The sequence below is a fragment of the Conger conger genome, chromosome 5 (assembly GCF_963514075.1).
Source record: "Conger conger chromosome 5, fConCon1.1, whole genome shotgun sequence".
NCBI lineage: Eukaryota > Metazoa > Chordata > Actinopteri > Anguilliformes > Congridae > Conger > Conger conger.
The window spans coordinates 45,991,671-46,063,759 of record NC_083764.1 but is presented as its reverse complement, the minus strand read 5'-3'; the positions used below and the strand labels follow the sequence as shown (position 1 = coordinate 46,063,759).

The 72,089-nt window shown below is 38.8% G+C and overlaps 1 gene segment (V, D, J or C); it reads right to left on the bottom strand.

The window, feature by feature from the left end:
* Nucleotides 1-37,946: 37,946 nt before the first annotated feature.
* Nucleotides 37,947-52,875, bottom strand: LOC133128888 (T cell receptor alpha variable 12-3-like; the record flags this gene model as incomplete). The annotated part of the segment is given in 3 exon segments: nucleotides 37,947-38,111; nucleotides 49,191-49,348; nucleotides 52,744-52,875. Coding segments are annotated over 3 exon segments (369 nt in total), but the record flags the coding sequence as incomplete, so codon positions are not given.
* Between the last annotated feature and the right edge of the window lie 19,214 nt (nucleotides 52,876-72,089).

The following is a 72,089-nucleotide window of genomic DNA, read 5'->3' as shown; positions in this document are numbered from 1 at the left end:
AGTGAATTTGATGCAAAAAGGTTTAGAACCACTAATATAGACCACAATAAATAACTTAAATGTGCGATGCCACATCATCATGTGACAGTTGAAAAAAGTTAGTGACACCAAAACTACCAGTTGAAAAAGTTAGTCTGGGCCCTGTTGCATATTACATTACATTACATTACATTACATTACATGGCATTTAGCAGACGCTCTTATCCAGAGCGACGTACAACAGTGCAAATCAAATACAAGAACAAGTGCAAAGAGGACCTGAGAGGACAGTACAGTTCCGAGTCCTAGTGTAAACATACAGAAAATCAGAACCTTTGAAGAGTACAATCAACTTTCAAACTAGCATACCACAGTTGGCAGCTAGAATACAACAATACAACAGTCAATAAAAACAACAATACCTATACAATTAACAATATCTATACATAAGCATATGATAACAGTATCCAGGTTTGACACAGAGGAAGGAGGTTTTGGAATGAGGTGAGAAACAGACTAGCACAATGTGGGTCTCAGAGCACAGTAGTATGTGGCAGAGTCAGACAGCACGGCTGCAGCTATCTTCAGATGAAAGGTCTTGTCAGACTTTTCAAGATGAGCTGAGAGGCCTTCCTTATAACCATTTCCATGGAGTTTATAATTACTGAGTATGAGCTCTGGTGATTTAATATCTCGCTGGATGTACCAGAAGAGACCAGGAGCAGTGGAAGTAGTTTCATACTGACAGTACAGTGATGCCATTTCATTTTCTGTCAGGTACACTGAGTTATTTTGAAGGACAGAATCACCTTTGGTATTACCTGGAAAACATAAGAACAGGGAAACACAGTATTCATATTATATACTGGTAATACAGTCTGAAAATATAATTCAGAAAAATGGATTATTGGAAAGTCTGTACAGTGGATGAATAGCAACATCTTGTGGCCAACTGAAGTCACTACTCTGCACTGAGGCCCAGTAAAGAAGTGCTTTTTCAGCAGGAATACTTCATTGGCTAGTTGATTAGGACCTGAGTGTTCAGCATGACGGATGATGTATTAATGAAATTTTATAAAAAAGAAAACTATCACAAAATACTATGATGGTGCAAAACATTTATCATTTGAATACTAATTTTGAACATCTAACATTTGCTTTAACATTAAACATTTTGATTTTCCAAGTAGTTGTTTTTATATTGTGACAGATTTGCTTTCATTCATTTATATTAATTTCTTTTTTAGCATAAATAAAAAAAATGTAAAAACTGAGACAGCTGGGGGTGCTTTTCATCTAATGCTTCCATTATTAAATGCTACTTTATCTATGTAATGTAAAGTAATGTAATATCTAAAATCTGGGATTGACAGGTGTGGCTTTCAATTTTCAATCATGAAAGATGAAACAGTCACTCCTCCATATATTGTACTCTGGAGTACTCTTATTATTATTATTATTAACATTGGGCTGATATACTGTCATGCGGCACATGAAAAAATATATATATATTGTGTTGTCAGGTTTTTTTTACAGAGTTTATGGGTTTCCTGTCACTGTGGGCTCCAGGGCACAGTAGTACAGTGCAGAGTCTGTCACTTCAGCAGAGGAGATCTCCAGAATAGTTTCTTTCTTCTTTCTGTCATGTTTAGCAGTAAATTGTCCCTTGGTGCTGTCAGTGCTTACAACAGAGATGAGGAATTCAGGTTTGGATCGGGGAGACTGGCGATACCAGTACAGAGTCTGTGCATCAGTGGTGTAAGTGCATGAGAGTGTAACACTGCTTCCCTCCAGAACATTCACTTCTTCAGCTGCTGTTATTTCATCCTGAAAACTGTCATCTGTGGAAGAAAAAAATGTATGTTCATTTATATGTTATGTTGATACACATTATTCAAATAAAGAACACAATCATTCGTATTTACACAAGACATAGGAATCAGCCAAACATTTACATTTTGCTGATTAAATGCAAGAGGTCACTTATCCACCCCTGTTAACAGAAGCAATAAACAGAGCACCATCATGACAGCTGTTCAAAAAAAAACACTGACTTTAAACACAACAGTGTAAGTAATCCACTGGACTCCCTCTGTGTAGTTTTAACAGGAAACTCCCCCACTCACTGACAATATAGCTCCTCCCCTGAACACAAAACATTACAGGGAATCATATTCTCGATATTTTCTTTTGTTTTAAGTTAAACCTGACAAAACTGTGGGCTGCATTAAATATATGAAATAAATTATAATATTCAGCAAACCATAAATAACTAATTTAGTGTATTAAATATTATTTATATTCACAAGCCTGCCATATATGGTAGCTACAATCATGGAAAAAACATCTATAGTCGACTGAATATAAATTGCTTAATATTTCCAGGTAGTTTTCTAAAACCAAGAATTTAATTTAAGACCACTCTATACATATTGTAATATTTAACCCATCCTATGTATGCTATTTTCAGCATGAGTTGTTCAGTTCAGTGGCATCAAGAGAAACAGAGGGAAAACAGAATCTGAGGGAAAATATGATCCAGTAAAATGGGGACATTTGGTGTGAAAATGGAGACACTACACCACACTGGGACCAAGTTCATTGGTGTTTTTCCTGTTGTTGCATACCAGTCACAGTGGCAACTTGGAGCAGCAAGTCAACAATGACACCGGATTCATAACAGTTGGCCAATGTCATGTCCCAGCTGCAGGATCCAGCCTGGCTCAGGCAGTAAGAGCAGTCGTCTGGCTGTTGGGGGGTTGCCGGTTCGATCCCCTGCCCGGGCGGTGTTGAAGTGTCCCTGAGCAAGACACCTAACCCCCAAATGCTCCTGACGAGCTGGTCGGGCCCTTGCATGGCAGCCAATCGCTGTGAGTGTGTGTATGGATGGGTGAATGGAGAAGCATCAATTGTACAGCGCCTTGGATAAAGGCGCTATAGAAATGCCTGCCATTTACCATTATATTGCTGACAGGAATCTTTTCTGCCTGGATCCAGCAGAAGGCTAGAATAAAACATTTGTTCAATGTCATGTAATGTTCTTTTTACTGTTATGTCAAAAATGTATATTTAAATTTCCTCTGATTGGGAAGTCCATAAATGTGTACCATACCATACCACCGTGCACCCTGGCCCTGCTGAATGGCTGGCTATGCAAGCGTGGGCTTGGTTTATACTGCGATGAGAGACCTCCTGGGAAAAAGGAGTTGCTGCTGGAAGTATTGTTGGTTGACCAGTAGGGGGTGAGGACACTGTGCTTTCCGAACTCGGTCCTGGAGTGCCCCAGTGTATAATGGTTTTTGGTCCAACCCCAATCGCCATCCGACAATTTCAACAAGCTGTTGAAAACCCCTTAAATTATATTTTTTCAACTTGAAATTTGATGACAAAGTTTATGATGAATGACAGGTTGTTTCTTCATGCAAAATAGATTTGGGGTTTAAAATATAATTAATTGTAGGGGTTTAGTGAAGGCGGGTCATTTATCCTTAGGACAAGGGGACTATACAGAATGTTGGGTGCTTCTCATTTTAAAATGGATTCCTTACCTTAACACACATTATGCCAGAAATAGGTTTGCAATGGCATGAAGAATTCAGTTCAATTCAATTCAATGTTTATATCTTGCAAACAATTGCATAAGAAGAGGCAACAAATAAAAGACTGAGGTTAACTAATACGCTCATAATTATGTCATTGAACAGTGCAGGTTTGCCTTGTTATCATTTTCTTTGCCTTTAAATTGGTTCCAAATGGTTCGTTTTGCTGGCCAGGTGTCAACACTTTCAGAAATTAGGACACTACTGATTCAATTCAAAATACTGTACCACTTTTTATGCTATTTGCAATATACCATAATAGGAAAATTGTATTATTTTTGGTATGTATAGCTATCTGTTAAAATATGGTTTAAGAAGCTTAGTAATCCTTCTAAACTTCAAGCACCTAATTAAGGGAAATGAAAAACTGAAAGCGTAAAATTCTTGGATTGCAATTGTGGTTGGGAAAAAGACCCCTGCATACACAGGGGTACTCCAGGACCAGGTTGGCAGTACCCCTGCTGTAGGAGATGCCTTCTTCAAACTTTAAACCAGGGGTGCACAACTCTAGTCCTAGAGGGCGAGTCGGTGTACTGGTCTTTGTTCAAACCAATTGTCTTGTTTTTTCATTTGCTGACAACTCTATAAATATCCCTGGTTCAAGCCTAGTGTACATAAGCACAGTAAAATCATTAGGATACACTTGGAGTCTGCAGCTGTAGCCAGTACTCATACACAGATGAGATGTGATTTAGTCAAGTAAATAATTAAGACCAGAAGTTGGCACAAAATCCTGAAACGAATTGGCCCTTGTTGTACACCTACAGAGTATGGGGTTCCCTGGTGTCCTGGCTAAATTCTCAATCCTGGCTCTCTCAACTAATCATCCCCTGATTGAATTGGCTAAAACTAATGCTCTCCGTCTCCACCTCTCAGCTGATGTGTGGTCAGCATTCTGATACATAATGGCTGCCGGTGCATCATCCAGGTGGGTGCTACTAATTTGTGGTGGTTGATGCAAGTTTCCTCCGCCATGACTGTAATGCAATTTAAGTATGAAAAAAGCTATATGTAAATACAATTAATTAATTAATTTATAGAATTTATTGATTGAAGCTCATACAATATACAGGACAATAACTTATGGGTTGTCTCAGGTAATGTCTGGTTTTGTACAGAGTTTATGGGTTTCCTGTCACTGTGGGCTGCAGGACACAGTAGTAAAGTTCAGAGTCCTCAGCATGGATCAGGATGAGGAATTCTGGTTTGGATCCAGGATGTTGGCGATACCATTGTAGAATGTTCAGATTAAGAGCTGAGTAGTTGCATGACAGAGTAACACTGCTGCCATACAGAACATGCTCTTCTCGAGATGTGGATGTAACTGCATCCGGTCCGAAGCTTTCACCTGAGATCGAATTATATGGAATGGTTTTATAACTACAATAATATACATTAACGGGAGCAAATATTATTCCCAGTATTTTTTTTTCTTACATTATATAATGCAATCTCCAGTTCCAGTTTTTATAATGGGGCTTTCAAATCAAGCCTTATGGCTGAATGAAATAACAGTACCACGGATCAGAAAAATGCAATCGGTCACTTACCCATGATAGTAGAACAAAATAGAAGAAGTAAACAGCAGAGCATCATGAAAGTTTTTTCAACGAAACACTGACTTTAAGCACAGCTAGAACAGAACACATCCTCTACGTTGAATCGCTCTACATGCAGTTCTAAGAGGAAACTCCTCCTTCACATTCACTAGTTAGCTCTGGATGCAAAACACATGCTGTACATGTCAGACCTCTGCAGTTTAAAAAGCAGGATCATTTTGAAGTGATCATCTAGACCATAGATAGCATTGATTAGTTTATTTGACTGGAAATATTTCACATTCAGAATTAAATGAGTATGTCATCTGTTTATTATACAGTGGTGCCATGCATGAAAGCTTTGTTACAGTATAGACCTCACAAGCACTTGGAATAGAGAAAATCCAAGTTAATATACTGACCCTACACATACCCCACTACTCTGCTTCCATCAGGTTACTGAGGGATTCTGATACATGAGTAGCAATGGGAGTCAACTTCATCAGCTTTTCACAGAAGGGCCCCTAATATGAAGTCAAGGACTTATAGCCTCATTCTGATGAATTATTTAAGACCAATGTGTTTTCCTTTTTCTTTTCTTTTTTCATTTTCAAGTTTTACTGTTGCCGCCTCACAGCAAGCAGGTTCTGGGTTCGAATCCCTGTCGGCCGGGGCCTCTCTGTGTGGAGTTTGCATGTTCTCCTTGTGTCTGAGTGGGTTTCCTCCCACAGTCCAAAGACATGCAGGTTAGGCTGATTGGAGAGTCTAAATTGCCCGCAGGTATGAGTGTGTGAGTGTGTGTGTGTGTGTGAGTGAATGGTGTGTGTGCCCCGCGACCTGTCCAGGGTGTATTCCTGCCTTTTCACCCAATGTATGCTGGGATGGGCTCCAGCCCGCCTGCGACCCTGTTCAGGATAAGCGGGGGAGGATAAGGAATGAAAGAATTAATTAATTAATTAATTAATGTATTTCACATAAAGAATAAAAGTAGCATGTTTTTGTCCAGTGGTGCTATGCATGAAAAAACTAAAATAAGTATTCTGTATAGGCAGACAGTGAACAAACAGCAACAGATGTATTTTCTTGCTGTCATGCTGATTTGCTGCAAAGCACTTTGACCAATCTGGTCTTCTGCAAGCAGTGATCCATCCTATCATTCTTCATATAACCCTTTTTAACAAAATATGAGAACCAATTGATGACCCTGCTTCCTTCAGCTTGCTAAAGGATTTCTGATGAATGATTAGCTTTCATCAATTTTATTGGCTCGTCAAAGATAGCAGCCCAAAATATGGAATTCAAGAAAGTATAGCCTCATTCTGATAAATCCAAGCAGTTATACCTGCATTTTGAATGTAGCAATCAGATTTAAGCCTTTTGAGATATAAGTGGAATACAATTAATTTATTTCTTAGTACTATTGCATCTCTTCTGTTGTAGTCTGAGGTTGGATCACTGCCAATCAGTGCATCAGACATTATACCTCCGCGAGGGAAAAAGGAAACATAATTTTTTTGCACCACAAAATGTATTATATTCTGTACAAATAGATTACAGGTGCATTGGACTGAGCCCAAATATGTAGATGCCACATTGAGAGGCATTTCCTGTTGAGGGTTCAACATCATCTGATTAAAAACACCATCAAAGTGATGGAATCCTAGCAGGTTTTTGTATGAGAGCTGGCATTAATATATCACTGTGCACTGTGTGCAGTGCACAGTAATACAATGCAGAGTCTTCTGGAATTAAGTTTGAAATTGTCAAAGTTGTTTTGCCACTGGATTCGTCAGCGGTTGCATCAAATCGTTCTTCTGCAAAATTGGCTGTTTGAGAGCTGTACCCCCTGCGCAGTATAAACTGAAGGGCTGACCCAGGCTTCTGACGGTACCAGTAGAAGCGATAACGGTTTCCACTGCTTGTGGTGAAATTACATTCCATGGGGACTTGTTCTCCTTCTGTCATGCTTAATAACTTGACTTCTCCAGAGGAAATGCCTAAAATAAATACATACAGAAATAAAAAAGAATTAAGTAGTCACAAGAAAGATTATTAACTGAAGCAAACCATGTATTCTTATGAGGTCAGTAAAGATAACTTACAGAAGGCAACAGTTAACACCAGCCCTTTAAAAAGCTGCATCTTGTTGTGAGGTGAAGCTTCAGGTTATTAGAGGAGAGAGAACCTGGGGCAGACTATGCGCCTTAGCTTTTCTGTGAGGATGTGTGGGAGGGGCAACAGTGACTTGATGAGAATGTAAAAGAAAGTACAACTGCTGAATGTCCATTCATCCATTATCTGAACCCGCTTATCCTGAACAGGGTAGCAGGGGGGCAGGGTAGCACAGGCAATTTAGACTCTCCAATCAGCCTATCCTGCATGTCTTTGGACTGTGGGAGGAAGCCCACGCGAACACAGGGAGAACATGCAAATCTTGCTGTAAGGCAGCAGTGCTACCCACTGCACCATCCGTCTGTCATGAGTAAATGAAACTGAAAATGTGCATACGGGGTGGATGTCGTGGAATTGTCCTGTGGGATTTTTGGAAATGTGGTCCTTACATTATCATTGGGCTCATATACTGAAATGTGGTACCTGCAAAGAAAATGTTTCTTGTGTTGTCAGGTTTTTGTACAGAGTTTATGTGTTTCCTGTCACTGTGGGCCTCAGGGCACAGTAGTACAGTGCAGAGTCTGACAATTTAGCAGAGGAGATCTCCAGATGCACAAGGCTCTTTGCATTCTCATGTTTAACAGTGAACCCATTACTATCTTCTCTGTCTTTACTTCTGAAGATGAGGATGAGGAATTCAGGTTTTGAACTGGGGTACTGGCGATACCATTGTAGGGTGTCTCCAATATTAGAAGAAGTGTAGTTGCATGACAGTGTGACACTGCTGCCTTCCAAAGCTTGCACTGCATTAGTTACTGATGTGATTCCATCCTGAGAGCTGTCACCTGTGGAACACATTTTTTATTACAGATATTTCATGAATCCTAGTTAGTCAAATCAATAAATCATTTAAATTTATATGTTAGACTGTTTAAATGATTTGTGATAAAAGGTATAATTGTTTAATTATAAACTTCATTGTTGAATATACACTATGTATTCATGAACATAACCAAAAAAAAAAAGAATGGCACTTACCAATCATTGTTGCAAACAGAAGAAACAAACAGTGCAGCATCATGGTAGCTGTTAGAAAGAAACTGCAAGAAGAGAATAAGTCATCTACTCCTTCGGCATCGTTTTAACAGGAAACTCAACCACTCATTGCACATTTAGTCCCTCCTTTACATAGGAAATGAATGAGAATTATCATCTTTACCAAACTATGAAAGACAGATTAATGGCACAAAAGTGGCTTGGATCCCTTCAATAGCTGGCCTTTATTTGAATAAATACAAGCCCTTTAGTCAGGCTGTTTTGAAGCATGCAGCATCCCTACAGTAGTATATGTACCTGAAACTGTTTCTGGATACAGATAAATATAAGTATGTAAACCAGAGAGTTACATACATTAAAGAACAAGCAACATTTCTTAATATGTGAATAATACATAAATCTAAGTACACAAAAAGCAAGAATACACTGTAACATTAAACTGATAAATATTTTGTATTTGAACTCAAAGCACAGAGTACTGTATGTTCCCCTTTATACTCAGTGTTTTTGTAAGGGAGGTGAATACTTCATCACCACTGTGGGCCTCAGTGCACAGTAATACACAGCAGAGTCAGACAGCTGCACCTTCTGTATTGTTAAAGGTACGCTGCTGGAAGTTTTGTTGAGATCAGCATCAAATCTCTCAAACCCTGGTTCAGTTTCTCCAGGTGTATATACATTCCGTCTCAGCATGTACTTAGGAAATCCCTTTGGATATTGTATGTACCAGAAGAGATATGGTGATGTAACACTTGTCCTATAATCACAGCCAAGAGTCACTGATTCTCCTTCCAAAGCAATCACATCTCCTGTGGACTGAGTAACTGCGTCTTCAGCTCTACATTCTGAAAAAAGGAAAAAGTTACTGCATCTCTCACAACGCAGAGTTAAACATGTAAACAAAATGAATGAATTAATAAATTAATTTAAAAATAGTTCAAGCTAATTCATACCATAGAAATAGATGCAAATAATTAATATAATCAGCTCAGTGTCCATAACTGCACTATAAAGTTTGGTTTAAAATACAGCAGACTAGCCTGTACAGTATGGGAGCTGCAGCAGTGAACTCTCTCTAACAGCTGTTTCCACTCTGTGTCTGTAACTACTGCAGGGTCAGGCTTTAAGGGGAGATGCTCAGTTTATTGTAATTTTACCTTCTCTTTTTTCCCTCTCATATATAGTATGAGATCCAGCTATGCAAACACGTAATATTTTATCTGATATTAATGACATGAATCAGTTTCTACCATTGTGTGCATATACTTCAGGTCCAACTTGTAGTGCCACCAGAAAGTAAATTAGATTAGAGGCTAGATACATTATTCTCCATATTTTAGTCACAGCAAGGAACACCAATTGCTTGCTTGAAAGTATTATTAAAATACCAAATGGTCCGTTTACAGATTGCAGTACATGATCTCCATTAGTCATATCACTGAACATATCTACTAATTTCTACTGTCTAAACACCTGCTTTTTTCCCAAAATACATATCGGCTAGTCATCATTTATTAATCAACATGTGTGTGGCACTTGCAATGCTTTCTATAAAACACCGCTACTCAACTCTACTCAACAGCGCTACCTGTGGGCTGGAGTGTTTGCAGGCATTTGCTCCTACTGTGCGCTACACCACCTGATTTATTTTACTTGCCTGGTTCAGGTAATGAGCAAATTAGTGAAATCAAGTGGAAAAGCATATGGTCGGAGCAAATCCCTGCCGACACTGCGGCCCGCAGGACGTGGAGTTGAGTAGCACAGCAATAAAATATGGTAGTCCTTGTTTACTTTTGTGACATAACAAGAAGAGAGCAAGTTCTACATAGTGAAATGGTGACATCTCATTTCAAATTAAAGTCCATGCAGTGCATTCAGGCACTGTTTTCCAACAGGTGCAGTCAATTAGCAGCATATGTGAGTGCTGACTGTTGGTGGGATGCCAAAACTACCTGTCATGAACAATTTATTTCAAATTAAGACAATAATGTCACAATTTATTCTCTGAAAATTGTCCTGCTAATATTAAATGTCCCATATACTACTGTGCAGCATCGTTGGTATTTTTAAGAACTGACTGTATGAGCACTCAGTTGATATCATTGTTAACATGGGCTGGTGGGCACTTAATAGATCTCAGGACAGCATGCAAAACTGAGCAGTGGGAAAGCACACATCTGTGTGGAGTGTGTTACACGTACAAGGAACACAGAAAGATAATTTTCTTATGCTTGTTGTTGTTTTGTTTTTCTCTCACAAATGTGCCTTGTAATTTTAAATGGTTCCTGCAGGCTCCAGTCCTCTTGAGGCTTTCTTTAATGGATGGGTGTATTGCAGGAGAAATTGATACAAAGTTGTTAATACATGCTACATTTGGCCATAGTCATTTAGATCATTGACCAAAAATACAAGTTCCATATTGTGGTTTTAAGGTCACTGTTAGTTGTTCGTCAAGCGCAAAGACAAACGTTTATGTAGATACACTCCGAAATCACTAGTCTGCACATAGTGCCATCACAAAATTCACAGATCTTTGAAAGCTATATAAAGGAATAGCTTCTCCCAGGCGCATACATTCCCCTCCAAAAGTATTGGGACACCAAGGTCGATTCCTTTATTTTTGCTTTCCGGTGAAGACAATTGAGTTTGGGGTCAAAAGATGTACATGAGATGACAGATCCGAATCTCAGCTGTTATTTTTATCAAGATTTGTTAAACAACTCAGAACATATCACCTTTTGTGTCAGACCACCTCATTTTTAGGTGAGAAAAAGTACTGCATTGGAACATGTGACTGTTAGATTGATTCCTTAAACAGTAAATACTTCTGAAGGTCTACTCTTGGTTTTAGCCTTGGGTTTTGCCTGTAAAGACTGCATTTGTGTGAGAAAAGTTAAACCAACATGAAGACCAGAAAACTGTCTTTGGGAGAGGAAGGAAGCCATTTTGAAGCAAACTACAACAATTATTAGTGTACATATTTCTTAACAGATTGAGATGTAACTACGAGCTGAAACAGCTGATTACAGTGGCTTGCGATCGGAACAGTGGTGGCCACTAGCGGAGTGAGCTGACAACATCGATAAGGTATAGCTAAGAGTAGTCCATACCAACCTTACGAAAGTATGACTTACAGAAGGTATACTTAGCTACGAACATTTCGGGTAACGCCCTGAAACATTAAGATACAGCTTAAGGTATAACTTACGAATGACATAGTGTTAAGAAGTCTCTCTCAACCTGTCACCTAATCATCCCCTGATTTATTTGTCTAAAAATAGTTCTCTCTCTCCTTACCTCAGCTGACTTTGAACTTGGAATGATTGTTGGTGGCGGACAGGGTGGTTTGAGTATCTCAGAAATCTCCTGTTCTTTTTGTCATGTTTTACAGTGAACCTCAGTCTGTCTTTTCATCAGCATAGATGAGGATGAGGAATTCTGGCTTGGATCCAGGGTACTGGCGATACCATTGTAGATTGTTTACACAAACAGCTGAGTAGATGCATGACAGAATAACACTACTGCCATATGTTCTTCTCTAGATATAGATGCAACTACATCCTGTCCGAAGCTGTGACCTGGAGACCAAATGATATGGATATGAAATAATATACATTAAAGGCAGCAAATATTAGTCCCAGTAATTTATTTTCTTGCATGATATAATGCAATCTCCATGTCCAGTTTTAATAATGGGGCTTTCAAATCTAACAGCCTTATGTCTGAATGAAATAACAGCACCATGGATTAGAAAAATGCTATCGGTCACTTACCCATGATTGTTGGAAATAGAAGTAAACAGTAGAGCATTATGAAAGTTTTTACACTGACTTTAAGCACAGCTAGAACAGAACACATCCTCTACTCTGAATCCCTCTACATACAATAGTTCTAAGAGGAAACTCCTTCTCATTCACTATTTACCTCTGGATGCAAAACACATGCTGGACATGTCAGACCTCGGTATTTTAAAAAGCAGGATCATTTTGAAGTGATCATACAGAACATAGACAGCCTTGATTTGATTATTTGACTGGAAATATTTCACAAACAGAATTAAATTAGTATGTCATCTGTTTATTATTCAGTGGTGCTATACATAAGTATTCTCTATAGGTGGACAGTGAACAAACAGCAACAGATGTATTTACTTGCTGCTGTGGTGATCTGGTTTTCTACAAGCAGTGATCCATCCTACCATTCTTCATATAAGCATTATTTACTAAGATATGAGAACCATTTGCTGACTGTTTAAGTACAGGTTAGCTTTGTTACTGAACAGACATCACAAAGACCGACAACAGGGAAAATATACTTCAGTATAAAGTAAATAAACTGACCCTACGCATACGCAAGGTCAACTTCATCAGCTTTTCTCAGAAGGGCCTCTAATATAAAGTCAAGGACTTATAGCATTCTGTGTAGCATTCAGATTTAATGCTATTGAGATTTAATGGAATTTCATAGTATTATCACATCTCTTCTGCTACAGTCTAGGATTTGATCACTGCCAATCAATGCATCAGAAATGACACAAGCAGAAAAAAGAAAACATAATTATTTTTGAGCCAAAAAATGTCTTATATTCAGTACAAACAGATAACAGGTGCATTGGACTGAGCCCAAATATGAAGATACCACATTACGAGGCATTTCCTGTTGAGGGTTCATCATCATCTGATTAAAAACACCTTCAAAGTGATGGAATCCTAGCAGGTTTTTGTATGAGAGCTGGCATTAATATATCACTGTGAGCCACAGTGCACAGTAGTACAATGCAGAGTCTTCTGGAATTAAGTTTGACATTTTCAAAGTTGTTTTGCCACTGGATTTGTCAGTGGTTGCGTCAAATTTGCGTTCTTCAGCAAAATTTGCTGTGTGAGAGAGAGACCCCCTGTACAGTATAAACTGAAGGGCTGACCCAGGCTTCTGACGGTACCAGTAGAAGAGGTAAAAGGTTGTACTGCTTGTGCTGACAGTACATTCCAACGAGACTTGTTGTCCTTCTGTCATGTTTAATAACTTGACTTCTCCAGAGGAAATGCCTGAAAGTAATACATAGAGAAATATAAAAGATTAAGTTGTCACAATTCAATTTAGTAACAGGAACAAACCAATGTCTTCTGATGAGGTCAGTAAAGCTAACTTACAGAAGGTAACAGTTAACACCAGCCCGGTAAAAAGCTGCATCTTGTTGTGAGGTGAAGCTTCAGGTTATGAGAGGAGAGAGAACCTGGGGCAGAATATGTGCCTTAGTTTTTATGTGGGGATGTGTGGGAGGGGCATCAGTGACCTGAAGAGAATGTAAAACTTCTGAATGTGTCATTTGTAAATGAAACAGAGAATTAATTTGTAATTGTATCGAATTCATCCTCACACCTCCGGATGCTGTATTACCCTGTGGGGCTGTGGGCCACCCCTGCATGACTACACTGTGCTTAAACAAATGCTTGAGATGGATGGGCTAAAAATATTATATTGGCTTATCAATAAACTGATGAACTGTTATAAACAAAATAAAATGCAAAGCTACTTCAAATATTCTAAAAACTTAATTGGATTAAGATATTAGAATTACTCGAATGAGGGGTAATGGAATTACTGGAAATTCAAAACAGCTCGATGGAGAACAGTGGAAATAAATGCTGCAACTGTTTCAGAAAAAGTCTGTAAGTAGAGAGCATTTTGCCCAATTTCTTATTTAGAATTCAAAAGATTCCAATTTCTGCTCCACCCTACTGGAGGAGAAGCAAGCCCATGGGTGTGGCTGTCTGATGTGCGATATGTTTCAGAGGGGGCTTTGACTTTTTTTGGATGAAGTGAATTTGATGCAAAAACATTTTAAACCACTGATCAACACCACTAGATATAACTTAAATGTGATTTTGTGATTGTGCCACCAACACCAACGATACCAGTTGAAAAAGTTAGTCTGGTGCCCTACTGTATATGATAACAGTATCCAGGTTTGACACAGAAGGAGGTTTTTGTATGAGATGAGAAACAGATTCACACAATGTGGGCCTCAGAGCACAGTAGTATGTGGCAGAGTCAGATTCTGGATGAACCAGAAGAGATCAGGAGCAGTGGAAGTAGTTTCATACTGAGTACAGAGATGCCATCTCATTTTCTGTCAGGTACACTGAGTGATTTTGAAGAACAGAGTTACCTTGTGTATTACCTGGAAAACAAGGAGAGTGGAAACATGGTTGAAATTTAATTTAATAGAAATATTGATATTATATACTGGTAATACATTAGAAATTATTTTTGTTTTATTTCTAAAAAGAAAAAAGAATATTAATCATTGTTTACACTTCAGTTCTACCCACTGTTCAGATCTGAATGGGTAGAATGAACAAAATATTTACCAGTGAAACAAAGTAGAATTCCACAGAATAAGGGAAGCATTTGTGTTTGTAGTCTGGGTGTGCTGAAGTCCCTGTATGTGTCCTCTCTCTCATTGAGGTATAACAGTGCATTGCTGAAGAGGTTTTATTCTATTAACTCCCCGCCCCCTTGAGTTTTTCACATGAAGATGTGGAAGTGGTGCTGCTCATATTGAATTACACTAATAGCATTCTTACTTTAACTACTAGCATTTTTACTGTGAGACCACTCCCCACACATGAATTTGGTAACATTGCCAATCACATTTTTGGTATTTTCATTGCTTAATATAAAGTTTGAGTTGTCTGTTATAAAGTTTCAGAACAAAAATCAGTTTGAGGAGAATTCTGCACTGTGGATTAATGGCACCATCTTATGGCCAACTGAAGTCACTGCAGGCCAAGTGACATACTGCTTTTTCAGTAGGTGCACTTCATCTTCAATCTAAATATTACATTTTAATGCAATTACTTTTCTTCCTATACTTATTTTCCAAGTTATAGTTTTTATATTGAGACAGATTTGATTTCATTTTCATTCATTAGTTTTTTTGTTGTTTTGTCCTGGAATTTGTTTCTTAAATGCAACTCCAGCTGAAATTTGGGATTGGCAGGTGTGGCTTTCAATTTTCTGTCATTAAAGATGCAGCAGCCACTTCAATTAAATAAAAACCCAGTACCTTCTTTTTCATTCCTCAAGCCACATACTGTAGAACTTAAAGAGAAATATTTCTTTACCAAACACTGATTAAAGTCCATTGCCTGTGGCTTCCTGTCACATAATGGGTTAACAATAAATACATTTAAAAAATAATAATAGTAAATAGTAAAGTAAATTCACCCAGATCAGATCTTTGTGTCAGTAAGTGCATCCCTCAATTAAACAGAATCAGAGTCATAGAGATGCTTAAAGGCAGCATTTATTCTAAATGTGTAATTATTATTATTATTATTATTATTATTATTATTATTATTATTATTATTATTATTATTATTATTATTATTATTATTGTTTGGACTATATACTGTTATGTGGCATATGCAATGAAAATGTGTTTTGTGTTGTCTGGTTTTTGGTTGGCATTTATATAGTGCCTTTATCCAAAGCGCTGTACAATTGATGCTTCTCATTCACCCATTCATACACTCACACACCGACGGCGATTGGCTGCCATGCAAGGCGCCGACCAGCTCGTCAGGAGCATTTGGGGGTTAGGTGTCTTTTTGTACAGAGTTTATGGGTTTCCTGTCACTGTGGGCCTCAGGGCACAGTAGTACAGTGTAGAGTCTGTCACTACAGCAGAGGAGATCTCCAGATGCACACGTTTGCTTTCTTTTTCATGTTTAACAGTAAACCCCTCTTTGTCTGCACTCTCTTTGTATGTGTTGATGAGGATGATGAATTCAGGTTTTGATCTGGGGTATTGGCGATACCAGTGTAGATCATCGCCAGCAGTAGAAGGAGTGTAGTTGCAAGACAGTGTGACACTGCTGCCTTCCAAAGCTTGCACTGCCTTAGTTGCTGATGTGATTCCATCCTGAAAACTGTCACCTGTGGGAGGTATTTTTTATGACATATATTTAATGAATCCTTGCCACAAAAGCCATGAGTTATACCAATCAACAAATCATTTCAATTCATACTTTAGAATGGTGAAATGATAAATGATAAAAAATGATAAGGATGTAAGTATAAACTTCATTGTAGAATATACACTGTAAATTTCATTAATACATATACATAAAAATGTATTCAAAATACACATCGAATGGGACTTACCAACCATTGTTGAAAACAGGAGAAACAAACAGTGCAGCATCGTGGTAGCTGTTAGAAAGAGACAATTAAACCCTACAAGAAGAGAATAAGTCATCTACTCCCTCTGCATCGTTTTGACAGGAAACTCAACCACTCATTGCACAGTTAGCCCCTCCTTTACATAGGAAATGAATGAGCATTAGCATCTTTACCAAACTATGAAAGATAGACTAATGTCAGAAAAGTGTGTTGGATGTATCAAAAAGTCAGGCTTTTGTTTTGAAGAATACAGAAGCCTTACAGTAATATTTGTGGCTGAAACTGAAACTGAAAAAGTAAAATAACTGAGCATGAAATTTTTAAAATAAGCGCACGTTATGGGTGGTAACCTGTACTTCAGTTCATCTTATATGTAAAGGGTCACATTTTACAATAGAAATATAAACTTATCCTGATCCCCAAAATGTTGATGATAGCCAGAAACCACCTATCACCCGGTACTTTCCGTGCAATTTTGCTTAGGGTGACAGAAATACATCAGTTAGCACTGTCTTCATCAATGAAATGTGTAAACCAGAAAGTTTCATACGTAACATATTACCTTTCTTAATATGTTAATATAAATACACAAATTACAAGAATACAAGATTGCATTGAACTGAGACTCTTTTTTTTTCTTTTTTTTTAATTGCCCTGAAATGAAGTTATAGAGGTTAAACAGCTTTTGGCAGGTATCACTCATTGTTCAAAAGATTAGTGTTCATTATGACATGTAGTATTCTGTGATGTTTCTGCTAAATTTAATCATAAATATTATATAATTATTAGTCTTCTGAATATATGAGCAATTCATATTTATAAATAATATTTCAATAGAATTGCAACAAATGTTGCAGTGTATTAGATTAAACTTAGCACAGAGTCCTAAGTGTTCCCCTTCATACTCAATGTTTTTATAAGGGAGGTGAATACTTCATCACCACTGTGGGCCTCAGTGCACCGTAATACACAGCAGAGTCAGACACCTTCCGTATTGTTAAAGGTACGCTGCTGGTTTTGTTGAGATCAGCATCAAATCTCTCAAACCCTGGTGCAGTTTCTGCAGGTGAATATACATCCCGGCTCAGCATGTGCTTAGGAAATCCATTTTGATATTGTTTGTACCAGAAGAGATATGGCATTGCACTGCTAGACTGAATGACTCTTCAGCTGTAGTTAGTCTTCAGCTTTGCAATCTGAAAAAAGAACAAAGTTATCTGTCACAAAGCAAAGTAAAATGTGGAAACAAAATGAATGAATGGAAAATATATTTAAAAGTTAATTCATACCAAAGCAATAGATGAAAATAGTTAATTTTATCATCACTGTATCCATAACTGCACTGTAATAGCAGACCAGTCTGTACAGTATGGGAGCTGCAGCAGTGAACTCTCTCTAACAGCTGTTTCCACTCTCTGTGTCTGTAACTGCTGCAGCGTCAGACTTGAAGGGGAAGTGCTCAGACTGTAGAGCTGAGAGGAGCTGATTGCAATTTTCCTTGTCCCATTAAAATTTTAGTAAAAGTCACATCAAGGAACACAGTTCTCGAGGGGTTTTTTCGATGCATATTATCAGAGAAAGCTATGAACCAGTTCAGAAGGTTTTATTAAAGCACCAAACAGTCTGTTTGCAGTATGCAGTACATGATGCCCATCAATTAAAATATCAACTAATGTAGTGTCTAAATAGCAGTTTATGTCCACAAACATCAACATATACATATAAAAACATAGTCCTTTTTAGTCACAAGCAACATGGCGATATCTTGTGGCAAATGTAAGGCCCCACAGAGAGGCACTGCTCTTCAAACAGCTGCAGTCCAGTGATCATGAATTGTGGCCAATTAGCAGCATTCATGAGTGCTGACTGTTGCTGGGAAATCAAAACTTTCTTCTCTGAAAATGGTCCTGCTAATGTCATTTGTATATACTACTGCACAGCAATGGTGACTATTTTTAAGAACTGACTGTGGGACTGTCATTGTTGATATGGGCTGGTGGGCACTTAATATATCTCAGGACAGCATGCAAAACAGTGTAGTGGGAAAGTACACATTGGTGCGGTGTGATACACAAATGTGCATTGTTATTTGTAAAAAGGTTCCTGCAGGCTCCAGTCCTGTTCTTCTTGAGGTCTTCTATAAAGGTTGGGCGTATTTCAGTATTGGATATATCACCAGATACAGCCATAAATATGAAATGAATTGTTAAAATGCAGCTATTTAGAATGAATTTTTTTTAGAATAAATTACATTCACTTTTCTTCATTTTGAGAACTGTTCATGGCAGAAACTAAATACATTCCTCTGAAGGTTTCTATCATAGGAACCAAAAGGGGGAAATTGATGCGTTATATTTGATCAAAATGTTTAACTTCAAAGAACCGGAGAGAATTTTCAGCTTGAATTTTTTGTACTAAGTTCATGGCTTTCATCGCTGTTTTTCCTGTTGATGCATACCAGTCATGGTACTGCCTGTAGCCAGCAGAAGGTTAGAGCAAAACATTTCTACAATTTCATGTGATGTTCTTTTTAGTTTTATGTCAAAAATGTATATTTAAATTCCGCTGATTGGGAAGTCCATAAATTATTGCCATACCATACCACCATGCACCCTGCCCCAGCTGAATGGCTGGCTATGCAAGTGTGGGCTTGTTTTATACTTGGATGAGAGACCTCCTGGGAAAAAGGAGTTGCTGCTGGAAGTGTTGTTGGTTGACCAGTAGGTGGCGAGGACAGTGTGCTTTCCAAACTCGGTCCTGGGGTACCCCTGTGTATGTTGGTTTTTGTTGCAATTAATTTTACGGGTTTAGTGAAGGCGGGTAATTTTTTTTTGAGGTTAACTAATAATCTCATAATTAGGTCATTGAACAGTGCATGTTTGCCTTGTTATCATTTTCTTTGCCTTTAAATTGGTTCCAAATGGTTCGTTGCTGGCCAGGTGTCAACACTTTCAGAAATAAGGACACTACTGATTCAATTCACTGTTGATCAGTTAAAAATATAAAATGTACCACTTTTTATGCTATTTGCAATATACCATAATATGAACATTGTATTCTTCATGGTGTGCATAGCTATCTGTCAAAATGTGCATTAAGAGGGTAAGTAATCCCTCTAAACTTGAAGAAACTAATGAAGGGAAATGAACTTGAAATTCTTGGATTGAAATTGTGCTTGGTAAAAACCCCCAACATAAAAAGGGGTACTCCAAGACCTAGAACTCTAGTCCTTGAGGGCTAGTCTGCGTACTGGTTTGTGTTCCAACCAATTGTCTTGTTTTTCCATTTGCTGACAACTGTATAAATGACCCTGGTGCAAGCCTACTGTAAAGAAGCACAATAAAATCATTTGGATACATTTGGAGTCTGCAGCTGTAGCCAGTACTCATACACATGTCAGATGAGATATGATTTGGTCAATCAAATAATTAAGACCAAAAGTTGGCACAAAATCCTGAAACGAATCAGCCCTTATTGTACACCTCTGTGTTAAACCAAGGTCCTCACTCATTGTGGTCATTAAAGATCCCATCCTGCTCTTCACAGAGTATGGGGTTCCCCGGTGTCCTGGCTAAATTCTCAACCCTGGCTCTCTAATCATCCCCTGATTTAATTGGCTAAAACTAATGCCTTCCCTCTCCACCTCTCAGCTGATGTGTGGTCAGCATAATGCAATATACAGGACAATAACCTATGGGTTGCTTGCTTGTCTCAGGCAATGTTAGCTTTTTGTACAGAGTTTACTGGTTTCCTGTTACTGTGGGCTGCAGGGCACAGTAGTACAGTGCAGAGTCTGTCACTTCAGCAGAGGAGATCTCCAGAACTGTTTCTTTCTTCTTTCTGTCATGTGTAGCAGTAAAGTGTCCCTCAGTGCTGTCAGTGCTTACAACAGAGATGAGGAAATCGGGTTTTGTTCGGGGATACTGGTGATACCAGGACAAGTGCTTGTAGCAGCCGTGTAAGTGCATGAGAGTTTAACACTGCTGCCATGCAGAACATGCTCTTCTCTAGATCTGGATGTAATTGCATCCTGACCAAGGCTGTCATCTGGAGACAAAATTATATGGATATGAAATGATTTCATAACTACAATACATGTACCTGAAAGGTAGCAAATATCAGTCCCAGTAATTATTTTCATACACGATATAATACAATCTCCATGTCAACTTTTAATAATGGGGCTTTCAAATATAAAAGCCTTTTGTCTGAATGAAATCAGCACCACATAGGAGCAAAATGCAATCGGTCACTTACCCATGATTGTTAAAAATAGAACAAGTAAACAGTACAGCATCATGACAGCTCTTACAAAGAAACACAGCTAGAACAGAACAAGTCCTTTACTCTGACTCTCTCTGTAAATTTTTAACAGGAAACCCCTCCCACTCACAATTTCACCCCTCCTCTGGATGCAAAATGTCAGACCTCTACAGTTTGAAAAGTAAGAGGATTTTGAAATGATCATATAAAGCACAGACAACCTTTGAAATCAGATGCATTATTTGATGAGGATTTCACATAAATAATTAAATAAGTATGTCATCTGTTTTTGTCCAGTGGCGCTATGCATGGAAAAACCAGCAATACATAGTCTGCACAGGGGGTCAGTGAAACTACAACAGATTTGACCAATCTGGTCTTCTGCAAGCAGTGATCCATCCTATCATTCTTCATATAACCCTTTTTAATATAATATGAGAACCACTGGATGAGCCTGTAAACACAGGTTAGCTTTGTTACAATATAGACAAATACCTAGAATAGGAAAAGGCCAATTTAACGTACTGACCCTACACACACCGCACTACCCTGCTTCCATCAGGTTAGTGGAGGATTCTGATTGAGGATTTGAACTGGGATTCAGTTTCATCGGCTTTTCATAGAAAGGGCCCCAAATGTGGAATCATGGACATATAGCGTCATTCTGATAAATGATTCAAGACCAATTCATTATTTCAAGTTTTACTGTTACAGTGTCCCAACCTGTTATACATTGATTTAGAGTGTAGTATTCAGATTTAATGCTTGTGAGATTTAATAAACTTCTTTCTTAGTATTATCACATCTCTTCTGCTACAGTCTAGGGTTGGATCACTGCCAATCAATGGATCAGAAATGATACAAGAAATGTATTACATGCAATACAAACGGATAACAGGTGCATTGGACTGGGATCAAATATGCTGATGCCACATTGAGAGGCATTTCCTGCTGAGGCTTCAACATCTTCTGATTAAAGACACCTTGAAAGTTAGTAAAACCTAGCAGGTTTTTGTATGAGAGCTGGCATTAATATATCACTGTGCGGAGACAGAGACTTGTTGTCCTTCTGGCATATTCAGTGATTTGACTTCTCCAGAGGAAATGCATAAAATTAATTCTTATGAAAATAAAAATAATTAATTTGTCACAAGAAAGATTATTAACTGGAAAACTGGAACTAAACTTTTCCAATGAGGCCAGTAAAGATAACTTACAGAAGGTAACAGTTAACACCAGCCCGGTAAAAAGCTGCATCTTGTCGTGAGGTGAACCTTCAGTTCATTAGAGGAGAGAGAACCTGGGGCAGAATATGAGCCTTAGTTTTTCTGTGAGGATGTGTGGGAGGGGCATCAATGACCTGAAGAGAATGTAAAACTACTGAATGTGTCATTTGTAAAGAAACAGATAATTCATTTGGAATTGAATTGAATTCATCCTCACACCTCCGGATGCTGTATTACCCTGTGGAGCTGTGGGCCACCCCTGCATGACTACACTGTGCTTAAACAAATGCTTGAGATGGATGGGCTAAAACTATTATATTGGCTTATCAATAAACTGCTGAACTGTTAAAAACAAAATACAATGCAAAACTATTTCAAATATTCTAATAACTTAATTGGATTAAGATATTAGAATTACTCGAATGAGGGGTAATGGAATTACTGGAAATTCAAAACAGCTCGATGGAGAACAGTGGAAATAAATGCTGCAACTGTTTGAGAAAAAGTCTGTAAGTAGAGAGCATTTTGCCCAATTTCTTATTTAGAATTAAAAATATTCCAATTTCTGCTCCACCCTACTGTCCTTTAAGGAGGAGAAACAAGCCCATGGGTGTGGATGTCTGATGTGCGATATGTTCCAGAGGGGGCTTTGACTTTTTTTGGATGAAGTGAATTTGATGCAAAAACATTTTAAACCACTGATGTACACCACTAGATATAACTTAAATGTGATTTTGTGATTGTGCCACCAACACCAACAATACCAGTTGAAAAAGTTAGTCTGGTGCCCTACTGTATATGATAACAGTATCCAGGTTTGACACAGAAGGAGGTTTTGGTATGAGGTGAGAAACAGACTAGCACAATGTGGGCCTCAGAGCACAGTAGTATGTGGCAGAGTCAGACAGCACAGCTGCAGCTATCTTCAGATTAAAGGTCCTGTCAGACTTCTCAAGATGAGCTGAGAGGCCTTCCTTATAACCATTTCCACGGAAATTAGAATTACTGAGGATGAGCTCTGGTGATTTAGTATCTCTCTGGATGTACCAGAAGAGATCAGGAGCACTGGAAGTAGTTTCATACTGACAGTACAGTGATGCCATCTCATTTTCTGTCAGGAACACTGAGTGATTTTGAAGAACAGAGTCACCTTGTGTATTACCTGGAAAACAAGGAGAATGGAAACATGGTTGAAATTTAATTTAATTTCAATTAATTTAATAGAAATATTGATATTATATACTGGTAATACATTAGAAATTATTTTTGTTTTATTTCTAAAAAGAAAAAAGAATATTAATCATCGTTTACACTTCAGTTCTACCCACTGTTCAGATCTGAATGGGTAGAATGAAAAAAATATTTACCAGTGAAACAAAGTAGAATTCCACAGAATAAGGGAAGCATTTGTGTTTGTAGTCTGGGTGTGCTGAAGTCCCTGTATGTGTCCTCTCTCTCATTGAGGTATAACAGTGCATTGCTGAAGAGGTTTTATTCTATTAACTCCCCGCCCCCTTGAGTTTCACACATGAAGATGTGGAAGTGGTGCTGCTCATATTGATCATACACTAAAAGCATTCTTACTTTAACTACTAGCATTTTTACTGTGAGACCACTCCCCACACATAAATTTTGTAACATTGCCAATCACATTTTTGGTATTTTCATTGCTTAATATAAAGTTTGAGTTGTCTGTTATAAAGTTTCAGAACAAAAATCAAGTTTGAGGAAAATTCTGCACAGTGGATTAATGGCACCAACTGAAGTCACTGCACTGAGGCCAAGTGACATACTGCTTTTTCAGTAGGTGCACTTCGTCTTCAATCTAAATATAAAATTTTAATGCAATTACTTTTCTTCCTTTACTTATTTTCCAAGTTATAGTTTTTATATTGAGACAGATTTGATTTAATTTTCATTCATTAGTTTTTTTGTTTTTTTGTCCTGGAATTTGTTTCTTAAATGCAACTCCAGCTGAAATTTGGGATTGGCTGTTGTGGCTTTCAATTTTCTGTTATTAAAGATGCAGCAGCCACTTCAATTAAATAAAAACCCAGTACCTTCTTTTTCACTCCTCAAGCCACATACTGTAGAACTTAAAGATAAATATTTCTTTACACTGATTAAAGTCCATTGCCTATGGCTTCCTGGCACATAATGGGTTAACAATAAATACATTTAAAAAATAATAATAGTAAATAGTAAAGTAAATTCACCCAGATCAGATCTTTGTGTCAGTAAGTGCATCCCTCAATTAAACAGAATCAGTCATAGAGATACTTAAAGGCAGCATTTATTCTAAATGTGTAATTATTATTATTATTATTATTATTATTATTATTATCATTACCATTATTATTATTATTATTATTATTATTATTATTATTATTATTATTATTATTGTTTGGACTATATACTGTTATGTGGCATATGCAATGAAAATGTGTTTTGTGCGCTGTACAATTGATGCTTCTCATTCACCCATTCATACACTCACACACCGAAGGCGATTGGCTGCCATGCAAGGCGCCGACCAGCTCGTCAGGAGCATTTGGGAGTTAGGTGTCTTTTTGTAGAGTTTATGGGTTTCCTGTCACTGTGGGCCTCAGGGCATAGTAGTACAGTGCAGAGTCTGTCACTACAGCAGAGGAGATCTCCAGATGCACACGTTTGCTTTCTTTTTCATGTTTAACAGTAAACCCCTCTTTGGCTGCACTCTCTTTGTATGTGTTGATGAGGATGATGAATTCAGGTTTTGATCTGGGGTATTGGCGATACCAGTGTAGACTGTCTCCAGTATTAGAAGAAGTGTAGTTGCAAGACAGTGTGACACTGCTGCCTTCCAAAGCTTGCACTGCATTAGTTGCTGATGTGATTCCATCCTGAAAACTGTCACCTGTGGGAGGTATTTTTTATGACATATATTTAATGAATCCTTGCCACAAAAACCATGAGTTACGCCAATCAACAAATCATTTCAATTCATACTTTAGAATGGTGAAATCCATCCATCCATCCATTATCTGAACCTGCTTATCCTGAACAGGGTCGCAGGGGGCTGGAGCCTATCCCAGCATACATTGGGCGAAAGGCAGGAATACACCCTGGACAGGTCGCCAGTCCATCACAGGGCACACACACCATTCACTCACACACTCATACCTACGGGCAATTTAGACTCTCCAATCAGCCTAACATGCATGTCTTTGGACTGTGGGAGGAAACCGGAGTACCCGGAGGAAACCCACGCAGACACGGGAAGAACATGCAAACTCCACACAGAGAGGCCCTGGCCGACGGGGATTTGAACCCAGGACCTCCTTGCTGTGAGGCGGCAGTGCTACCCACTGCGCCATCCGTGCCGCCTCAGAATGGTGAAATGATAAATGATAAAAAATGATAAGGATGTAAGTATAAACTTCATTGTATAATATACACTGTAAATTTCATTAATACATATACATAAAAATGTATTCAAAATACACATCGAATGGGACTTACCAACCATTGTTGAAAACAGGAGAAACAAACAGTGCAGCATCGTGGTAGCTGTTAGAAAGAAACAATTAAACCCTACAAGAAGAGAATAAGTCATCTACTCCCTCTGCATCGTTCTGACAGGAAACTCAACCACTCATTGCACAGTTAGCCCCTCCTTTACATAGGAAATGAATGAGCATTAGCATCTTTACCAAACTATGAAAGATAGACTAATGCCAGAAAAGTGTGTTGGATGTATCAAAAAGTCAGGCTTTTGTTTTGAAGAATACAGCCCTACAGTAATATTTGTGGCTGAAACAGAAACTGAAAAAGTAAAATAACTGAGCATGAAATTTTTCAAATAAGCGCACGATATGGGTGGTAACCTGTACTTCAGTTCATCTTATATGTAAAGGGTCACATTTTACAATACAAATATTAACTTATCCTGATCCCCAAAATGTTGATGATAGCCAGAAACCACCTACCACCCAGTACTTTTTTTTAAATTGCCCTGAAATGAAGTTATAGAGGTTAAACAGCTTTTGGCAGGTATCATTCATTGTTCAAAAGATCAGTGTTCATTATGTAGTATTCTGTGATGTTTCTGCTAAACTTAATCATAAATATTATATAATTATTAGTCTTCTGAATATATGAGCAATTCATGTTTAAAAATATTATTTCAATAGAATTGCAACAAATGTTGCAGTGTATTAGACTAAACTTAGCACAGAGTCCTAAGTGTTCCCCTTCATACTCAATGTTTTTATAAGGGAGGTGAATACTTCATCACCACTGTGGGCCTCAGTGTACAGTAATACACAGCAGAGTCAGACACCTTCCGTATTGTTAAAGGTACGCTGCTGGTTTTGTTGAGATCAGCATCAAATCTTTCAAACCCTGGTGCAGTTTCTGCAGGTGAATATATATCCCGGCTCAGCATGTGCTTAGGAAATCCATTTTGATATTGTTTGTACCAGAAGAGATATGGCATTGCACTGCTAGTCCTAAAATTACAGCCAAGATTCAATGATTCTCCTTCAAAAGCAATCATATCTCCTGTGGACTGAGTTACTGTGTCTTCAGCTTTGCATTCTGAAAAAAGAACAAAGTTATCTGTCACAAAGCAAAGTAAAATGTGGAAACAAAATGAATGAATGGAAAATATATTTAAAAGTTAATTCATACCAAAGCAATAGATGAAAATAGTTAATTTTATCATCACTGTATCCATAACTGCACTGTAATAGCAGACCAGTCTGTACAGTATGGGAGCTGCAGAAGTGAACTCACTCTAATAGCTTTTTCCACTCTCTGTGTCTGTAACTGCTGCAGTGTCAGACTTTAAGGGGAAGTGCTCAGACTGTAGAGCTGAGAGGAGCTGATTGCAATTTTCCTTGTCCCATTAAAATTTTAGTAAACATCAAGCACCCTGGTCACATCAAGGAACACAGTTCTCGAGGGGTTTTTTCGATGCACATTATCAGAGAAAGCTATGAACCAGTTCAGAAGGTTTTATTAAAGCACCAAACAGTCTGTTTGCAGTATGCAGTACATGATGCCCATCAATGAAAATATCAACTAATGTGGTGTCTAAATAGCAGTTTATGTCCACAAACATCAACATATACATATAAAAACATAGTCCTTGTTTACTTTTTAGTCACAAGCAACATGGCGACATCTTGTGGCAAATGTAAGGCCCTCCAGTGAGGCACTGCTCTTCAAACAGCTGCAGTCCAGTAATCATGAATTGTGGCCAATCAGCAGCATTCATGAGTGCTGACTGTTGCTGGAAAACCAAAACTTTCTTCTCTGAAAATGGTCCTGCTATTGTTCAGTGTCATTTGTATATACTACTGCACAGCAATGGTATTTTTCAGAACTGACTGTAGGAGTGTCATTGTTGATATGGGCTGGTGGTCACTTAATAGATCTCAGGACAGCATGCAAAACAGTGTAGTGGGAAAGTACACATTGGTGCGGTGTGATACACAAATGTGCATTGTTATTTGTAAAAAGGTTCCTGCAGGCTCCAGTCCTGTTCTTCTTGAGGTCTTCTATAAAGGTTGGGTGTATTTCAGTATTGGATCTATCACCAGATACAGCCATAAATATGAAATGAATTGTTAAAATGCAGCTATTTAGAATGAATTCATTTTAGAATAAATTACATTCACTTTTCTTCATTTTGAGAACTGTTCATGGCAGAAACTAAATACATTCCTCTGAAGGTTTCTATCATAGGAACCAAAAGGGGGAAATTGATGCGTTATATTTGATCAAAATGTTTAACTTCAAAGAACCGGAGATAATTTTCAGCTTGAAGCTTTTGTACTGAGTTCATGGCTTTCCTGTCATTGTGGGCTCCAGGGCACAATAGTACATTGCAGAGTCTGTAACTTCAGCAGAGGAGATCTCCAGAACTGTTTCTTTCTTCTTTCTGTCATGTGTAGCAGTAAATTGTCCCTCGGTGCTGTCAGTGCTTACAACAGAGATGAGGAATTCAGGTTTGGATTGGGGATACTGGCGATACCAGTACAAAGTCCGTGCATCAGTGGTGTAAGTGCATGAGAGTGTAACACTGCTTCCCTCCAGAACATTCACTTCTTCTGCTGCTGCCCTTATTTCATCCTGAAAACTGTCATCTGTGGAATAAATGTATGTTAATTTATATGTTATGTTGATGCACATTATTCAGAGAAAGAACACAATCATTTGTATTTACACAAGACAGAGGAATCAGCCCAAAATTTAAATTTTCATGATTAAATGCAAGAGGTCACTTACCCACCCCTGTTAACAGAAGTAATAAACAGAGCAGCATCATGACAGCTGTTAGAAAGAAACACTGACTTTAAACACAACAGTGTAAGTAATCCACTGGACTCCCTCTGTGTAGTTTTAACAGGAAACTCCCCCACTCACTGACTATATAGCTCCTCCCCTGAACACAAAACATTACAGGGAATCATATTCTCTATATTTTCTTTTGTTTTAAGTTAAACCTGACAAACCTGTGGGCTGCATTAAATATATGAAATACATTACAGTGTTCAGCAAAGCATAAATAACAAATTTAGTGTATTAAATATTCTTTATATTCACAAGCTTACCATATACAGTAGCTACAGTCGTGGAAAAAAACATCTATTGTCGACTGAATATATCTTGCATAACTTAATAAGCAATATTTCCAGGTAGTTTTCTCAAACCAAGAATTTCATTTAAGACCACTATATACATATTGTAATATTTAACCCATCCTATGTATGCTATTTTCTGCATGAGTTGTTCAGTTCAGTGGCATCAAGAGAAACAGAGGGAAAACAGAATCTGAGGGAAAATATGATCCAGTAAAATGGGGACATCTGGTGTGAAAATGGAGACACTACACCACACTTTTTCCTGTTGATGCATACCAGTCATGGTACTGCCTGTAGCCAGCAGAAGGTTAGAGCAAAACATTTCTACAATTTCATGTGATGTTCTATTTAGTTTTATGTCAAAAATGTATATTTAAATTCCGCTGATTGGGAAGTCCATAAATTATTGCCATACCATACCACCATGCACCCAACCCCTGCTGAATGGCTGGCTATGCAAGCGTGGGCTTGGTTAATACTTGAATGAGAGATCTCCTGGGAAAAATAAGTTACTGGAAGTGTTGTTGGTTGACCAGTAGGGGGTGAGGACACTGTCCTTTCTGAACTCGGTCCTGGAGTACACCAGTGTATGATGGTTTTTGGTACAACCCCAATCGCCATCAGACAATTTCAACAAGCTGTTGAAAACCCCCTACACTATTTTTTTTCAACTTGAAATTTGATGACAAAGTTTGGAATGAGTGAAAGGATGTTTCTTCATGCAAAATAGATTTGGTCTATTATAGGTCCTGACTCATTGTGGTCATTAAAAATCCCATAGCGCTCTTCACAGAGTACAGGTTTCCCCGATGTCCTGGTTAAATTCTCAACCCTGGCTCTCTCAACTAATCATCCCCTGATTTAATTGGCTAAAACTAATGATCTCCCTCTCCACCTCTCGGCTGATGTGTGCTCAGCATTCCGACACATAATGGTTGCCGGTTGATGCAAGTTTCCTCCCTCACCACTGTAATGCAATATACAGGACAATAACATATGGGTTGCTATCTTTTCTCAGGTAATGTCAGGTTTTTGTACAGAGTTTATGGGTTTCCTGTCACTGTGGGCTGCAGGGCACAGTAGTACAGTGCAGAGTCTGTCACTTCAGCAGAGGAGATCTCCAGTTGCACATGTCTGGTCGTTTTATCATGTTTTACAGTGAACCTCTTATCTGTCTTTTCCTCAGCATAGATGAGGATGAGGAATTCTGGTTTGGATCCAGGGTGCTGGTGATACCATTGTAGACTGTTCAGATTAAGAGCTGAGTAGTTGCACAACAGAGTAACACTGCTGCCGTCCAACACATGCTCTTCTCTGGATGTGGATGTGATTGCATCCTCACCAAGGCTGTTACCTAGGGAAACATTATATGTGTTTCAGACATGCAATAATATATTTCATAAATTATATAATGCAACCTTCATATTCAGTTTCATTCAAAACTAACAGCATTATGTCTAAATGAGTTAGGGATATGAAATGAAATGACAGCACCACAGATGAGGGAAATGCAATCGGTCACTTACCCACCATTGTTGAAAATAGAAGAAATAAACTGAGCAGCATAGTGAGAGCTGCTAGAAACACTGACTTTAAGCACAGCTAGAACAGAATAAGTCCTCCACTCTGACTCTCCTGCATAACAGGAAACTCCTCCCACTCATGTTCAGCTCCTCCTCTGGATGTGAAACATTACATATCAGACCTCTAATGATTACGTAAGATCATTTTAAATTGATCATATAGAGCACAGACAGCCTTTGGAATCAGATGCTTTATTTGACTGGAAATATTTCACGTAAAGTGGGTAGCAGTGCCGCCTCACAGCAAGGAGGTCCTGGGTTCGAATTCCTGTCGGCCGGGGCCTCTCTGTGTGGAGTTTGCATGTTCTCCCTGCGTCTGCGTGGGTTTCCTCCGGGTACTCCGGTTTTCTCCCACAGTCCAAAGACATGCAGGTTAGGCTGATTGGAGAGTCTAAATTGCCCGTAGGTATGAGTGTGTGAGTGAATGGTGTGTGTGCGCCCTGAGATAGACTGGTGACCTGTCCAGGGTGTATTCCTGCATTTCACCCAATGTATGCTGGGATAGGCTCCAGCCCCCCTGCGACCCTGATCAGGATAAACAGGTTCAGATAATGGATGAATGGATGGATCTTTTCAATATAGTTTCAAATCAAACTGTAATGTCATACTTTATTGTCTTCATCAAAATTGGGCACATTTTAAACCTGAGCAGCCCCCACATAATTTTCATTGATGTCTCTAACTTAAATGCGAACAAAAAAAGAAGAAACACTGTCTTAATATATACCTTCATTAAGTAATGAACTTCTTTCATTTAACAATATACTATACCTTCTTGTGGCCAGATTTGAGCACGTTATATTTTACTGGCAATGATGAAAGTGTTGCCAAAATTATGTCCCTCTGCCCAGTCATATTGTTTTACCTAATTTTACCCAAGGTGTTTTCTTTACTTCTATACAATATCACTTGGTGAGTGCCATATGAACCACTGGGTTAAACGCTACACCATACATCTTGTGGATAACTGAAGCCACTGCAGCATAGTTAACTGTTTCTTGTGCACTCCCATGATAGTGGCTCATGAAAAGCACACCAGAGTGCTGTGGGAGGCTGTCAGATCTGAATTAGCTGAACTAGCTGATTTAGTATCTCCTGCATCCTTAGTTCATTCATTTACATTTTTTCAAGTAACAGGTGTGCAACAACCCCTGGGAACATGCACACGCATAAAAAATAAAGAGGCATTTATCACCTGAGATGCAGGCATATAAAGCTTAATGTTGTAATGCATTCCATTTGGCAGTGTTTCTTTGCATTTTCCAAGCATCTAGACCTTTTCCAATTCTGGCCATAAAATATTAGGAAATAAACGGACCTGCCTATTATTATATATTACAATATGTCTGTGAACAAGCATTCTCTTTAATATAACTGGACCAGAAATTTCATCGATACATTTTCTTCAAACTTCACCAGGAGGTGGGGGATGTTTCGCAATTACTATTATTTCAGAATGAAGCCAGAAGATTGCAAATAATACTGCATGGTGCCTGAAAGAAAGACAAACTTAAACATACAATGAAGATGACTCAAAGTAGTACTTGTGTTGCACCGTTGGATTAGGTTGTGTCTGGTTTTTGTACAGAGTTTATAGGTTTCCTGTCACTGTGGGCTGCAGGGCACAGTAGTACAGTGCAGAGTCTGTCACTTCAGCAGAGGAGATCTCCAGATGCACAAGGCTGCTTAATTTTTCATGTCTCACAGTAAAGCCAGCTTTCTCTTCTCTCTCTCTACTTTTGTAGACGAGCATGAGGAATTCAGGTTTGGATCTGGGGTACTGGCGATACCATTGAAGACTGTCGCCAGGATTAGAAGAAGTGTAGTTGCATGACAGTGTGACACTGCTGCCCTCCAAAGCTTGCACTGCATTAGTTGCTGATGTGATTCCATCCTGAAAACTGTCACCTGTGGAAGATATTTCTTATTACAGATATTTCACAAATCCTAATCACAAAAGTTGCTCAAATCAATAAATCATTTAAATTCCTTTGTTAGACTGGTGAAATGATTTGTGATAAAAGGTATCTTAGTTTAATTATAATCGTCATTGTAGAATATACATTGTATATTCATAAACATTACCAAAGAATAAATATACATGTAGAATGTCACTTACCAACCATTGTTGAAAACAGAAGAAACAAACAGTGCAGCATCGTGGTAGCTGTTAGAAAGAAACACTTAAACACTGTAAGAAGAGAATAAGTCATCTACTCCCTCTGCATCGTTTTGACAGGAAACTCAACCACTCATTGTACATTTAGTCCCTCCTTTACCTAGGAAATGAATGAGCATTATCGTCTTTACCAAACTATGAAATATAGACGAATGCCACAAAAGTTCCTAGGATTCTCTCAAAAAGGCATACAGCAGCCCTACAGTAATAGTTGTAGGTAATACAAATAAATAAAGTAAAATTATTGAGCATCATTTGTCAATGAAGCCCACATTATGGGTGGTAACCTGTAGTTCAGTTAATCGACTGACCTATCATTGAATTTTAAATTCCAGATTATTGCAGAACATTACTGGCGACCTGTCCAGGGTGTATTCCTGCCTTTCGCCCAATGTATGCTGGGATAGGCTCCGGCCCCCCTGCGACCCTGTTCAGGATAAGCGGGTTCAGATAATGGATGGATGGATGGATGAATTATTGCAGAACATGGTTTTCAGAACAATTTCCTGCTCTCTTATCACTTAAGAAATGTAAATGGAAACACATTTTACTCTTGAACTTGTCTGATCCTCAACATGTCGATGTTCATGATAGTCAGACCACCCAACACTCTTCACCCCCCGCCCCGTACTTTCCATTCAATTTTTCTTTGGGTCTCAGAAAGGATACATCAGTTAGTACTGTATTTATCACTGAAATAAGTATGTAAACCAAACACATACATTAAAGAAAAACACTTTTTTTAATAATAATAATACAGATACACAAAAAGCAAGCAAGAATACAAGGTAACATTAAACTGAAACATTTTTATTTGAAGTTATAGAGATTAAACAGCTTTTGGCAGGTATCGCTCATTCTTAACAAGATGAGTTCATTATGAAATGTACGGTACATGTAGTGATGTGTGATGTTTTTGCTGAACTTCATCGAACATATGTCATTATTAGTCTTCTGAATATATCCATCCATCCATCCATCCATTATCTGAACCCGCTTATCCAGAACAGGGTCGCAGGGGGGCTGGAGCCTATCCCAGCATACATTGGGTGAAAAGCAGGAATACACCCTGGACAGGTCGCCAGTCCATCGCAGGGCACACACACCATTCACTCACACACTCATACCTACGGGCAATTTAGACTCTCCAATCAGCCTAACCTGCATGTCTTTGGACTGTGGGAGGAAACCCACGCAGACACGGGGAGAACATGCAAACTCCGCACAGAGAGGCCCCGGCCGACAGGGATTTGAACCCAGGACCTCCTTGCTGTGAGGCGGCACTGCTACCCACTGCACCATCCGCGCCGCCTCTTCTGAATATATGACCAATTTATATAAAAAAGAAATACATAATTTTATTGCACTGCATGAGGAGTAACTCAAAGCACAGAGTCCTGTATGTTCCTCTTGTACTCAGTGATGAATTCTTCAGACCACTGTGGGCCTCAGTGCACAGTAATACACAGCAGAGTCAGACAGCTGCACCTTCTGTATTGTTAAAGGTACACTGCTGGAGGTTTTGTAGAGATGAGCATCAAATCTCTCAAACCCTGGTTCAGTTTCTCCAGGTGTATATACATCCTGTCTCAGCATGTGCTTAGGAAATACATTTGGATATTATATGAACCAGAAGAGATATGGTGTTGTACTGCTAGTCCTAAAATTACTGCCAGTCACTGATTCTCCTTCGAAAGCAGTCACATCTTCTGTGGACTGAGTCACTGTGTCTTCAGCTCTGCATTCTGAAAAAAGAACAAAGTTATCTGTCACAAAGCAAAGTAAAATGTGTAAACAAAATGAATGAACGAATGAATGAATGAATGAATTTTTTTTTTTTTTTTTTTTTTGGAAATGTTCATTCATACCAAAGCAATAGATGCAAATAGTTAATATAGTCAGCCTCAAAACCATAACTGCACTGTAATAGCAGACCAGTTTGTACAGTATGGGAGCTGCAGCAGTGAACTCTCTCTAACAGCTGTTTCCACTCTCTGTGTCTGTAACTGCTGCAGGGTCAGACTTGAAGGGGAGGTGCTCAGACTGTAGAGCTGAGAGGAGCTGATTGCAATTTGACCTTCTAATAGAAGCATGTCGTAGATTTTTTCCCTGTCCGATTAAAATTTCAGTTTAAGTCACATCGAGGAACACAGTTCCCAAGGGGTTTGTTCGATGCACATTATCAGAGAAAGCTATAAACCAGTTCAGAGTTTTATTAAAACACCAAACAGTCTGTTTGCAGTATGCAGTACATGATGCCCATCAATGAAAAGATCAACTAATGTGGTGTCTAAATACCAGTTTATGTCCACAAACATGAACAGATGCAAATAAAAACATTGTCATTGTTTGATTTTGTAACATCACAAGCAACATGGCGACATCTTGTGGCAAATGTAAGGCCCCACAGTGAGGCACTGCTCTTCAAACAGCTGCAGTCCAGTGATCATGAATTGTGGCCAATTAGCAGCATTCATGAGTGCTGACTGTTGCTGGGAAATCAAAAGTACCTGTCATGAAAAAACTATCTTAAATACAACATCGTTAAAATGCAGGCATTTAGAATGAATTCATTTTCGAATAAATTACATCCACTTTTCTTCATTGCGAGATCTGTTCATGGCAGAAACTCAATTCTCAAATGAAATACATTCCTCTGAAGGATTCTATTGTTGGAAGCAAATGGGGGAAATTGATGCGTTATATTTCTTCAAAGAACCGGAGAGAATTTTCAGCTTGAAGTTTTTGTACTGAGTTCATGGCTTTCCTGTCACTGTGGGCTCCAGGGCACAGTAGTACATTGCAGAGTCTGTCACTTCAGCAGAGGAGATCTCCAGAACCGTTTCTTTCTTCTTTATGTCATGTTTAGCAGTAAATTGTCCCTTGGTGCTGTCAGTGCTTACAACAGAGATGAGGAAATCAGGTTTGGATTGGGGGTACTGGTGATACCAGTAAAAAGTGCTTGCATCAGTGGTGTAAGTGCATGAGAGTGTAACACTGCTTCCCTCCAGAACATTCACTTCTTTAGCTGCTGTTATTTCATCCTGAAAACTGTCATCTGTGGAAGAAAAAATAATATTAATTTATATGTTATGTTGATGCTCATTATTCAAATAAAGAACACAATCATTTGTATTTACACAAGACATAGAAATCAGCCAAATATTTTCATTTTTCTGATTAAATGCAAGAGGTCACTTACCCACCCCTGTTAACAGAAGTAATAAACAGAGCAGCATCATGACAGCTGCTCAAAAAAAAACACTGACTTTAAACACAACAGTGTAAGTCATCCACTGGACTCCCTCTGTGTAGTTTTAACAGGAAACTCCCTTACTCACTGACTATATAGCTCCTCCCCTGAACACAAGACATTACAGGGAATCATATTATCTAGTTTTTCTTTTGTTTTCAGTTAAACCTGTGGGCTGCATTAAATATATAAAATAAAATAAAATATTCAGCACAAAGCATAAATAACAAATATAATGTATTAAATATTATTTATATTCACACGCCTACCTTATACAGTAGCTACAATCATGGAAAAAACATCTCTTGTCGACTGAATATAGTAAATGGTTGGCATTTATATCACGCCATTATCCAAAGCGCTGTACAATTGATGCTTCTCATTCACCCATTCATACACACACTCACACACCAACGGCGATTGGCTGCTATGCAAGGCACCAACCAGCTCGTCAGGAGCATTTGGGAGTTAGGTGTCTTGCTCAGGGACACTTCGACACAGCCCGGGCAGGGGATCAAACCGACAACCCTCCGACTGCCAGACAACTGCTCTTACTGCCTGAGCCATGTCACCAGGATATAATATAACTTGCTTAACTTAATAAGCAATATTTCTAGGTAGTTTCCTAAAACCAAGAATTTCACTAAAGACCACTCTATACATATTGTAATATTTTTCAAGTAACCCATCCTATTTATGCTATTTTCAGAATGAGTTGTTTAGTTTAGTGCCATCAAAAGCAACAGAGAATTTGAGGGAAAATACGATCCAGTAAAATGGGGACATCTGGTGTGAAAATAGAGGCACTAAACCACACTGGGACCAAGTTCATTGGTGTTTTTCCTGTTGATGCATACCAGTCACAGTGACAAATTGGAGCAGCAAGTCAACAATTAGTAACACCAGATTTATAATGGTTGGCCAATGTCATGTCCCAGCTGCAGGATCCAGCCTATATTGCTGACAGGAATCTTTACTGCCTGGAGCCAGCAGAAAGTTAGAGCAAAAAATGTTTTACAATTTCATGTGATGTTCTTTTTAGTTTCATGTCCAAAAATGATTGCCATACCATACCACCATGCACCCTGCCCCTGCTGAATGGCTGGCTACGCAAGTGTGGGCTTGGTTAATACTGGGATGAAAGACCTCCTGGGAAAAAGGTATGTTGGTTTTTGGTCCAACCCCAATCAGGCAATTTCAATAAACTGTTCATGTTTCTTAACCATTGGGTTGCAAAAATGACCTGTCACTATGTTTAAGAGCAAAGAACACCCTCAAAATGATCTTTTTTCAACTTGATGACAAAGTTTGTGATGAGTGACAGGTTGTTTCGTCATGCAAAATAGATTCAGGGTGTAAAATTAAAGTAAGCTGCTTCATTTCAGGGGTTTAGTGCAGGGGGGTCATTTTTTTCAAGGGCACTATAAAGGGTTAATTGCAGGCTTTTCATTTTAAAATGGATTCTTTACCTTAATGACGACAGTAAGTCAGGGCCTTGGTTTAACTTGGTTAAACTTAATTATTTAATTGACTAAATCATATCTCATGTGACATATGTATGAGTTCCGGCTACAGCTGCAGACTTCAAGTGTATCCTAATGATTTTACTTATCCTCTTAAACCACATTTTGACAGATTGCTATGGATACCATGAAGAATACAATTCCCATGTTCATATTATAATATATTGCAAATGAAAATTGCATGAAAAGTGGTCAATTATTTTTAACTGATCGACAGTGAATTTAATCAGTAGTGTCCTAATTTCTGAAAGTGTTGACACGTGGCCAGAAGAACGAATCATTTGGAACCAATTTAAAGGCAAATAAAATGATAACAAGGAAAACCTGCACTGTTCAATGATCTAATTATGACCTTATTAATTAACCTCAGTCTTTAATTTGTTACCTCTTCTTATGCAATTGTTTGCAAGATATGAACATGGGAATTTTATTATTCATGCCATTTCAAACCTATTTCTGCCATAATGTGCTTTAAAGATCCAATGGCACGCTTCACAAAAAGTATGGGGTTCCCCAGTGTCCTGGCTAAATTCTCAACCCTGGCTCTCTCAACTAATCACCCCTGATTTAATTGGCTAAAACTAATGCTCTCCCTCTCCACCTCTCAGCTGATGTGTGGTCAGCATTCTGAGACATAATGGCTGCCGGTGCATCATCCAGGTGGGTGCTATTAATTTGTGGTGGTTGATGCAAGTTTCCTCCCTCATCACTGTAATGCAATATACAGGACAATAACTTATGGGTTTCTATCTTGTCTCAGGAGTTTTTGAGTTTTGTCAGGTTTTTGTACACAGGTTTTCCTGTCACTGTGGACTGCAGGGCACAGTAGTACAGTGCAGAGTCTGTCACTTCAGCAGAGGAGATCTCCAGTTGCACATGTCTGTTCGTTTTGTCCTGTTTCACAGTGAACCTCTTCTCTGTCTTTTCCATAGCATAGATAAGGATGACGAATTCTGGTTTGGATCCAGGGTGCTGGTGATACCACTGTAGATTGTTCAGATTAAGAGCTGAGTAGTTGCATGACAGAGTAACACTGCTGCCACACAGAACATGCTCTCCTCAAGATGTGGATATAATTGCATCCTGTCCGAGGCTTTCACCTGGAGTCCAAATGATATGAAATGGTTTCATGAGTACAATAATATACATTAATGGTAGCAAATATTATTCCAAGTAATTTGTTTTCTTACATTATATAATGCAATCTCCAGTTCCAGTTTTAATAATGGGGCTTTCAAATCAAGCCTTATGTCTGAATGAAACAACAGCACCACAGATCAGAAAAATGCAATCGGTCACTTACCCATGATAGTAGAAGAAAATAGAAGAAGTAAACAGCAGAGCATCATGAAGGTTTTTTCAAAGAAACACTGACTTTAAGCACAGCTAGAACAGAACACATCGCTCTGCATACTGTAGTTCTAAGAGGAAACTCCTCCTTCTCATTCACGATTTAGCTGTGGTTGCAAAACACATGCTGTACATGTCAGACCTCTAAAGTTTAAAAAGCAGGATCATTTTGACGTGATCATCTCGACCATAGACAGCCTTGATTTGTTTATTTGACTGGAAATAGTTCACATTCAGAATGAAATTAGTATGTCATCTGTTTATTATACAGTGGTGCCATGCATGAAAGCTTTGTTACAGTATAGGCCTCACAAGCACTTGGAATAGAGAAAATCCAAGTTAATATACTGACCCTACACATACCCCACTACTCTGCTTCCATCAGGTTACTGAGGGATTCTGATACATGAGTAGCAATGGGAGTCAACTTCATCAGCTTTTCACAGAAGGGCCCCTAATATGAAGTCAAGGACTTATAGCCTCATTCTGATGAATTATTTAAGACCAATATGTTTTCCTTTTTCTTTTCTTTTTTTCATTTTCAAGTTTTACTGTTGCCGCCTCACAGCAAGGAGGTCCTGGGTTCAAATCCTCGTCGGCCGGTGCCTCTCTGTGCGGAGTTAGCATGTTCTCCCGTGTCTGCGTGGGTTTCCTCCGGGTACTCCGGTTTCCTCCCACAGTCCAAAGACATGCATGTTAGGCTGATTGGAGAGTCTAAATTGCCCATAGGTATGAGTCTGTGAGTAAATGGTGTGTGTGCCCTGCGATGGACTGGCGACCTGTCCAGGGTGTATTCCTGCCTTTCCGCCAATGTATGCTGGGATAGGCTCCAGCCCCCTGCGAGCCTGTTCAGGATAAGCAGGTTAGGATAATGAATTAATCAATGAATGAGATTTAATGGAATGCATCTTCTTTCTTAGTATTATCACATCTCTTCTGCTACAGTCTAGGGTTGGATCACTGCCAATCAATGCATCAGAAATGACATGAGAATAAAAAAGGAAACATCATTATTTTTGCACCACAAAATGTATTACATTCTGTACAAATAGATTACAGGTGCATTGGACTGAGCCCAAGAATGAAGATAACACATTATGAGGCATTTCCTGCTCCTTCTGATTAAAACCACCATCAAAGTGATGGAATCCTAGCAGGTTTTTGTATGAGAGCTGGCATTAATATATCACTGTGAGCCGCAGTGCACAGTAATACAATGCAGAGTCTTCTGGAATTAAGTTTGAAATTGTCAAGGTTGTTTTTCCACTGGATTTCTCTGTAGTTGCTTCAAATCGTTGTTTGGCAAAATTTGCTGTACCCCTGCCGTCTCCCCTGTGCAGTATATACTGAAGGGCTGAACCAGGGGACTGACGGTACCAGTAGAAGCGGTAAACATAGCCTGAGCCACTCGTGCTTGTGATACATTCCATGGATACTTGTTGTCCTTCTGTCATATTTAGTAATTTGACTTCTCCAGAGGAAATGCCTAAAAGTAATATACAGAGAAATATAGATAATTAAGTTGTCACAATTAAATGTAGTTATAGGAACAAACCAATGTCTTCTGAGGTCAGCAAATATAACTTACAGAAGGTAACAGTTAACACCAGCCCGGTAAAAAGCTGCATCTTGTTGTGAGGTGAAGCTTCAGGTTATTAGAGGAGAGAGAACCTGGGGCAGAATATGTGCCTTAGTTTTTCTGTGAGGATGTGTGGGAGGGGCAACAGTGACCTGATGAGAATGTAAAACTACTGAATGTGTTATTTGTAAAGAAACAGAGAATTAATTTGTAATTGAATTGAATGCATCCTCACACCTCCGGATGCTATATTACCCTGTGGGGCTGTGGGCCACCCATGCATGCCTACACTATGCTTAAACAAATGTGAGTTGAGATGAATGGGCTAAAAATATTATATTGGCTTATCAATAAACTGCTGAACTGTTATAATCAAAATACAATGCAAAACTACTTCAAATATTCTAACTTAATTGGATTAAGATATAAGAATTACTCGAATGAGGTTTAATGGAATTACTGGAAATGGAATTTCAAACAGGGCGGCACGGTTGGTGCAGTGGTTAGCACTGCCGATTCAAGGCCCTTGTGTTGGCATTTCAGGCTGCTAAGGGGACTGCCCCACATTACATACAATCCCTGATCACTCCCTACTCCCCAGCTAGACCACTCCGGTCTGCCAGCTCTGGTCGCCTTACGGTTCCCTCTCTACGGGTACCTGGCGGTCGAGCTGCACGTTCACGCCTGTTTTCCGTTCTGGTCCCTCAGTGGTGGAATGACTTGCCTACCACTGTCAGGACAGCAGAATCCCTCCCCCTATTTCGACGCAGACTCAAAACACACCTCTTCAAACTGTACCTTAGTCCTCCCTCCTGACTTACCCCGCCCCCCCTTCTGATACCCCTATCCCTGTCTAACCCCCCCCCCCCCCCCCCATTTTGCACTTATGATGACGACTATATGTTTAGAACAGCAGTCCAGGTGTATTTTCCTAGTTCTGGTTGTGATGCTTTGACTTGTGGTAGAACCTATGCACTTGTAAGTCGCTTTGGATTAAAAGCGTCTGCCAAATGACTAAAATGTAAATGTAATGCCGCCTCACAGAAAGGAGGTCCTGGGTACGAATCCCCGTCGGCCGGGTCCTCTCTGTGTGGAGTTTGCATGTTCTCCCCGTGTCTGTGTGGCTTTCCTCCGGGTACTCCTGTTTCCTCCCACAGTCCAAAGACATGCATGTTAGGCTGATTGGAGAGTCTAAATTGCCTGTAGGTATGAGTGTGTGAGTGAATGATGTGTGTGCGATGGACTGGCGACCTGTCCAGGGTGTATTCCTGCCTTTCGCCCAAAGTATGCTGGGATAGGGTCCAGCCCCCCTGTGACCCTGTTCAGGATAAGCAGGTTAAGATAATGGATGGATGGATGGATGGAATTTCAAACAGATTGGTAGAGAACAGTGGAAATAAATTCTGCAACAGTTTGAAAAATAGTCTGTAAGTAGAGAGCATTTTGCCCAATTTCTGATTTAGAATTAAAAAGATTCCAATTTCTGCTCCACCCTACTCTCCTTTAAGGAGGAGATACAAGCCCATGGGTGTGGATGTCTGATGTGCGATATGTTTCAGAGGGGGCTTTGACTTTTTTTGGATGAAGTGAATTTGATGCAAAAACATTTTAAACCACTGATCTACACCACTAGATATAACTTAAATGTGATTTTGTGATTGTGCCACCAGTTGAAAAAAGTTAGTGACACCAACGATACCAGTTGAAAAAGTTAGTATGCTGCCCTACTGTATATGATAACAGTATCCAGGTTTGACACAGAAGGGGGTTTTGTATGAGATGAGAAACAGACTAGCACGATGTGGGCCTCAGAGCACAGTAGTATGTGGCAGAGTCAGACAGCACAGCTGCAGCTATCTTCAGATTAAAGGTCCTGTCAGACTTCTCAAGATGAGCTGAGAGGCCTTCCTTATAACCATTTCCACGGATACTATAATTATTGAGTATGAGCTCTGGTGATTTAGTATCTCTCTGGATGTACCAGAAGAGACCAGGAACAGTGGAAGTAGTTTCATACTGACAGTACAGTGATGCCATTTCATTTTCTGTCAGGTACACTGAGTTATTTTGAAGGACAGAATCACCTTCTGTATTACCTGGAAAACATATGAACAGGGAAACACAGTTGAAATTCAATATTTTAAAGTATTCATATTATATACTGGTAATACAGTCTAAAAATACAATTCAGAAAAAATGCCAAAATGGGTTGAATGAAAAAATACTTACCTGCGAGATAAAGAAGAATTCCACAGAATAAAGTGAGCATTTGTGTTTGTAGTCTGGATGTGTTGAAGTCCCTGTGTGTCCTCTCTCTCAGTGAGGTAAAACAGCACTGTGCTGAACAGGTTTTGTATCTCCTGTTTTACCCACTTCCTGGAATTTCATGCATGAAGCCTCATGTGGTAGTGGTATGTGGCTGCTCATATTGATCATGCACTAATAGCATTCTTTCTTTAGCTACTGGCATTTTTAACAATATTCTCTAAACTTGGTATTTACAGAGACCACTCCCCACAGTATTTTTGTAATATTGCCAATCACTCTTTTGGTATTTTCATTACTTACTATAAAGCTTGAACTGTCTGTCATACAGCAACAGAACAAAGATACATTTATGGGAAAGTCTGCACAGTGGATGAATGGCTCTATCTTCTGGCCAACTGAAGTCACTACACTGCAGGCCCAGTAAATAACTGCTTTTTCAGCAGGAGCACTTCACTGACTAGTTGATCAGGACCTGAATGTTCAGCATGACGGATGATGTATTAATGACATTTAATAACATACAATGATGGTGCAAAACATTTATAATTCATCATTTAAATACAAATATGCAAATATCTAACATTTGCATATTTGGATTTCCCAAGTAGTTGTTTTTATATTGTGACAGATTTGCTTTCATTCATGTGTATTAATTTTTTTTTTAGCAAAAATAAAAATGAAAAACAAAAGTGAATTTAAATTACATGAGACAGCTGGGGGTGCTTTTCATCTCATGCTTCCATTTTTAAATGCGACTTTATCTCAAACCTGGGATTGACAGCTGTGGCTTTCAATCTTCAATCGTGTAAGATGAAACAGTCACTCCTCCATATATTGTACTCTGGAGGTACAAATATAAATACTTTTATTTTCCTCTCCTCAAGCCACACAGAACTGCAGGAGAGCTATTGTGCCACCTACAGTAACATTGATCATTGGTTGCCTGTGGCTTCCTGGGACATTATTGGAAAAAAATCAAATAAATAAACTGCACATGTTATGATCTATAGAAGACATGCATGGACTGATCTTCATAGCAGAACCCACATTTCTCAATAAAACAGGGTCAGAGTCATAGAAATGCTTAAGACTACATGTGCAATAATAATAATAATAATAATTATCATTATCATTATTATTATTATTATTATTATTTTTATTATTAACATTGGGCTGATATACTGTCATATGGCACATGAAAATAAAATATTTATTGTGTTCTCTGGTTTTTGTACAGAGTTTATGGGTTTCCTGTCACTGTGGGCCTCAGAGCACAGTAGTACAGTGCAGAGTCTGTCACTTCAGCAGAGGAAATCTCCAGATGCACAAGGCTCTTTGCATCTTCATGCTTAACAGTGAACCCATTATTATCTTCTCTGTCTTTACTTCTGAAGATGAGGATAAGAAATTCTGGTTTGGATCCAGGGTGCTGGCGATACCATTGTAGGGTGTCTCCCGAATTGGAACCAGTGTAGTTGCATGAGAGTTTGACACTGCTGCCCTCCAAAGCTTGCACTGCATTAGCTATTGATGTAATTCCATACTGAAAACTGTGACCTGTAAAAAAAAAAAAAATTTGTATGATATATTACCCATTACGTGTCCTATTTAGAAGTTAAGGAAATTGTCCAAAAAGAGGATACAACCATTGTTTTTTTTTGTAATTCAGTCATTTATATCGGTAAAAGAGTATGCACGAGAGATTCTCACTTACCAAAGCAATAATTTTATTATGTGACTGTACAGTCAATTTGATTTTTCATAATTAGTCAAGTTTGGCATATGATATATAGAAGGGAGTCAGGATTATCAGGTTAATCTTAGTTAATAAAATGCACTGCTGTTGTGTGATATAATATTACAAAATTGCTACTCCCATTTTAATAGAATTCATGATACACCTTGTGGAATGTCTTACTAGGCACTCATTTATTAAAATAAACATCAGTCCAGCTGTATTGGAGCTTGACCGAAACAGCTCCACAGATGAAATAATAGCAGAATGCCACTTACCCACCACTGCTAATAACAGAAGTAAACAGTGCAACATCATGACAGCTGTTAGAAAGAAAACTGACTTTAAGCACAGCTAGAACAGAATATGTCCTCCACTCTGACTCCCTCTACATAGTTTTAGCAGGAAACTCCTTTCACTCATTGACTACTGACTAGATAGCCCCTCCCCTGGACACAAAACACACACCACACACAATTGAGAACCAGACATTACATAAAATTTCAAAATTAACTGTAATATTTTTTCAATATAGTTTCATATCAAACTGTAATGTCATACTTTATTGTCTTCATCAAAATTTGGCACATTTTAAACCTGAGCAGCCCCCACATCATTTTCATTGATGTCTGTAACTTAGATGCGAACCAAAAAAAAGAAGAAAAAAAACTGTCTTAATATATACCTTCGTTAAGTAATGAACTTCTTTCATTTAACAATATACTATACCTTCTTGTGGCCAGATTTGAGCACGTTATATTTTACTGGCAATGATATTTTTTTACCTCATTTTACCGACGGTGTTTTCTTTACTTCTATACAATATCACAGTGGTTCTTATGGTGAGTGCCATAAGAACCACTGGGTTAAACACTACACCATAAAACAGTGACATCTTGTGGATAACTGAAGTCACTGCAGCATAGTGAACTGTTTCTTGTGCACTGCCATGATAGTGACTCATGAAAAGCACACCAGAGTGCTGTGGGAGGCTGTCAGATCTGAATAAAATACTGCATACAACCATTATAATGGCTTCAAAATGACTCCAAATCATAGTCCCAATAAAAGCGAGATGAACATCACATTCACCCCTCTTCCCTATTTGTTTATTGTGGCTCTGCTTAAAGTATGTCTTGAGGAAACCCTGTGCTGCTGCTGCAGCTGATTCCAGTATCTCCTGCATCCTTAGTTCATTCATTTAATTTTTTTCAAGTTACAGGTGTGCAACAACCCCTGGGAACATGCACACACATAAAAAATAAATGAGTAAATAAATAAATTTATCACCCGAGATGCAGGCATATAAAGCTTAAAGTTGTAATGCATTCCATTTGGCAGTGTTTCTTTGCATTTTCTAAGCATCTAGACCTTTTCAATTGAGGGCACAAAATATTAGGAAATAAATAGACCTGCCTATTATTATATATTACAATATGTCTGTGAACAAGCATTCTCTTTAATATAACCAGAAATGTAATCAATGCATTTTCTTCAAACTTCACCAGGAGGTGGGGGATGTTTTTCAATTACTGTAATTTCAGAATTAAGCCAGAAGATTGCAAATAATATTGCATGGTGCCTGAAAGAAAGATAAACTCAATCATACAAGATGACTCAAAGTAATACTTGTGTTGCACCGTTGGATTAGGTTGTGTCTGGTTTTTGTACAGAGTTTATAGGTTTCCTGTCACTGTGGGCCTCAAGGCACAGTAGTACAGTGCAGAGTCTGTCACTTTAGCAGAGGAGATCTCCAGATGCACAAGGCTGTTTAATTTTTCATGTCTGACAGTAAAGCCAGCTTTCTCTTCTCTGTCTTTACTTCTGAAGATGAGTATTAGGAATTCAGGTTTGGATCTGGGGTACTGCCGATACCATTGAAGACTGTCTCCAAGATTAGAAGAACTGTAGTTGCATGACAGTGTGGCACTGCTGCTCTCCAAAGCTTGCACTGCATTAGTTACTGATGTGATTCCATCCTGAAAACTGTCACCTGTGGAACATATTTTTTATTACTTATATTTAATGAATCCTTGCCACAAAAGCCATAAGTTACTCACATCAATAAATAATTTGAATTCATACATTAGACTGGTGAAATGATGAATGAAAAAAAAAGATAATAATGTAATTATAAACTTAATTGTAGAATATATATTGTTTATTTCATTACTAAATATTCATAAAAATGTATTCAAAATAAACATAGAATGGGGCTTACCAACCATTGTTGAAAACAGGAAAAACAAACAGTGCAGCATCGTGGTAGCTGTTAGAAAGAAACACTTAAACAATGCAAGAAGAGAATAAGTCATCTACTCCCTCTGCATCATTTTGAGAAGAAACTCAACCACTCATTGTACATTTAGCCCCTCCCTTACATAGGAAATGAATGAGCATTATCGTCTTTACCAAACTATGAAAGATAGATTAATGCCACAAACGTGTGTTGGATTGTATCAAAAAGTCAGGCTTTTCTTTTGCAGTGTACAGCAGCCCTACAGTAATATTTGTGGCTGAAACTCTTTTTGTCATTTTTAATATAAGTGCACGATATGGGTGGTAATATAGAAATATAAACCTATCCTGATCCCCAAAATGAGACCACCCACCACCCGGTACTTTCCATGCAATTTTGCTTAGGGCGACAGAAAGGTGTAAACCAGACGGTTTCTTACAGAACAAGCAACCTTTCTGAATACGTTAATACAAATACAAAAAAAGCAAGAATACAAGATAACATTAAACTAAAAAAAATGTTTCTATTGCCTTGAAATGAAGTTAGAGAGGTTAAACAGCTTTTGGCAGGTTTTGCTCATTCTTAACAAGATCAGTTCATTATGGCATATACAGTAGATGTAGTATTCTGTGATGTTTCTGCTAAAAGTCCTCATAAATATTATATCATTATTAGTCTTCTGAATATATGAGCAACTTATGTTTTAAAATATATATATTATTTCTCTAGAATTGCAACAAATTTTATTGCAGTGTATTAGATGAAACTCAAAGCACAGAGTCCTGTATGTTCGTCTTGTACTCCTGTAAGGGTGATGAATTCTTCATACCACTGTGGGCCTCAGTGCACTGAAATACACAGCAGTGTCAGACAGCTGCACCTTCTGTATTGTTAAAGGTACACTGCTGGTGGTTTTGTTGAGATGAGCATCAAATCTCCCAAACCCTGGTGCAGTTTCTCCAGGTGTATATAGATCCCGTCTCAGCATGTGCTTAGGAAAAACATTTGGATATTATATGTACCAGAAGAGATATGGTGTTGTATTGCTAGTCCTAAAATTACAGACAAGAGTCAATGATTCTCCTTCAAAAGCAATCACATCTCCTGTGGACTGAGTCACTGTGTCCTCAGCTCTGCATTCTGAAAAAATCATAAATAAATAATAAGTAAAATGTGTAAACAAAATGAATGGATGAATGCATGAATAAAAAATATTTTGAAAAGTTAATTCATACCAAAGCAATAGATGCAAATAGTTAATATAATCAGCCTCGTAACCATAGCTGCACTGTTAAATGAGTTTGAAATGCAGCAGACCAGTCTGTACAGTATGGGAGTTGCAGCAGTGAACTCTCTCTAACAGCTGTTTCCACTCTCTGTGTCTGTAACTGCTGCAGCGTCAGACTTTAAGGGGAAGTGCTCAGATTGTAGAGCTGAGAGGAGCTGATTGAAATTTTACCTGCTCATAGAAGCTTGTCGTAGATTTTTTCCCTGTCACATCGAGGAACACAGTTCTCGAGGGGTTTGTCCGATGCACATTATCAGAGAAAGCTATAAACCAGTTTGGAAAGTTTTTTTAAAATACCAAACAGTCTGTTTGCAGTATGCAGTACATGATGCCCATCAATGAAAATATCAACTAAAGTGGTGTCTAAATACCAGTTTATGTCCACAAACATGAACATATACATATAAAAACATTGTCCTTGTTTGATTTTGTAACATTACAAGCAACATGGCGACATCTTGTGGCAAATGTAAGGCCCTCCAGTGAGGCACTGCTCTTCAAACAGCTGCAGTCCAGTGATCATGAATTGTGGCCAATCAGCAGCATTCATGAGTGCTGACTGTTGTTGGGAAATCAAAACTACCTGTCATGAAAAAACTATCTTAAACACAACATGCTTAAAACATAATTTCACAATTTCTTCTCTGAAAATGGTTGTGCTCATGTTAACTGTCATTTGCATATACTACTGCACAGCAATGGTTAGTATTTTTTAGAACTGACTGTAGGAGTGTCATTGTTGATATGGGCTGGTGGGCACTTAATAGATCTCAGGACAGCATGCAACACAGTGTAGTGGGAAAGTACACATTGGCGTGGTGTGATACACAAATGTGCATTGTTATTTGTAAGAAGGTTCCTGCAGGCTCCAGTCCTGTTCTTCTTGAGGTCTTCTATAATGGTTGGGTGAATTTCAATATTGGATATAATCACCTTGCCAACCTATAGTGTAGGTGAAATAAATTCCTCTGAAGGATTCTATTGTTGGAACCTTCCATCCATCCATCCATTATCTGAACCCGCTTATCCTGAACAGGGTCGCAGGGGGGCTGGAGCCTATCCCAGCATACATTGGGCGAAAGGTAGGAATACACCCTGGACAGGTCGCCAGTCCATCGCAGGGCACACACACCATTCACTCACACACTCACACACTCACAGACTCATACCTACGGGCAATTTAGACTCTCCAATCAACCTAACCTGCATGTCTTTGGACTGTGGGAGGAAACCAGAGTACCCAGAGGAAACCCACGCAGACGCGGGGAGAACATGCAAACTCCGCACAGAGAGGCCCCTGCCGACGGGGATTCGAACCCAGGACCTCTTTTCTGGGAGGTGGCAGTGCTACCCACTGCACTATCCGTGCCGCCTCATTGGAACCAAATGGAGGAAATTGATGCGTTATATTTGATCAAAATGTTTAACTTCAAAGAACCGGAGAGAATTTTCAGCTTGAAGTTTTTGTACTGAGTTCATGGCTTTTCTGTCATTGTGGGCTCCAGGGCACAGTAGTACAGTGCAGAGGAGATCTCCAGAACTGTTTCTTTCTTCTTTCTGTCATGTTTAGCAGTAAATTGTCCCTTGGTGCTGTCAGTGCTTACAACAGAGATGAGTAATTCAGGGTTGGATCGGGGGTACTGGCGGTACCAGAGTAAATAGCTTGCATCAGTGGTGTAAGTGCATGAGAGTGTAACACTGCTTCCCTCCAGAACATTCACTTCTTCAGCTGCTGCTGTTATTTCATCCTGAAAACTGTCATCTGTGGAAGAAAAAAATATATGTTAATTAATATGTTATGTTGATGCTCATTATTCAAATAAAGAACCCAATCATTTGTATTTACACAAGACATAGGAATGAGCCAAACATTTTCATTTTGCTGATTAAATGCAAGAGGTCACTTACCCACCCCTGTTAACAGAAGTAATAAACAGAGCAGCATCATGACAGCTGTTAAAAAAAAACACTGACTTTAAACACAACAGTGTAAGTCATCCACTGGACTCCCTCTGTGTAGTTTTAACAGGAAACTCCCCCACTCACTGACTATATAGCTCCTCCCCTGAACACAGAATATTACAGGGAATCATATTCTCTATATTTTCTTTTGTTTTAAGTTAAACCTGACAAACCTGTGGGCTGCATTAAATGTGTGAAATCAATTACAATATTCAGCAAAGCATAAATAACAAATTTAGTGTATTAAATATTATCTATATTCACAAGCCTGCCATATATGGTAGCTACAATCATGGAAAAAACATCTATTCTCGACTGAATATAAATTGCTTAATAAGCAATATTTCCAGGTAGTTTTCTAAAACCAAGAATTTCATTTAAGACCACTGTATACATATTGTAATATTTAACCCATCCTATGTATGCTATTTTCAGCATGAGTTGTTCAGTTTAGTGGCATCAAGAGAAACAGAGGGAAAACAGAATCTGAGGGAAAATATGATCCAGTAAAATGGGGACATCTGGTGTGAAAATGGAGACACTACACCACACTGGGACCAAGTTCATTGGTGTTTTTCCTGTTGTTGCATACCAGCCACAGTGGCAAATTGGAGCAGCAAGTCAACAATTTGTAAAACACCAGATTCATAACAGTCGGCTAATGTCATGTCCCAGCTGCAGGATCCAGCCTGGCTCAGGCAGTAAGAGCAGTCGTCTGGCAGTCGGGGGGTTGCTGGTTTGATCCCCCGCCTGGGCGATGTTGAAGTGTCCCTGAGCAAGACACCTAACCCCCAAATGCTCCTGACGAGCTGGTCGGGCCCTTGCATGGCAGCCAATCGCCTTCGATGTGTGAGTGTGTGTATGAATGGGTGAATGGAGAAGCATCAATTGTACAGCGCTTTGGATAAAGGCGATATATAAATGCTTGCCATTTACCATTATATTGCTGACAGGAATCTTTACTGCCTGGATCCAGCAGAAGGTTAGACTAAAACATTTGTACAATGTCAAGTAATGTTCTTTTTACTTTTATGTCAAAAATGTATATTTAAATTTCCTCTGATTGGGAAGTCCATAAATTATTACCGTACCATACCACCATGCACCCTGGCCCTGCTGAATGGCTGGCTATGCAAGCGTGGGCTTGGTTTATACTGCGATGAGAGACCTCCTGGGAAAAAGGAGTTGCTGCTGGAAGTGTTGTTGGTTGACCAGTAGGGGGTGAGAACACTGTGCTTTCCGAACTCGGTCCTGGAGTGCCCCAGTGTATGATGGTTTTTGGTCCAACCCCAATCGCCATCAGACAATTTCAACAAGCTGTTGAAATTAAATTATATTTTTTCAACTTGAAATTTGATGACAAAGTTTATGACGAGTGACAGGTTGTTTCTTCATGCAAAATAGATTTGGGGTTAAAAATACAATTAATTGTAGGGGTTTAGTGAAGGCGGGTCATTTATCCTTAGGACAAGGGGACTATACAGAATGTTGGGTGCTTTTCATTTTAAAATGGATTCTGTACCTTAACACACATTATGCCAGAAATAGGTTTGCAATGGCATGAAGAATTCAATTCAATTCAATTCAATGTTTATATCTTGCAGGCCATTGCATAAGAACAGGTAACAAATAAAAGACTGAGGTTAACTAATAAGCTCATAATTATGTCATTGAACAGTGCAGGTTTGCCTTATTATCATTTTCTTTGCCTTTAAATTGGTTCCAAATGGTTTGTTTTGCTGGCCAGGTGTCAACACTTTCAGAAATGAGGACACTACTCATTCAATTCAAAATACTGTACCACTTTTTATGCTATTTGCAATATACCATAATATGAAAATTGTATTATTTTTGGTATGTATAGCTATCTGTCAAAATATGGTTTAAGAGGCTAAGTAAACCTTCTAAACTTCAAGCACCTAATTAAGGGAAATGAAAAACTGAAAACGGAAAATTCTTGGATTGCAATTGTGGTTGGGAAAAAACACCCCTGCATACACAGGGGTACTCCAGGACCAGGTTGGCAGTACACCTGCTGTAGGAGATGCCTTCTTCAAACTTTAAACCAGGGGTGCACAACTCTAGTCCTAGAGGGCGAGTCTGCGTACTGGTCTTTGTTCAAACCAATTGTCTTGTTTTTTCATTTGCTGACAACTCTATAAATATCCCTGGTTCAAGCCTACTGTACATAAGCACAGTAAAATCATCAGGATACACTTGGAGTCTTCAGCTGTAGCCAGTACTTATACACATGTCAGATGAGATGTGATTTAGTCAATTAAATCATTAAGACCAGAAGTTGGCACAAAATCCTGAAACGAGTCGGCCCTTGTTGTTCACCTCTGCGTTAAACAAAGGTCCTGACTCATTGTGGTCATTAAAGATCCCATCGTGCTCTTCACAGAGTATGGGGTTCCCTGGTGTCCTGGCTAAATTCTCAACCCTGGCTCTCTCAACTAATCATCCCCTGATTTAATTGGCTAAAACTAATGCTCTCCCTCTCTACCTCTCAGCTGATGTGTGGTCAGCATTCTGACACATAATGGCTGCCGGTGCATCATCCAGGTGGGTGCTACTAATTTGTGGTGTTGATGCAAGTTTCCTCCCTCATCACTGTTATGCAATTTAAGAATGAAAAAAGCTATATGTAAAGGCAAAGAGTTATTATTATTTATTTATTAATTCATTCATTTCTAGAATTTATTGATTGAAGCACATACAATATATAGGACAATAACTTATGGGTTGTCTCAGGTAATTTGTACAGAGTTTATGGGTTTCCTGTCACTGTGGGCTGTAGGGCACAGTAGTAAAGTTCAGAGTCCTCAGCATGGATGAGGATGAGGAATTATGGTTTGGATGGTGCTGGTGATACCACTGTAGATTGTTCAGATTAAGAGCTGAGTAGTTGCATGACAAAGTAACACTGCTGCCACACAGAATGTGCTCTTCTCTAGATGCGGATGTAACTGCATCCGGTCCGAAGCTTTCACCTGAGATCGAATGATATGAAATGGTTTTATAACTACAATAATATACATTAACGGTAGCAAATATTATTCCCAGTATTTTATTTTCTTACATGATATAATGCAATCTCCAGTTCCAGTTTTAATAATGAGGCTTTCAAATCAAGCCTTATGTCTGAATGAAATGACCGCACCACGGATCAGAAAAATGCAATCGGTCACTTACCCATGATAGTAGAAGAAAATAGAAGGAGTAAACAGCAGAGCATCATGAAAGTTTTTCCAAAGAAACAGTGTGTTTGAAACACGGACTTTAAGCACAGCTAGAACAGAACACATCCTCTACATTGAATCGCTCTGCATACTACAGTTCTTAGAGGAAACTCCTCCTTCTCATTCACTAGTTAGCTCTGGATGCAAAACACATGCTGTACATGTCAGACCGATGCAGTTTGAAAAGCAGGATCATTTTGAAGTGATCATCTCGACCATAGACAGCATTGATTCGTTTATTTGACTGGAAATCAAATTTCACATTCAGAATGAAATTTATATGTCATCTGTTTATTATACAGTGGTACCATGCATGAAAGCTTTGTAACAGTATAGACCTCACAAGCACTTGGAATAGAGAAAATCCAAGTTAATATACTGACCCTACACATACCCCACTACTCTGCTTCCATCAGGTTACTGAGGGATTCTGATACATGAGTAGCAATGGGAGTCAACTTCATCAGCTTTTCACAGAAAGGCCCCTAATATGAAGTCAATGACTTATAGCCTCATTCTGATGAATTATTTAAGACCAATGTGTTTTCCTTTTTCTTTTTTTTCTTTTTTTTCAAGTTTTACTGTCACAGTGTCCCAACCTGTTGTTATACCTTCATTTAGAGTGTAGCATTCAGATTTAATGCTATTGAGATTTAATGGAATGCATCTTCTTTCTGAGTATTATCACATCTCTTCTGCTACAGTCTAGGGTTGGATCACTGCCAAACAATGCATCAGAAATGACATGAGAAGAAAAAAGGAAACATCATTATTTTTGCTCCACAAAATGTATTACATTCTGTACAAATAGATAACAGGTGCATTGGACTGAGCCCAAGGATGAAGATATCACACTATGAGGCATTTCCTGCTCCTTCTGATTAAAAACACCATCAAAGTGATGGAATCCTAGCAGGTTTTTGTATGAGAGCTGGCATTAATATATGAGTATATGATATAGAGTCTTCTGGAATTAAGTTTGAAATTGTCAAGGTTGTTTTGCCACTGGAGTCCTCCACAGTTGCTTCAAATCGTTGTTCGGCAAAATTTGCGGTGTGTGAGCTGGACCCCCTGTACAGTATAAACTGAAGGGCTGACCCAGGGGACTGACGGTACCAGTAGAAGTAGTAAACATAGCCTGAGCCGCTCGTGCTTGTGATACATTCCATGGATACTTGTTGTCCTTCTGTCATATTTAGTAATTTGACTTCTCCAGAGGAAATGCCTAAAAGTAATACATAGAGAAATATAAATAATTAAGTTGTCACAATTAAATGTAGTAATAAGAACAAACCAATGACTTCTGATGAGGTCAGTAAAGATAACTTACAGAAGGTAGCAGTTAACACCAGCCCTGTAAAAAGCTGCATCTTGTTGTGAGGTGAACCTTCAGGTTATTAGAGGAGAGAGAACCTGGGGCAGAATATGTGCCTTAGTTTTTCTGTGAGGATGTGTGGGAGGGGCAACAGTGACCTGAGGAGAATGTAAAACTACTGAATGTGTCATTTGTAAAGAAACAGATAATTAATTTGTAATTGTATTGAATTCATCCTCACACCTCCGGATGCTATATTACCCTGTGGGGCTGTGGGCCACCCCTGCAAAACTACTTCGAATATTCTAATAACTTAATTGGATTAAGATATGAGAATTACTCGAATGAGGGGTAATGGAATTACTGGAAATGGAATTTCAAACAGCTCGGTAGAGAACAGTGGAAATAAATGCTGCCACTGTTTGAAAAAAAGGCTGTAAGTAGAGAGCATTTTGCCCAATTTCCTATTTCTGCTCCATCCTGCTGTCCTTTAAGGAGGAGAGTTGAAAAAAGTTAGTGACACCAACAATACCAGTTAAAAAAGTTTGTCTGGTGCCCTACTGTATATGATAACAGTATCCAGGTTTGACACAGAAGGAGGTGTTGGTTTGAGATGAGAAACAGACTATCACAATGTGGGCCTCAGAGCATTGTAGTATGTGGCAGAGTCAGACAGCACAGCTGCAGCTATCTTCAGATTAAAGGTCCTGTCAGACTTCTCAAGATGAGCTGAGAGGCCTTCCTTATAACCATTTCCACGGATACTATAATCACTGAGTACGAGCTCTGGTGATTTAGCATCTCGCTGGATGTACCAGAAGAGATCAGGAGCACTGGAAGTAGTTTCATACTGACAGTACAGTGATGCCATCTCATTTTCTGAGTGATTTTGAAGAACAGAGTCACCTTGTGTATTTCCTGGAAAACAAGGAGAATGGAAACATGGTTGAAATTTAATTTAATTGAAATATTGATATTATATACTGGTAATACATTAGAAATTATTTGTGTTTTATTTATAAAAAGAAAAAAGAATATTAATCATCATTTACACTTCAGTCTGTTCAGATCTGAACAATGGGTAGAATTAAAAATATATTTACCAATGAAACAAAGTAGAATTCCACAGAATAAGGGAAGCATTTGTGTTTGTAGTCTGGGTGTGCTGAAGTCCCTGTATCTGTCCTCTCTCTCATTGAGGTATAACAGTGCATTGCTGAAGAGGTTTTATTCTATTAACTCCGCGCCCCCTTGCGTTTCACACATGAAGATGTGGAAGTGGTACTGCTCATATTGATCATACACTAATAGCATTTTTACTTTAACTACTAGCATTTTTACTATGAGACCACTCCCCTCACAGACATTTGGTAATATTGCCAATCACATTTTTGGTATTTTCATTGCTTAATATAAAGTTTGAGTTGTCTGTTATAAAGTATCAGAACAAAAATCAGTTTGAGGGAAATTCTGCACAGTGGATTAATGGCACCATCTTATGGGCAACTGAAGTCACTGCACTGAGGCCAAGTGACATATTGCTTTTTCAGCAGGTGCACTTCAACTTCAATCTAAATACTAAATTGTAATGCAATTACTTTTCTTCCTTTACTTATTTTCCAAGTCATAGTTTTTATATTGAGATTGATTTGATTTCATTTTGATTCATTATTATTATTATAATTTTTTTTTTTTTATCTTATCCTGGAACCTGTTTCTTAAATGCAACTTTAGCTGAAATTTGGGATTATAATAATAATAATAATAATAATAATAATAATAATAATAATAATGTAGCAGTATGCTATGGAGACCTATGGAAGACTTTCATGTCCATTAAGTAAAGTAAATGTAATGTAAAGTAATTCGATCTTTGTGTCAGTAAGTGCATCCCTCAATTAAACAGAATCAGAGTCAGAGATGCTTAAAGCCAGGATTTATTCTCAATAACTACACATGTGCAATTATTATTTAATAATAATAATAATAATAATAATAATAATTATTATTATTATTATTATTATTATTATTATTATTATTATTATTATTATTATTTGGGCTACAGTCAGGTCCATAAATATTGGGACATCAACACAATTCTCATCTTTTTGGCTCTATACACCACCACAATGGATTATTTACATCCAAATCAGGTGAACGGTGTAGGAATTACAACAGTTTGTATCTGTGCCTCCCACTTTTTAAGGGACCAAAAGTAATGGGACAAACTAACAATCATAAATCAAACTTTTACTTTTTAATACTTGCAAATCCTTTGCAGTCAATTACAGCCTGAAGTCTGGAACGCATAGACATCACCAGATCACTTGGGGCATTTTCCCTTCAGTTTTGTCTTCAGCAAGTGAAATGCATGTTCAATTGGATTCAGGTCAGGTGATTGACTTGGCCATTGCATAACATTCCACTTCTTTGCCTCTTCGGTTGCTTTCGCAGTAAGCGCCTTCCAATGAGTTCTGAAGCATTTGGCTGAATATGAGCAGATAATATTGCCCAAAACACTTCAGAATTCATCCTGCTGCTTTTGTCAGCAGTCACATCATCAATAAATACAAGGGAACCAGTTCCATTGGCAGCCATACATGCCCACGCCATGACACTACCACCACCATTGTGATCTTGAGTGTCCAGAAAGGCGCCACTTCAAATAAAATGTATTATTATTATTATCATTACCATGCTTCACCGATAAGGTGGTATGTTTTGGATCATGAGCAGTTCCTTTCCTTCTCCATACTCTTCTCTTCCCCTCATTCTGGTACAAGTTGATCTTTGTCTCTTCTGTCCATAGGACGTTGTTCCAGAACTGTAAAGGCTTTTTTAGATGTTGTTTGGCAAACTCTAATCTGGTCTTCCTGTTTTTGAGGCTCACCAATGGTTTACATCTTGTGGTGAACCCTCTGTATTCACTCTGGTGAAGTCTTCTCTTGATTGTTGACTTTGACACACATACACTTAGAGTGTTCTTGAGCTGGTCAACTGTTGTGAAGGGGTTTTTCTTCACCAGGGAAATAATTCTTCTGTCATCCACCACAGTTGCTTTCCGTGGTCTTCCAGGTCTTTTGGTGTTGTTGAGCTCACCGGTGCATTCTTTCTTTTTAAGAATGTTCCAAACAGTTGATTTGGCCACACCTAATTTGGCCACACCTAATGATGACTTGCTTCACTGATAGTGACAGCTCTTTGGATCTCATATTGAGAGTTGACAGCAACAGATTCCAAATGCAAATAGCACACTTGAAATGAACTCTAGACCTTTTATCTACTCCTTGTAGATGAGATAATGAGGGAATAACACACACCTGGCCATGGAACAGCTGAGCAGCCAATTGTCCCATTACTTTTGGTCCCTTAAAAAGTGGGAGGCACATATAGAAACTGTTGTAGTTCCTACACCGTTCACCTGATTTGGATGTAAATACCCTGCAAGATAGGCTGATTGGAGAGTCTAAACTGCCCATAGGTATGAGTGTGTGAGTGAATGGTGTGTGTGCCCTGTGATGGACTGGCGACCTGTCACGGTGTATTCCTGCCTTTCACCCAATGTATGCTGGGATAGGCTCCAGCCCCCCTGCGACCCAGTTCAGGATAAGTGGGTTAAAATAATGGATGGATGGATGGATGGATGGATGTACGAATCCAATTAACCCTTGTGTTGCTGAAAATCTGCAGTTAAAGCATATCTTGTTCGTTTAATTTCAAATCCATTGTGGTGGTGTATAGAACCAAAAAGATGAGAATTGTGTCGATGTCCCAATATTTATGGACCTGACTGTATATACTGTTATGTGTCATAAGCAAGAAAAAATGTTTCTTGTGTTGTCTGGTTTTTGTACAGAGTTGTATGGGTTTCCTGTCACTGTGGGCTCCAGGGCACAGTAGTACAGTGCAGAGTCTGTCACTTCAGCAGAGGAGATCTCCAGTTGCACATGTCTGTTCGTTTTATCATGTTTTACAGTGAACCTCTTGTCTGTCTTTTCCTCAGCATAGATGACAATGAGGAATTCTGGTTTGGATCCAGGGTGCTGGCGATACCATTGTAGATTGCTTAGACTAACAGCTGAGTAGTTGCACAACAGAGTAACACTGCTGCCATCCAACATATGCTCTTCTCTAGATGTGGATGTGATTGCATCCTCACCAAGGCTGTTACCTGGGGAAAACATTATATGTGTTTTATAAATACAATAATATATTTCATAAATTATATAATGCAACCTTCATGTTCATTAAAAACTAACAGCCTTATGTCTAAATGAGTTATGGTTCGGAAATGAAATGACAGCACCACAGATGAGGGAAATGCAATCGGTCACTTACCCACCATTGTTGAAAATAGAAGAAATAAACTGAGCAGCATGGTGAGAGCTGCTAGAAACACTGACTTTAAGCACAGCTAGAACAGAATAAGTCCTCCACTCTGACTCTCCTGCATAACAGGAAACTCCTCCCACTCACTGAATGTTCAGCTCCTCCTTTGGATGTGAAACATTACATGTCATTACATTACCTCTAATGATTAAGTAAGATCATTTTAAAGTGATCATATAGAGCACAGACAGCCTTTGGATGGTGCAGTGTATGGTGCAGTGGGTAGCACTGCCGCCTCACAGCAAGGAGGTCCTGGGTTCGAATCCCCGTCGGCCGGGGGCCTCTCTGTGCGGAGTTTGCATGTTCTCCCCGTGTCTGCGTGGGTTTCCTCCGGGTACTCCAGTTTCCTCCCACAGTCCAAAGACATGCACGTTAGGCTGATTGGAGAGTCTAAATTGCCCATAGGTATGAGTGTGTGAGTGAATGGTGTGTGTGCCCTGCGATAGACTGGCGACCTGTCCAGGGTGTATTCCTGCCTTCCGCCCAATGTATGCTGGGATAGGCTCCAGCTCCCCTGTGACCCTGTTCAGGATAAGCAGGTTAGGTTAATGAATGAAAGAATGAATGAATGAGTGAATGTATTTCACATAAAGAATAAAAGTAGCATGACATCTGTTTTTGTCCAGTGGTGCAATGCATGAAAAAACTAAAATAAGTATTCTGTATAGGCAGACAGTTAACAAACAGCAACAGATGTATTTTCTTGCTGTCATGCTGATTTGCAGCAAAGCACTTTGACCAATCTGGTCTTCTGGAAGCAGTGATCCATCCTATCATTCTCCATATAACCTTTTTTAACAAAATATGAGAACCAATTGATGACCCTGCTTCCTTCAGCTTACTAAAGGATTTCTGATAAATGATTAGCTTTCATCAATTTTATTGGCTCGTCAGACAGCAGCCCAAAATATGGAATTCAAGAAAGTATAGCCTCATTCTGATAAATCCAAGCAGTTATACCTGCATTTAGTATGTAGCAATCAGATTTAAGCCTTTTGAGATTTAAGTGGAATACAATTAATTTCTTTCTTAGTACTACTGCATCTCTTGGATCACTGCCAATCAATGCATCAGACATTATACCTCCTCGAGGGAAAAAGGAAACATCATTTTTTTTTGCACCACAAAATGTATTACATTCTTTACAAATAGATGACAGGTGCATTGGACTGAGCCCAAATATGTAGATGCCACATTGAGAGGCATTTCCTGTTCAAGGTTCAACATCATCTGATTAAAAACAACTTCAAAGTGATGGAATCCTAGCAGGTTTTTGTATGAGAGCTGGCATTAATATATCACTGTGAGCCGCAGTGCACAGTAATACAATGCAGAGTCTTCTGGAATTAAGTTTGAAATTGTCAAAGTTGTTTTGCCACTGGATTCGTCAGCGGTTGCATCAAATCGTTCTTCTGCAAAATTGGCTGTGTGAGACTCATCCCCCCTGTACAGTATAAACTGAAGGGCTGACCCAGGCTTCTGACGGTACCAGTAGAAGAGGGTATAGTATGCACTGCTTGTGCTGAAAGTACATTCCATGGAGACTTCTTCTCCCTCTGTCTTAATTTGTAATTTGACTTCTCCAGAGGAAATACCTGAAATAAATACATACAGAAATAAAAAAGAATTAAGTAGTCACAAGAAAGTTTATTAACTGAAGCAAACCATGAGGTCAGTAAAGATAACTTACAGAAGGTAACAGTTAACACCAGGCTTGTAAAAAGCTGCATCTTGTTGTGATGTGAACCTTCAGGTTATTAGAGGAGAGGGAACCTGGGGCAGAATATGTGCCTCAGTTTTTCTGTGAGGATGTGTGGGAGGGGCATCAGTGACCTGACGAGAATGTAAAAGAAAGTGTCATTAGTAAATGAAACTGAAAATGTGCATTATTTCATTAGTCCTCCTTGGGTGATGTTATAGATGTGGCTGCAGGCACAGTTAGCACTGGTACAACTGCACTGAACAATGTTTCTATAAGCTTGTCAATGCTGAACTGCTAAACTGATAGAAACTAAATAAAATGCAAAACTACCTCAAATATTCGAATATTTTGAAACAAAGAATGACTAAATTTACATGTTTGTTTTAATTCTGTATTATACAAAATTGCATTATCAATATGAAGATGTAAATGAGTGGAATCAAGGGTATCTCAAAGTCAATAGCCATAATAACTAGGGACAAGTGTACTGAAAGACCTTAGAGGGAAGTACAATTTCAACCATATGTCCATCACATAGTAAGGAGGAGAAACTAACCCATGAGTGTCAATGTCTGATATGTAAAATGTTTCAGATACTGAATCTGGTTGCTTTATCTTTTTTGGGGAAAGTGAGTGCAAACCCTTTGGTGCAAAAGGGTTTTGGTATGAGGTGAGATACAGACTAGCACAATGTGGGCCTCAGAGCACAGTAGTATGTGGCAGAGTCAGACAGCACAGCTGCAGCTATCTTCAGATTAAAGGTCCTGTCAGACTTCTCAAGATGAGCTGTGAGTCCTTCCTTATAACCATTTCCACGGATACTATAATTATTGAGTATGAGCTCTGGTGATTTAGTATCTCTCTGGATGTACCAGAAGAGACCAGGAGCAGTGGAAGTAGTTTCATACTGACAGTACAGTGATGCCATCTCATTTTCTGTCAGGAACACTGAGTGATTTTGAAGAACAGAGTCACCTTGTGTATTTCCTGGAAAACAAGGAGAATGGAAACATGGTTGAAATTTAATTTAATTGAAATATTGATATTATATACTGGTAATACATTAGAAATTATTTTTGTTTTATTTATAAAAAGAAAAAAGAATATTAATCATTGTTTACACTTCAGTTCTACCCACTGTTCAGATCTGAATGGGTAGAATGAAAAAAATATTTACCAGAGAAACAAAGTAGAATTCCACAGAATAAGGGAAGCATTTGTGTTTGTAGTCTGGGTGTGCTGAAGTCCCTGTATGTGTCCTCTCTCTCATTGAGGTATAACAGTGCATTGCTGAAGAGGTTTTATTCTATTAACTGCCCGCCCCCTTGAGTTTCACACATGAAGATGTGGAAGTGGTGCTGCTCATATTGATCATACACTAATAGCATCTTACTTTAACTACTAGCATTTTTACTGTGAGACCACTCCCCACACATAAATTTGGTAATATTGCCAATCACATTTTTGGTATTTTCATTGCTTAATATAAAGTTTGAGTTGTCTGTTATAAAGTATCAGAACAAAAATCAGTTTGAGGGAAATTCTGCACAGTGGATTAATGGCACCATCTTACGGCCAACTGAAGTCACTGCACTGAGGTCAAGTGACATACTGCTTTTTCAGTAGGTGCACTTCGTCTTCAATCTAAATATTACATTTTAATGCAATTACTTTTCTTCCTTTACTTATTTTCCAAGTCATAGTTTTTATATTGAAACAGATTTGATTTAATTTTCATTCATTCGTTTTTTTGTCCTGGAATTTGTTTCTTAAATGCAACTCCAGCTGAAATTTGGGATTGGCAGGTGTGGCTTTCAATTTTCTGTCATTAAAGATGCAGCAGCCACTTCAATTAAATAAAAACCCAGTACCTTCTTTTTCACTCCTCAAGCCACATACTGTAGAACTTAAAGAGAAATATTTCTTTACCAAACACTGATTAAAGTCCATTGCCTGTGGCTTCCTGTCACATAATGGGTTAACAATAAATACATTTAAAAAATAATAATAGTAAATAGTAAAGTAAATTCACCCAGATCAGATCTTTGTGTCAGTAAGTGCATCCCTCAATTAAACAGAATCAGAGTCATAGAGATGCTTAAAGGCAGCATTTATTCTAAATGTGTAATTATTATTATTATTATTATTATTATTATTATTATTATTATTATTATTATTATTATTATTATTAGTAGTAGTATTGTTGTTGTTTGGACTATATACTGTTATGTGGCATATGCAATGAAAATGTGTTTTGTGTTGTCTGGTTTTTGTACAGAGTTTATGGGTTTCCTGTCACTGTGGGCCTCAGGGCACAGTAGTACAGTGCAGAGTCTGTCACTACAGCAGAGGAGATCTCCAGATGCACACGTTTGCTTTCTTTTTCATGTTTAACAGTAAACCCCTCTTTGTCTGCACTCTCTTTGTACGTGTTGATGAGGATGATGAATTCAGGTTTTGATCTGGGGTATTGGCGATACCATTGTAGATCATCCCCGGGATTAGAAGAAGTGTAGTTGCATGACAGTGTGACACTGCTGCCTTCCAAAGCTTGCACTGCATTAGTTGCTGATGTGATTCCATCCTGAAAACTGTCACCTGTGGGAGGTATTTTTTATGACATATATTTAATGAATCCTTGCCACAAAAACCATGAGTTACGCCAATCAACAAATCATTTCAATTCATACTTTAGAATGGTGGAATGATTAATGATAAAAAATGATAAGGATGTAAGTATAAACTTCATTGTAGAATAGACACTGTAAATTTCATTAATACATATACATAAAAATGTAAAAATACACATCGAATGGGACTTACCAACCATTGTTGAAAACAGGAGAAACAAACAGTGCAGCATTGTGGTAGCTGTTAGAAAGAAACACTTAAGCCCTACAAGAAGAGAATAAGTCATCTACTCCCTCTGCATCGTTTTGACAGGAAACTCAACCACCCATTGCACAGTTAGCCCCCCCTTTACATAGGAAATGAATGAGCATTAGCATCTTTACCAAACTATGAAAGATAGACTAATGCCAGAAAAGTGTGTTGAATGTATCAAAAAGTCAGGCTTTTGTTTTGAAGAATACAAAAGCCCTACAGCAATATTTGTGGCTGAAACTGAAACTGAAAAAGTAAAATAACTGAGCAAGAAATTTTTAAAATAAGCGCACGATATGGGTGGTAACCTGTACTTCAGTTCATCTTATATGTAAAGGGTCACATTTTACAATAGAAATATAAACTTATCCTGATCCCCGAAATGTTGATGATTTCCAGAGACCACCTACCACCCGGTACTTTCCATGCAATTTTGCTTAGGGTGACAGAAAGTATACATCAGTTAGCACTGTCTTCATCAATGAAATGCGTAAACCAGAAAGTTTCATACGTAACATATTACCTTTCTTAATATGTTAATTTACATGTTATGTTGATTATTCAAAAAAAATTCACATTATTCAAATAAAGAACACAATCATTTTTAATTACACAAGACATAGGAATCAGCCAAATATTTTCATTTTGCTGATTAAATGCAAGAGGTCATTTACCCACCCCTGTTAACAGAAGTAACAGTGTAAGTCATCCACTGGACTCCCTCTGTGTAGTTTTAACAGGAAACTCCCCCACTCACTGACGATATAGCTCCTCCCCTGAACACAAAACATAACAAGGAATCATATTCTCTAAATTTTATTTTGTTTTAAGTTAAACCTGACAAACCTGCTGCATTAAATATATGAAATTTCATTACATTCATGGCATTTGGCAGACGCTCTTATCCAGAGCGAAGTACAGTTGATTCTAGACTAAGCAGGAGACAATCCTCCCCTGGAGCAATGCAGAGTTAAGGGCCCAAGGGCTGTGCGGATCGCATTGCGGCAAGCCCGGGGATTGAACCACTGACCTTGCAGGTCCCAGTCATTTACCTTATTCACTACGCTACAGGCGTGTGAATATTATTTGTATTCACAAGCCTATCATATACAGTAGCTATAATCATGGAACAAACAGCTATATTCGACTGAAAATAACTTGCTTAGCAATATTTTCGGGTAGTTTTCTAATACCAAGAATTTAATTTAAGACCACTCTATACATATTGTAATATTTTAACCCATCCTATTTATGCTATTTTCAGCAAGGGTTGTGCAGTTCAGCAGTGGCATTAAAAGAAACAAAGAATTTGAAGGAAAATATGATCCAGTAAAATGGGGTGAAAATGGAGGCACTACACCACATCAAGTTCATTGGTGTTTTTCCTGTTGTTGCATACCAGTCACAGTGGCAAATTGGAGCAGCAAGTCAACAATTAAAACACCAGATTTATAATGGTTGGCCAATGTCATGTCCCAGCTGCAGGATCCAGCCTATATTGCTGACAGGAATCTTTACTGCCAGGATCCAGAAAGTTAGAACAAAAAATGTTTTTCAATTTCATTTTTAGTTTTATGTCCATAAATTGTTGCCATACCATACCACCATGCACCCTGCCCCTGCTGAACGGCTGGCTAAGCAAGTGAGGGCTTGGTTAATATTTGGATGAGAGACCTCCTGGGAAAAAGGAGTTGCTGCTGGAAGTGTTGTTGGTTGACCAGTAGGGGACGAAGACAGTGTGCTTTCCAAACTCGGTCCTGGGGTACACCAGTGTATGATGGTTTTTGTTGCAACCCCAATCGCCATCAAACAATTTCAACAAGCTTTTAATCTTTCTTAACCATTGTGTTGTATAAAGGGTCAAAATGTTTATGTCTACGCTGCTATGTTTTATGATCTTTTTCAACTTGAAATTTGATGACAAAGTTTGTGATGAGTGACAGGTTGTTTCTTCATGCAAAATAGATTTGGGGTTTAAAATTCAATACATTTTAGGGGTTAAGTGAAGACGGGTCATTTTTTACCCTAAGGACAAGGGGACGATACAGAATGTTAAGACTACACAAGGGTTAATTGGGTGCTCTTAATTTTAAAATGGATTCTTTACCTTAACACACATTATGCCAGAAATAGGTTTGCAATGGCATGAAAAATTATATTCTTATATCTTGTAAGCAATTGCTTAAGAGGTAACAAATAAAAGACTGAGGTTAACTAATAAGCTCATAATAAGGTCATTGAACAGTGCAGGTTTGCCTTGTTATCATTTCCTTTGCCTTTAAATTGGTTCCAAATGGTTTGTTTTGCTGGCCAGGTGTCAACACTTTCAGAAATTAGGACACTACTGATTCAATTCACTGTTGATCAGCTAAAAATAATTTACCACTTTTTATGCAATTTGCTATATACCATAATATGAACATTGTATTCTTCATGGTATGCATAGCTATCTGTCAAAATGTGGTTTAAGAGGGTAAGTAATCCCTCTAAACTTGAAGAACCTAATGAAGGGAAATGAACTTGAAATTCTTGGATTGAAATTGTGCTCAGTAAAAACCCCCAACATACACAGGGGTACTCCAGGACCAAGTTTGGGAGTACCCCTGCTGTAGGTGATTCCTTCTTGGGATGAAACGTTAAACCAGGGTTACAGAACTCTAGTCCAAGGGTGTCAAACTGAATTCCCAGGGGGCTGCAGTGTCTGCAGGTTTTTGTGGTTTCCGTTAAATCAGCTGCCAATTAAGGCCAATCAAGGCTTTGAGAACAAGGCGGGTGGATACATTAACCAATCAATGACTAGAATGACCCCAGAACACTCCAAAAACCAGTAGACATTACGGCCCTCCAGGACTGGAGTTTGACACCTGTGCTCTAGTCCTTGAGGGCTAGTCTGCGTACTGGTTTTTGTTCCAACCAATTGTCTTGTTTTTCATTTGCTGACAACTCTATGAATTACCCTGGTTCAAGCCTACTGTACAGAAGCACAATAAAATTATTAGGATCCACTTGCAGTCTGCAGCTATAGTTAGTACTCATACACTTGTCAGATAAGATATCCATCCCTCCAACCATTATCTTAACCCGCTTATCCTGAACAGGGTCGCAGGGGTGCTGGAACCTATCCCAGCATACATTGGGCGAAAGGCAGGAATACACCCTGGACAGGTCGCCAGTCCATCGCAGGGCATACACACCATTCACTCACACACTCATACCTACGGGCAATTTAGACTCTCCAATCAGCCTAACCTGCATGTCTTTGGACTGTGGGAGGAAACCGGAGTACCTGGAGGAAACCCACGCAGACACAGGGAGAACATGCTAACTCCACACAGAGAGGCCCCGGCCGACGGGGATTAGAACACTCCTTGCTGTGAGGCGGCAGTGCTACCCACTGCACCATCCGTGCCGCCTCAGATAAGATGTCTCAGATAAGTTTGCAAAAAATCCTGAAACGAAACGGCCCTTGTTGTACACCTCTGCGTTAAAGCAAGGTCTTGACTCATTGTAGTCATTAAAGATCCCATCGCGCCGGGTTCCCCGGTGTCCTGTCAAAGTTCTCAACCCTGGCTCTCTCAACTAATCATCCCCTGATTTAATTGGCTAAAACTAATGCTCTCCCTCTCCACCTCTCAGCTGATGTGTGGTCAGCATTCTGATACATAATGGCTGCCGGTGCATCATCCAGGTGGGTGCGACAAATTTCTGGTGGTTTATACAAGTTTTCTCCCTCATCACTGTAATGCAATATACAGGACAATAACTTATGGGTTGCTTGCTTGTCTCAGGCAATGTCAGCTTTTTGTACAAAGCTTACTGGTTTCCTGTCATTGTGGGCTGCAGGACACAGTAGTACAGTGCATTACAGAGTCTGTCACTTCAGCAGATGAGATCTCCAGAACTGTTTCTTTCTTCTTTCTGTCATGTGTAGCAGTAAAGTGTCCCTCGGTGCTGTCAGTGCTTACAACAGAGATGAGGAAATTGGGTTTTGATCGGGGATACTGGCGATACCAGTACAAAGTGCTTGTAGCAGCCATGTAAGTGCATGAGAGTTTAACACTGCTTCCATGCAGAACATCCTCTTCTCTAGATCTGGATGTAATTGCATCCTGACCAAGGCTGTCACCTGGAGACAAAATTATATGGATATGAAATGGTTTCATAACTACAATACATGTACATGAAAGGTAGCAAATATCAGTCCCAGCAATTATTTTCATACGCAATATAATGCAATCTCCATGTCAACTTTTAATGGGGCTTTCAAATATAAAAGCCTTTTGTCTGAATGTAATCAGCACCACGTATGAGAAAAATGCAATCGGTCACTTACCCATGATTGTTAAAAATAGAACAAGTAAACAGTATAGCATCATGACAGCTCTTACAAAGAAACACAGCTAGAACAGAACAAGTCCTTTACTCTGACTCTCTCTGTAAATTTTTAACAGGAAACTCCTCCCACTCACAATTTCACCCCTCCTCTGGATGCAAAACACAACATGTCAGACCTCTACAGTTTGAAAAGTAAGAGTATTTTTGAAATGATCATGTAAAGCACTTTGAAATCAGATGCATTATTTGATGAGGATTTCACATAAATAATGAAATACGTGTGTCATCTGTTTTTGTCCAGTGGTGCTATGCATGGAAAAACCAGCAATACGTAGTCTGCACAGGCGGACAGTGAAACTACAACAGATTTGACCAATCTGGTCTTCTGCAAGCAGTGATCCATCCTATCATTCTTCATATAACTCTTTTTAATATAATATGAGAACCACTGGATGAGCCTGTAAATACAGGTTAGCTTTGTTACAATATTGACCTCACAAATACCTAGAATAGGAAAAGGCCAATTTAACGTGCTGACCCTACACACACCGCACTACCCTGCTTCCATCAGGTTACTGGAGGATTCTGATTGAGGATTTGAACTGAGATTCAGTTTAATCGGCTTTTCATAGAAAGGGCCCCAAATGTGGAGTCGTGGACATATTGAGACGGGTGCGTGGGGGTTGGACCCAAAATGCACGACTCAGAAACAATAGTAAAATAAAGTCCCGTTAGGGCTTTATTCGGGACGAGTCCCAGGAGCGTAGTCAACATAAGCAAAGTCCATACACGAAGATCCAGCCAAACAAATACAAAACAAACAAAAAGCACGGTGCCGAGGGAAGAGGCAATCTCGTAGTCGGTAGGCGTGCAGGGAGGTCCGGTAGCAGGAGAGCTGTCAGCGGGGCAGATGAACAGGCGGACGGCAGGCAGAGGCGTAGTCGTGGGCGAAGCGGGAGTCGAAACCATGAAACAATCAGCGGGGCAAAAGTACAAAAACGGTAGGCGGGGACGTAGTCAAAAAACAAACGATGGTCACAAAACAGAAATCAATAATCAATATTCGGTAACGGGCTTGGATCGTAACGTGTAATCAAAACAGTAAATGATCACAAGTTGCGTGGAAAACAGAGGCAGACAATTTCGCAGTGAACAGTTGCGCGACTGGGCTATAAATGCAGGTGTAGACAGGTGTAGACAATTAGTTAGAGCGTAGCAAGGAAATGGAAAACAGGTGCGATGGATGACAAGTTTAACAAGGAGATTAGTAATCGTTAGTAATAAACCTATCCTGCCCTAGCATTAGTAAATTAGTAAATGACATGCACGAGAAACGTAAGGTAACATGAACACATGATTAGTTTGTTAGTCTCTACCCAATCCTGATCTAGCGTTAGTAGTTTTAGGAAATAGACAAATGGAAACACTTAGGGGAGTGAATGACAGAACGAGAGAGAGAGAGAGAGAGAGAGAGAGAGAGAGAGAGAGAGAGAGAGAGAGAGAGAGAGAGAGAAAAGGCAGAACGCAAGGTTTGCGGAAAAACATGTAAAAGTGTATGCATAACAATATGCGTAACAATAAACATGCATCAAAACATAACACAAAGCGAAACTCAGACGATAATCACTCAACATAACCAGGTAATAAAATCGTACGAAAACATAACTAGACATGACAAGAAAATAAATCGTAACGAGACATAACTAAACAACATGACGAACCTAGACAACAAAATACATGATAAGACACTACGTGACTAAGACAACAAAAATAAACATAAATCAACATAAAACATGGCGAGACAGACCTGAAACGTGACACATATAGCCTCATTCTGATAAATGATTCAAGACCAATTCATTATTTCAAGTTTTACTGTTACAGTGTCCCAACCTGTTATACATTAATTTAGAGTGTAGTATTCAGATTTAATGCTTGTGAGATTTAATTAACTTGTTTCTTAGTATTATCACATCTCTTCTGCTACAGTCTAGGGTTGGATCACTGCCAATCAATGCATCAGAAATGATACAAGAAGAAAAAAACATCATTATTTTTGCACCACAAAATGTATTACATGCAATACAAACGGATAACAGGTGCATTGGACTGGGACCAAATATGTAGATGCCACATTGAGAGGCATTTCGTGCTGAGGCTTCAACATCTTCTGAATAAAAACACCTTGAAAGTTATTAAAACCTAGCATGTTTTTGTATGAGAGCTGGCATTAATATATCACTGTGCGCTGCCACAGTGCACAGTAATATATTGCAGTGTCTTCTGGGATTAAGTTTGAAATTGTCAAGGTTGTTATGCCACGGGATCTGTCAGAAGTTGCTTCAAATCGTTCTTCGGCAAAATTTGCTTTGCCAGCACCTCCCTCTCCCCTGTACAGTATAAAGGGCTGCCCCAGGGTACTGACGGTACCAGTAGAAGAGGTAGGGATAGGCTGAGCCGCTTCTGCTTGTGATACATTCCATGGAGACTTGTTGTCCTTCTGGCATATTCAGTAATTTGACTTCTCCAGAGGAAATTCCTAAAATTAATTCATATAAAAATAAAACATAATTAATTTGTCACAAGAAAGATTATTAACTGGAAAACTGGAACTAAACTTTTCCAATGAGGCCAGTAAAGATAACTTACAAATGGTAACAGTTAACACCAGGCCTGTAAGAAGCTGCATCTTGTTGTGAGGTGAACCTTCAGGTTATTAGAGGAGAGAGAACCTGGGGCAGAATATGTGCCTTAGTTTCTCTGTGAGGATGTGTGGGAGGGGCAACAGTGACCTGATAAGAATGTAAAACCAGTGAATGTGTTATAGGTTCTGTGTTTCCTGTTTTCGTTTTTTGTCTCAGTCCTTTGCGTTTTCGCTTATTTTTACCCTTACTTTTTTACCCTATTCCTTTCATCTGTGTCCCATTTTGTGTCTCTGCTTCCCCACTCCTTATATGTACTTCCGTCCCATCTCCTATCATTGATTCCTCCTGTTTCTTGTTTTGTGCTTGTTTAGTTGTGTATTTAAACCCCTTTGTTTCCGTCTTTTGTCACCAGATTGTTATGTGTCCTGACCATACTCTCCAGTGTTATAGGATGTCTGATTTCTGTTGTGACCCGTTTTGTTTTTGACCACTGCCTTTGGGTTTACCCTCTTGTTCTGGTTTGACCTGCTGTTTTTTGGACCCTCTTTTGATATTCAGATTCTGTTTCTGTTTGGACTGCCTGTGTGTATTCAACACTTTGCGTGTGAAATCTACTACTCTCTGGATTAGCGTTGCTGTACCCGTTTGCCCGTGTTCCCAACCATTGCCTGGACTTTCGTTTTTTAACTGCTTTGTCTCTGACACAACTGTTTGCTGGAAATCGACCCCTGCCTGTCTGATCTGCACTAAAGCTATAGACTTTAATGTTAACTGATGTGGTCTCGCTCATGGCTTCAGTGTTCTGACCTTGACACATTTTTTTTACTGGGAATACAATTTCAACCAGCTCAGTTGAGAAAAGTAGAAATGAATGCTGCAACTTTGTGATAGCTATTTGAAGGAAACATGAAGTACAACCCATTTTGTTGTATTTTTAATTGAGATTTTGTCTTTCGATTTCAAAAGATTCCAATTTCTGCCCCAACCTATTGTCCGCTAAGGAAAAGAAACAAGTCCATGAGTGTGAATATCTGATGTTTCAGAGGGGGCTTTGACTTTTTTGGGTGAAGTGAATTTGATGCAAAAAGGTTTAGAACCACTGATATAGACCACAATAAATAACTTAAATGTGCGATGCCACATCATCATGTGACAGTTGAAAAAGGTTAGTGACACCAACACTACCAGTTGAAAAAGTTAGTCTGGTGCCCTGCTGCATATGATAACAGTATCCAGGTTTGACACAGAGGAAGGAGGTTTTGGTATGAGGTGAGAAACAGACTATCACAATGTGGGGCTCAGAGCACAGTAGTATGTGGCAGAGTCAGACAGCACGGCTGCAGCTATCTTCAGATTAAAGGTCTTGTCAGGCTTCTCAAGATGAGCTGAGAGGCCTTCCTTATAACCATTTCCATGGAGTTTATAATTACTGAGTATGAGCTCTGGTGATTTAATATCTCGCTGGATGTACCAGAAGAGACCAGGAGCAGTGTAAGTAGTTTCATACTGACAGTACAGTGATGCCATCTCATTTTCTGTCAGGTACACTGAGTTATTTTGAAGGACAGAATCACCTTCTGTATTACCTGGAAAACATCAGAACAGGGAAACACAGTTGAAATTCAATATTTTAAAGTATTCATATTATATACTGGTAATACAGTCTAAAGATATAATTCAGAAAAATGCCAAAATGGGTTGAATGAAAAAATATTTACCAATGAGATAAAGTAGAAGTCCCTGTATGTCCTCTCTCTCTCTCAGTGAGGTATAACAGCACTGTGCTGAACAGGTTTTGTATCTCCTGTTTTACCCACTTCCTGGAATTTCACACCTGAAGCCTCATGAGGTAGTGGTATGTGGCTGCTCATATTGATCATACGCTAATAGCATTCTTACTTTAGCTACTAACATTTTTAACAATATCCTCTAAACTTGGTATTTACAGTGAGACCACTCGCCTCACATTATTTTTGTAACATTGCCAATCACGCTTTTGGTATTTTCTTTACTTAATAGAAAGCTTGAAT